Below are 72,089 nucleotides of genomic sequence, written 5' to 3' on the forward strand. Positions count from 1 at the left end.
TTTAAACGGGTTTTAAAATTTTTGGGTTTTTTTTTTTTAAAACAACCAATTTTTAATTTAAAAATTTTAGGGGAAAATACCCAAAGGTTTTTCGCGATTTTTTATTTTGAAAATTTTGACAAAAAAATTAGTGGGGCCAACACCTACCCTTAAAAAAGGGTTAAATTGGCGAAAAACAAAATTGAAAATTTTTGTTTTTAAAAATAACATTTAAAAACAACAACTGAAATTTTAAAATATTGAATTTAAGCAAAAATCTAACCTGTTTACTGTTTGACATCTACGCGTGACACGTGACCTCTGATGCAGAATACGTTTACACATAGTGTCTCGCCGAAGTTAGCTCTTGAAATGGACTACTATTGCGTTGCTATATGGTTTTACTTAATGCACACAGTATATAGTGATTGTATGCATTGGTAATCCTTATTATAGATTGATAATATTATTGTTATACTATGAAGTGTGTTTGAGATATTACGGAATTAATAACCGATAGGCACAAATTAGGAACTCAAGGGAACCTATCTGGCCTTCATGGCTGTCTTATACCATATTACTTGGGGCTTCAAACCATTTTTGACCACGATTAAACAGGAGATAATTAAGTGGCGATACGGTGATAGGGATAGATGGTAGATACAGGTTGTCACTCATTCAATTTTACTCAGAACTTCTTACACAATTTTTGAATTATTAATACTCGGGAGGTATTGGAAATAATTATATAGGAGCATGTGCATAGGTGACGAGGTTATATTATTGTGCAGAACAACCGTTTAATATTTACGGTCATATAACATAAGTTCAGCGATTCATGCTTATAATGAATTTGTAGAGTAATAAGTATAGCAATAACTTCCTTATTTTTTTGAGATTTTCTTAGAAAATTGACAAAACAGTTATGTGCCGTGTCTTTTATTTATTAGTTATACAAAGGATTTTTGACATATAGGCTTATAATGTTACTTAATTTTAAACGGTTAGATTGTGGAAATATAACCCGTATGCTAGGTCGAGGCGCTAATTACTTTGACACATGAATCAACCAGTTTTATTATACGGTAACATTATATTACCTGTCAGGAATACTTAATTATACGGATTTTATAATTACCCCCGGCAATTCTGTCTTAATGTTATTGATAGAATTAAACTGGAGGATTCTCAAGAATTGAACAGTAGCCGGGTTATAAAGCGTCATTAGCTTCGTTGATGTTCCAACTTTTAAAACAGTTTTGACGTTACAAACATGGCAACGTATCATGAAAAAAAATGATAAATGCGTCACGGTTGGCCATGAGAAAGCCGACGTTACAAAAATATTGATATATAGATTAAGATCAGCATATTATTCCGTTTATAGATTGTATAAATCGCAAATCAGAGGCTATGTTTTTATTTCGTATATATACTCTCAATTCTATATCAAAACCTGTGGTTTATGAGAAATAAATTTGCTTTCTTTGTTAGATGGTCAAATGCGAATATTATATAGTTTATAGATGACTGAAAATAAGAAACTTACTTGGAACATGTTTTATTTGGGTGACTTAATGCTGTCTCAGGCATACTACTTAATGATCTGAAAAACAGAACGAAACATATTTATAATTTTAAGCCAATTCGTTTTATATAAGAGAGAGACTCTTAAGAATGACTTTTTCTAAAAGCTTTCGTTTCAGAGATAAAGTATCTTTACCACGGAGCTACATTTATATGACACTGAATCTCGCACAAGAGAATGTGGGTCTGGACGACAAAATTATCTAGGTTTTTTTCCCTCCCTTTTCTTCTTCTTTTCTTTATCCCTATGATACATGTAAAAAAGAAATCAATTTTCATTTATCAAAAACATGACAGACCGAGCTTTCACCGGAACATCTTTCCTTAAGTAAGGAGACGTCGTGTAACATTATTAAATGTTTTATATTTATTTTAGTAGCTTTATCTAAAAAAAAGAATAATCAGGTTAAGCCATTTTAGAATCGGACCTTTTCACATGCATGTGCACTAAACGAAATTCTCCATTGCTGCGATATCAGCTATATAACATTAAAAGTAACCATGCAAATTTAACTAATATAGGTTATAAACTGCAAGTTCCAGTAAAGTTTTACCTTCATTAATGCATCATATTTTTCTCACCCCCTAGGCCACTCTGGTGAACTAATTCTAACGCGTGCGGCCTAAAGGTCAACTGGCAGATCCCCTGCATCTGTTCATAGTAGGTCTGCAAGTGTTTACCGAAATAATGATTATATCAGTCTTGAATTAGATTTTACATATAATAGTGTTAGCAGACATAAGTATAGTTTGATCTCTAGTCGAGAAAGGGTTAAACTTTCATTATGTTTTATGATGGATGATCATGACTACTGTAAAATAAACAACCGGGTGGGAAGACAAATACAAATGTTACTTCAAACCACATCTCCACTTTTTTTTTAAGAAAACCCGTAGAAAATCATCTAATGCATATGGAGTAATTATAGTGGTGTTTTGCCTACTTGTGGTAATGTATAGCTGAATTGTCATTGGTTTTGTCTGTAGATTGTGATTGTGAGCATTTAGAAATTGTGGCTTTATGAACAGTATGTTACTCTACATATAGTTATGAATATATCGTGCCTCTGAATACACATATGAGCCGCGTCATAACAAAACCAACATAGTGCGTTTGCGACCAGCATGGATCCGCGCAGTCTGATCAGGATCCATGCTGTTCGCTATAAGTAGAGAAACTGATTTTATGATGTCTGCTGAGTAATGTCGGTGGTATCCCTGGATTCATGCTGGAGTTCGCAGAAACCCATTATTGAATGGTTTTGTCAGTGACGCCGGCTCATATATATATGTAAACCACCACCTGTAAACAGATTTTGAAAAGGTTATTGAAAGAAGCCTTTTTTAAATTTTTTTTCGTTAAAAAACAGGGGGTTATGAGGTTTTTCCCTTTTTAATTTAAAGGCAGCAAACAAAGTATGTTTTCTTTTATTAATTATTATTTTTTCAGTAAGGGTAAAATGGTTTAAAAAGGGATCCCTATGGTGCGTAATGGGTCATTTTTTTTTTTGTGGTAAAAGTCATTTTTTTTAAACCCCAGGGAATTCGGTGCGTGGCTTGGATAGTATACATGTACATGACCACTTATTTTTTATAAATATTTTTTTTCCACAAATAAAATATTTTTTCATTCAAAATGTTTTTAAAATATCTTATTTTCAATAAATCAACAAAGAAAATTTGTTTTTAAAAATTTCATCCATATATACTATAAATATAGTACTATAATACCCTATAAGAAAGAAGAAATAGAAGAATATAAGTATACTACAATACAGTAGATGTTTATATTTATAACTTTAATTTTGACAATTTTGACACGTTTTCTGAGAACTGAAAAATAAAATATGTTTAAACTAACTAATTAAAATTTTTACGTGGGTTCGAATCATATTGGTGTCGAAACGCGATGAACCTTTTTTTTACAGAGTTATGTAACCCTTAAACATTAGCCCGGGCCCCCATTTTGGTACGGGCCCAAATCGGGTTTTTAAAATTTTAAACATTTCGGACTGGCCCATTTTGGACCAAAAAGGGGCTTTTTAAAAATTTTTTTAAAGAAATAAAACAGCTCAAAGAAAAAAATTGATTTTGGGGTGTAGAGGAAAAGGGAAGAAAAGGGAAGGCCTTTGGGGTTTAAAGAATGCCAAATAAAAAACTGTCCACGAAAAGTAAAAACGCCTTTAAATTGTTTTGGTTGAAATTTCCCAACAAAGGGCAGACAAGAAAAAGGGGTTTTTTGAAGGATTTTCAAAGATTGTTTTATGGAAAAAGGGTGAATTTAAAAACTTTTTTAATGGCTTTGGTTTTTAGGGGTTTTTATGGGGAGGGTGCGGAGGCCCGGCTGGTGGCTTCCGGTGGCCGCCATTTTCGATAAACCAAATTAACTGTTAATAGCAACTTTTTCGCTTAATAATAATATGTTGTTGAGGTGTACATAGTGAAAATGGAAGCGGTGCATAAAATACTGAATGACACCTTTAAAATAGAAAATGTAATAAACAAATGATTGTTTATTTTAACTGAATTCCCCTTTCATACTCATAGGCTTTGCCTAATTGCAGACAAATAAACATGCATTTGATTAATATGATGTCAACAAAAGCTAACCCTGGATTTTAAAAATTACATTTTTTTAGTTTTTAACAGGCAATAAATAAAGCAGGGATTTGCCAATGCGATTCAGTAATATTCTTGCTTATAAATTGACAAAATATCAGTTTTTCAAATGTGCGCAAACTTACAAATATAACCTTTTTTAGTAAAAAGAAAATCTTATTTTAGATCAAATCTTCACCCCATGTCTTCAAACTTCTCCCAGACAGGAGCTAAGAGAGAGGTCACCTCTCCCTAAAATTTTAGTTTATATGGTCGAGGGGTTAGTCGATGACTTCTAATCCAGTAATCTGTCTGGCGTGGGTTCGATCCCCGGGACATGCTTTGGTAGTTTAGCAGGGAGGAAGGTAGTCTAGTACTGGTGTAACTCTCCAGGAACGATGGTTAGGAAACTACCCGCCTATATGACTTAAATACTGTTAGGAAAAGGCGTAAAATGAAACAAAAAAAACATTAGTTTATTTAGCTACATGTATAGTCCTGAATTTATTATTTTGAGAAATTGTCTTAGTGCTTCAAATATTGACCATTTGATAAGAATAACCTCCAAGGCTGGAAAATTAAAGGAATTTGACTTTAATAAAGCATTTTCAATTTGGAGAAATGATAAGTAATATTAAACTTTGAACTGTTTGGCTCAAATCAAATATATTTTCACAAATTTGCTCTAATAAAGTTATTCTTTTCTTTTTTTTCTGTATTGTGTGCTGAGGAAAATCTTAATGAATTTTTTGGAGGGAGATTTTTCTCCCATATTGATTTCAGGCTAGGACTATCTCTGTAAAGTCTAGCCAAAATTTAACTTATTTCTTTAATCATAATGTAAAAAGAGACTTAGATCAGGGTTCTCGAGGACGCTTATTTCGGCGTCCCGGTACGCATGTTTATTACAGCTGGACGCAAATATTTCAGAGCAAGGATTCCACGTACGCTTAATTTTGCCTAGGGACGCATAAACATTACCGATTGTTTACAACCACTAATACACAAATACGTCAGCGCGTGTCAGTCTATAGGTAGGCGGTCCTATGCACATCGACCCGTGAAGCGATTAGCCAATCAGCGATAACGCTTTCGATCATTGATCAGACTAATGTATGTACACGCGCTGTAGGTGTAATTACCAGATGTAACACGAGATGATAATTTTATATATTTGATCAACAGTTGATTGGAAATAAGCAAATTTTACCGACAAAAGGATAAAAATACTGACTATTTACGCCGCAAGTTTAAAGACTGTTTTCTCAAATTACAAATGAGTGTAATTTTGAATTATTGTCGAATATTTTCGGCATTTTCTAGGCAAAATTTTGCTTTCGTTTCATTCCTGCAAAAACGTTCAATAAGAGTATTAGAGAATTTGAGATATTGTGCCGAAATTCCAGGACAACAAACCAAAATACACATACGCTTTTTCTTTGATATTTAGATTTTATCCGAAAGTTGATCCCGACCATCGGCAATTTCACTTCGCCAGAAACCCTAAAATTTCGCAAAAATTCTCAGTTTCCAAGCCAAACATGTGAATGAATTGTTTCCTTTATTATTCAATCAACATTAAATCTTTAAATATCGATCTTCAATTTGCCCCCTTTTGAAGATATTTGCTAAAATAATTGTCGATCGGATGAATCTCTAAAGCCCCAGTCACATTAGAGCTTACGACCAGTGAAGACCAGTTCACGATCACCGTGTCTTTGACAGTCGCAGGTTATCTTATTTAGGTCCCACGACCAATTTCAGTCATAGAGAGGTTTTTGAGCTTGCACAAAAACCTCCTTGCGATCAAACAGGTCGCTAGTGATCTTATAAGGTCTTAAGGCTGTCGTACGATGGTCGTTCGGAAGTGCGACAATCTTACGAACAGTCTTTTACAAATTGCCACTCGTCACTGATAATCTTAAGTAGTCTTTAGTAATCGTGTGATGGTCGTACGACAAGTTGTAGGTGATCGCATGTTATGTCAAAGGCAGTCGTAAGAAATCCCAGGCAATCTTGAGACCATCGTACGTTTACTTATGACCTGTCGTTCGATTGTCAATGATGACTTGTCTTACGATAGTCGCAAAAGTAATTTTATTTGTTCAAAAATGGTTTCAATCGCTGATGATCGTCAGTTTTACAAGTCGCCGATGGTCGCAAGTAATCGTAAGCTCTAGTGTGACTGGGGTTTTACACACTGTGTGAAGCTGTACACGATTTTTCTATTCATTCCGCTAAACGCTGCCTATATACATTTACGTTTTTTTCACAAATATAAACTTGTTGTCTTTAGAGTGGACTTATTTTACCAGAATAAAATTTGGTTTGGTATAAAAGTGAAAAATAAAAAACGATTTCCATGTGTTGATGCATTATAATGAAATAATTTCAAAATAAATATTAACAACAAAACAATAATTTTACTATGTAGTTCAGAGTTTGTTGTGAATAACTATAAACTTTTAAAGTCTCTTGAAGATTCAAAATATCAGCAATGCTATTGTGAGCATTAAATAACTAATCTGTAAACATATTAATTGAGACGCGCTTTTGGACTCCAACTTTTTCAGGGTTGGGAGTCCATGGACTCCATGTTTTAAAGTCCTAGTGAGAACCCTGTTAGATTTCTGAGGGAAAAGAAGCTCTAAAAATAAAAAGTTCCTGCCCAGGCCCACAGGTGTGCAGCGCGTTTGCCATGACTTACACTATACCCCTGTCCCCCCACTACAACCCAAAACATTTAATTATCATCCTAACATCGAAAGTATTAACAAAAATCAATTGATATGAAAAAAAATGATTGTTATGGCTAAAATTAAAAGGTATTTTACTCTCATTTTATATAGAAAATCACTTGCATATCAGTTTTCAGCGCATATATTTATAAAATCTTCACCGATCTTAACAATGTTGGTGTAGTCTTAGAATAATTACTCTTTAAGGAAGCAACACTGACTCTTTTGCTGATTATACATAGAAAGTAATATTCAAGCTCAAACTGCCAACAAATGAAACTTGCCAAGAGATCTGATTGCACTGTTTTGGTACAACTCTCACGAATAAAAGACACTAAATTCATAATAAATGAATAATTTTAATATTGTGCAAATAAATATGATAAAATTAAATTATTATTTGTAAAAACTGTTCAATCATCATATGAAACTATAACGCACCTTTTTTCTCCATATGTCAAATTTTTAATCCAAAATACTGAAGCAGATTGTTCCCTTTTATTTTCGTATAGAGTATTTTCATTAGTCTGAGGTTTTCACATAAGTGTTAATAACTGGGTTTTAAAGTGTATTTTTTTTAGCTCACCTGAGGGGTATGTGTAAGTTTTCAGAAGTTAGCTTTTGTGATAGCATAATGTCATTGGTCTGTCATTATTCATAATGTTGATAAACAACTCTTCCTAACCAAAACATGAATTTATACTTGAGTTTACAAGAATAATTCTTATGTGGCCCTTTATATTTATGGTTCTGAAAACTAAGTAGGTTACAAGAAGTAAAAGAAGAAAAAAAAAACAGTTACATAAAGGAAGCCTTTAAAAAATCTTTTTCATTGACACTAAGGTGGAGAGCTACGATAATTTATATGTAGCATCATGTCATGGTCAAAATTGGTCCCGTCCAGGGGGTCACTTTTTTACATAGATTTGTACAGGGAAAGAAAACACTTTATAAATGTTTTTCTTATTTCATTATTATTCTTAAAATATTTATTGGATTTAAATCATTCTGAATTATTTGCTATTTTGATTATCTTAATTTTTAAAAAATAAATTTACTTCTCAGGTTTAAAGGACTTCTCTGCTGATGCTGAAGACAAACAAAAAGTCCTTGACATGTTAAAAAGAGCAGAGACTGACCCAGATTTGAATGACCTTGATGAACCTGAAGATGACCTTCATGAAAGACTTCATGATCTTGACCTTGATAGAGATACTAGAGAAGTTTGGAATCGTCTCACAGATCAGGTAAATTGCTTTCTTTTCTATAATAAGAGCTTTTGATTTGATAAACAGTCTTAGTAATACTGATAGAGGTTACCTGTTTAATGTAATACGAGATTCATTTATTGGAGTATTAAGTATTAATGATTTGTCTTTTAGATTTCACCCCTTTTTCACACATTGTGGGTTAGGGGTGGCCTTTAATAGTTGAGGCAATAGAATTGTAGCCATTGTTTATCTCTAAGTGATCATTAGAAGCGACTGTGGGTTCAAGTAATGCAAGTTTATGCCTCATTTATCTCCATGTGGGGTGATTTTGACCCCTGGTGTTGCTTTAAAGATTGTAAATGTAACATCTAGACTTAGGTTAGCCAGAACCATCTTTCCTGTTCTGACACCATATGACCTATACTGCTTGGTGTGTCATAAACAAAACAAACAAACTATTAGATTTGTGGTGCTTTGGAGTACCAAGTTTCCTATCTGTTATGTGTAAGCTGCTTTTTTCATGTTTTATGCAACTACCCCATATGTGAATTTCTATATTTTAGCTTATATAATTTACAGTCCCATGGATATGTGAAATTTTATCAAAACTACTGCTAAAAAAAAAAGACCCTGGAATTTATTTAAAAAAATGAGTATTGTGATATAAGTGTTACCTTTAAAGTAAATGTTTATCTGAGTCTACTTTATTTCGTAAGATAAGGAAAAAAACACATCTTGCTATTTTTTAAGTTTCAGCTTTTACTACCAGGCATGATTGTAAATCTTATTATTTGATGATTTTGCAATGCTGAACTGGTATATATACTGTAGGTTACTCTGTGATTTGATTTCATTTAAGAAAGGGACTTTAACTGACTTCTACTGTTATGAACGTATTATTTAATTGACCCCCGAGATATGACAAAAAAAAATGTCTTAAAATCTGCATTAAAACCAGTAACACTAACAAATGTAAATTAAAATTGATTTGATTTTCATAGACACTTTTATGCATGTAGAAAAAATGAAAATGACATTTAGGATATCTTTATCTTTTTTGATAAACCCTTATTGAAGATACATGTACCTGTTATTTTATGTTGTTTTATATATCAGTTCTTTAAATCATAATATAAATTATAAATGGCTAGTTTAAACTCTGATATTAATAGCTACCTATCTTTTTGTGTAGGAAAAGAAAGAATTTGATATTATGGTGGGAGATGGTCGCCTTGGAAATCTTGTAGAGATTTGGACACCCTGGTGGATAGCAACAGCCTCTTTAGTTACTGAAGCTCTCTGAAGGAAGTTCATCAAGTGCAAAGTCAAGGGCACTCAGTGCTGTGCCAAATATTTTGTCAAGAAATTCCAAATATTTCAAACATATTAAAATCCAAACCCTCAGCAGATGTGAAGTACAATGTAATTAATGTGTTGTTTGTGTATTGCTATGTGTGCAGACTCCATAATGGAGAGCAGGTTACCATGGCAAACAGAGTGTGCAGCAGACATCTTGGAAATTGTCTGATGTTTTAGGTGAAGGTCACACATGTGGGTCAGTTGATGAAGCTGTGCAATTCTGCATGAGAAAGCTTGTAAATAAACAACAAAGTTTGACTCAAAGTCCAGAGTTTAATATATCAATATTAAAGGATATTGAACTCATCATAACTGGTATTGGGGAAAATGAACCATTGAAATATTTGATGGCAGCTTTATCAGAAATATGTCAAATTTTTAAGAAGGCATATAAAAGTGTGTGTAAAAAGGCAAAGGTAGGAGGGAAAACGTCGTTAAAGGAAACACTGAATAGATTGAAATCAACTTATTTTCAAGTTCTCAAGAAATGTGAATTTTATTTGAGCTGGACACAGACTTCTGGGATGGCTCTTCATGGAATGATTCCAGAGTTACAGATTGTTAATTCATTGTTGTCAGTCGAACTTGAATCTGTGAACCAGTCTAAGAGAGAATTAGAAGAGCAATGGGGTGGAAATGTGAAGCCGAGACGGAAGAAACTTATTGAAGAAATGTGAAGAAAACGAGACAGGTTTTATAAGGGATCCTTGGTTAATTAGTGCAGGTTATTTAGGTTTAAGGTAGATGATTAGTTAATTTTTTTTTCTCCACCACTAATAGTGGAGGAATATTGATATGGTGTTGTTTGTCAGCCTTGTCATTTGTCAGCCCAGACATTGATTTGTCAGTCTTTTAATTCATTTATCAGCCTTGTTATTAATTAGTCAGCTTTGTCATTAATTTGTCAGCATTGACATTAATTTGTCAACCTTGTTATACATTTGTCAGCCTTGTTATTAATTAGTCAGCTTTATCATTAATTTGTCAGCTTTGTCATTCATTTGACAGCCTATAAAAATGTTGTGAAGGTCCAAAGCCTTTGGGTCCCCGCTTTTCACAATCAGCCATTCTAATGCTTTCCTTACAGCTATTTGCCACATCATCGAAATCCCCATTCCTTGAACTCCTTCCTTGCTGCATAACTCAAAAATTTGCATGGTGATCTCAATTTTTTTTCGCTTAAAATGTTTCTGTTATCATATTCTAACAACATGCCAAGTTTAAAGAAATTCTATTGAACAGTTTTAGTTTTGCCTATGTCTTAATGAAAACTCCCGAAAAGGTCCTTAAGTTAATTAGCCTTGTGTTTGTAGATTCTAGCCCGCATGCATGAAGTTCATGTGCCTGTGGGAACAACAAATTATACTACTCAAAACATGCACTGATGCAGATTAACAGTGAAAACATTATTACATGTACTTTGCTGAATTGTTCTGCTAGAAATTTTTTTACAAACATTAATAATTTACACGATACAAATTAGTGGCAGTGGTATGGCCACCTAAGATGTACATATAAGCGTTTTAAGTCGTAAATTGCCCTAAAGACATATAAATAAGATTGGCCCCTTTTATCTTACCAATTTTAAAGTATCGTCTAGGAATTCAGTTCATTAAAATTGCCTTTTTTTGTTGCTCAAGAAAAACCACTAGAAAACATGCAACCTAGAAGCGGTCTAAAAAAACCTTTATTTCTGACGAATACGATGCATATCGTCATGGGAAATATCAATGTCATCTTCATACACATATAAAATGCAAACAATACATAAAATGGCTCCAACTTTATTTATATTTTTTCTTTTGTTGCTGTTGAAGTGTAATGCAATAATGCCAACATTATAACTAGAGACCTCAGGGTCAGCTGATGCAACTTTTTAGCTCAAGTGTCAAAGTGACAGAGTGAGCTTTAGTAATCGCTTTTCGTCCGTCGTCCGTCCATTGTCCTTGACTGTCAGGGTCAAATTAATAAAATTCTGTTATTTTATCCTATAGCAATGAGCACAGTTTAAGATGTTAAATTAAACTTTAATGTCAGCTGACCTAGATTTTGATAAAGTGACCTACTTTTGAACTGATTATCAGCTGACCCAGATAATGATGAAATGACTTAATTTCTTGTCCTTTAATGTACAGCTATGAAATTTGGACCATGTGCACAGTTTTATATTAACTGTGACAATCACTAAAAACTCATTTGAAGCTAGTATGGAGCATATTATCAGATTGTTATTTGGGCTTTATAAAGCCATAAGTGTAACATGAACAAGATTATGGTAATTGTTCGACATATGTGGGTAGGGAAAACCGGCATAGTGGGTACCTTTACAGATTCACAAAATGGGGTAATTTTGAAGTTGGGATGACCTGCATTCTTATCTATTGAATGGCAAGCATACACTTGGCCAAATCTTTTGACAGGGACTGGGACAGTTTTGATTTGTTACAGATTTTATTTTTATTTTGATGGGAATTGCTCTGAACGAAAGGGCCGGGGATTTTGTTTGCACATAAGGAGTTGGATTGGTGCAAGCCTTTAACCACAATTCAATAATGCATTGTATCAAAGGCATGCCCATCTGGGATTATCAGTAAGCAGAACTTGTTGTCATAAGTTTTGCCAGTCCAGGTTGATGGGTTTGCTAAGCAACATCTCTGACTATTTTTGCATATTTTCATCAGGCAGCTGTCAAATATGGAGATGTTTCCAAATAACAGCTACAAAAATCATAGTAAAAGCAGTGTTGTCCAAGTTTAATTGTTTTGTAAATTTGTCTTTGTTTGTTTGAGAGTTTTTGTACCAGCCTCCATATCCCTTCTCTTCTGCTTCACCTACAAACATTCCTAAGACATTGCAGCAAAAAACAAATATCTTATAATAAAAGAACATAACCAAAAGTGTTTTACGTTTTACAATTTTAAACACAATTTTAGCTGTTGGTGGCGATAATTTTAATTGTTTTTACTTGTAATATATCAATAATTTATAAAATTAACTTTTATGCAATAAATGCAAAAATATTTATTTATAGATTTATTATGCCCCCTTCAAAGAACTTCACAGGTACATTTGCCTTGTGTTGGAATTCTGACAGATCTTCCTCCAGCGGAATACCGTGTATCTCATAAAGGCGTTCCTGAGGCAGTCCTTTTACGATGCACTCCACTCCCCCAAGCTTAAACTTGGGTAGATAAAGTGCTTTGGTTGAGTGCTTCCGAAGACGCAAATTCTAGGAAAATGTTACCCGACGCGAGGGGTGTTACCTTTAAGCGCATGTTTGATCTTCAAATTGATTTCACTGGGAAAGGGTCCCAATTTTTAAACTTGTGATTTACCATTTAGCCCTTTTAGGACCCCCGCGTTCCTGGCTACTGCCTTGTTTACATCAGTGGCCCTCTCGTTTCCAAGGCATTGCCAAGGACACCCCAAGAGGTCCCCTAAATGATGACGGGATGGCCATATCTCATTTATGTGGCCACCCTGTACTTTTCATTGTAATTAAAAATTATTCACTGCGGACCAGCCGCCTAATTCATAAAAAGCTAGTAATATACTAGTATATTGATTTATAAAAGGTTCTTTTCTGTACGAAATCTGCTGTGGTCATAGTATTATTTTTTACAATAGGTTTACCCTTAGACTAGGGTCTAGAAAACTTGTTGATCATGGTCATGTAAATACATCATTAGATTTAAGAAAAGAGACGCTTGTTTTTTTGGTTGATCGATGTAGTGGGCCCATTTCACTCCGACTGACAGTTGTATTGTTTGTAAACAGAAGCTGGACATCTTTTGCCTGTCTTAGTGTACATTTTTTGGAGCAGCGTTTAATTCTTAATATTTCTCACAAATATATGTCTGCCTTGCTGGAAGTTGGCATCTACATAGTTGACCATGTCTTTCCAACTTATGAAGTCAATTTTTTTGTCAGTATCGTCTTCAAGAAGGCTGTCAGCCTATGCCCATCCACTCCATACTTAGTCACTTTACCCTTCAATTTCACCGTACCTTAATCGAAATATCCTCCTTCTCACGCTCCTTGTTGATTTCAACTAAAATTAGTATATGCCGTCGCAGTGAGATGTTTCTTGGAGCGTAAGTGGTGTCGTAGTGGTGTCGTGTATGGTGATGATGTTAATGGTTGTAGTGCCCGCTGGCCAGTTTATTGTTTTACAGTCTATTGTTTAATTTGTGCTCAAAAAAGTGTCCATTAAGTGCTTTTTAACGTTTTTTTGGCTAATGTTTTCCCTCGGCAATTTGTTAACGTTTTTGCGGAAACAGTGCTTATGTGATGATCGAATCCACCTTTGAAAGCTCCAAACTTTTATATTTGAACTTGAGGGAAAAGAAACAAAAAAGTTAGTTGATTTGAAAAATTGTCATTTTTAATGATGAAATGACGGATAAACGTGAAAATATAATATTGCATAAAACAAATACAATGTGACTAGAAAGAATTCAACTATCAAAATGATTTCCTTGAAAGACAAAGTTGGGGGAAAGAACTGCCAACAATTTTATGCATGTTAAATATAGTATCAATGAAACAAATTTATGAAAACTAATCTAAACAATCAACCAATAATGAATTTACCTTGCAGATTGGCATAACAATTTAACATTGTAAAAGGCAAAATTATACTAAAACTTGGGTAGGAGGGTGAGAAATCTTCATATGCATATGTGTTGAAACCGGCAGTTGTTTCTGTAGCAAATTCCCTCATTATACAGGTTACAGGTTTGTGTGCGTTTCCCACGAAAAAGGTTGTTTGTTTGACCCCTTTGTCCTGGCCTGAATTTTTGCTGGAAGCTTAACCCGTCTGTGATGGCTTTGTTGTACAACTCCATGTTAGGCATGTCCCAAGGTGTTGTTGTTGGGCATTCCTCACGAAGTTTCCGGAACTGAGTGTCGTATTTTATTGCTGCATATGTTCCGGCTAGTTTCGCCAAATTCTGTACCGTTGATGAATGTTTCATCAGTGCAGGACCCAACTCTGGTGATTTTTCTAAGAACACTGAAACAAAAATTGGGTAAGCATTGTGCCATGCTTCCATAGTCTTGATTTCTTCAATGTCCTTTTTATCTTGACTGATTGTCCAATCTGGGTGATGTTTGAAAGTCAAAGTTCCTGACTCTTTAGAGGCTATCAAACTTGATAGAGGCAAATACTGATCCCCTCAAACTGAAATACCTTTTCCCGCTTGTTGAGTTTAGTCTGGAATGGATATCTGGACAGATGAAGGAACTGCTGAATTCCATATTGTGATGTGCCTGCCTTTTGAGAATTGACAGGGCTGTTGCTGGTGGATTTATCTGTCGATTGTGTGGTATTTGTGATTGTTTCCTTTCCCTTCAAGAAGTCCCATTTCTTTTAAAGTGGATAATACTTGACTGTGTCACAGCCGGTAATTTTATTCGTCTAATTCTGCTGTAGACTTCTGTGCCTTCGGAGGTGTAGATCGGTATTTACTCATTGATTTTCATTTGCTCATCTGAATAAGAATGCTCAATGCATAATACAATGTTTTATACTATAATATATTTACATGTGTATGTATATGATAAGGAATACTTATTATGCCCCCATTTCGAAGAAAAGGGGGTATATTGCTTTGCACTTGTCGGTCCGTCGGTCCGTAGACCAAATGGTTTCCGAGTGATAACTAAAGAACCCTTAGGCCTAGGAACTTCAAACTTGGTATGGTGATTGGTCATGACCAGTAGATGACCCCTATTGATTTTGGGGTCAAGGGGTCAAAGGTCAAGGTCACATTGACCTTGAAAGCAAAAACCATTTCCGATCAATAACTCAAGAACCTTAAGGCATAGGAACTTCAAAACTTGGTATGGTGATTGGTCATGACCAGTAGAATGACCCCTATTGATTTTGGGTCAAGGGGTCAAAGGTCAAGGTCACATTGACCTTGAAAAGTCAAAAAAACGGTTTCCGATCAATAACTAAAAACCTTAAGGCCTGGAACTTCAAACTTGGTATGGTGATTGGTCATGAGCAGTAGATGACCCCTATTGATTTGGGGTCAAGGGGTCAAAGGTCAAGGTCACATTGACCTTGTAAGCAAAAACGGTTTTCCGATCCAATAACTAAAGAACCTTAACAGCCTAGGAACTTCAAACTTGGTAATGGTGATTGGTCATGATCAGTAGATGACCCCTATTGATTTTGGGGTCAAGGGGTCAAAGGTCAAGGTGACATTGACCGTTTGAAAGCAAAAACGGTTTCCGATCAATAACAAAGAACCTTAAGGCCTAGGAACTTCAAAAACTTGGTATGGGTGATTGGTCATGATCAGTAGATGACCCCTATTGATTTTGGGGGTCAATGGGGTCAAAGGTCAAGGTCACATTGACCTTGTAGGTAAAAACGGTTTTTCCGATCAATAACTAAAGAACCTTAAGGCCTAGGAACTTCAAACTTGGTAAGTGATTGGTTATGACCAATCAGATGACCGCCTATTGATATTTGGGTTAAAGGGGTCAAAGGTCAAGGTCACATTGACCTTGTAGGTAAAAAACGGTTTCCGATCAATAATGAAAGAACCCCTTCAGGCCTAGGGACTTCAAACTTTGAGATGGTGATTGGTCATGATCAGTAGATGACCCCTATTTGATTTTGGGGTCAAGGGGTCAAAGGTCAAGGTCACATTGACCTTGTAAGCAAAAAAACGGTTTCCGATCAAATAACTAAAGAACCTTAAGGCCTAGGAACTTCAAACTTGGTATGGTGATTGGTCATGATCAGTAGATGACCCCTATTGATTTTGGGTTAAGGGGTTAAAAAAGGTCACAAAGGTCACATTTTGACCTTGTAAGGTAAAAAATGCTTTTCGATCAATAACTAAAAGAACCCTTATGCTTAGGAACTTCAAATTTGGTATGGTGATTGGTTATGACCAGCAGATGACCTATTGATTTTGGGGTCAAGGGTCAAAAGGTCAAGGTCACATTGACCTTGTAGGTAAAAACGGTTTTTCCGATCAATTAAAAAAAACGCTTAGGCCTAGGAACTTCAACCTTTGTGTGATGATTGGTCATGACCAGCAGATGACCCCTATTGAGTTTTAGGTGAAAGAGGTCAAAGGTCAAGGTCACATTGACCTTTTAAGTAAAAACGGTTTCTGGATCAATAACTCAAGAACACTTAGGCCTAGGAACTTCAAACTTGGTATGGGTGATTTGTCATGACCAGCAGATTACTCTATTGATTTTGGGATTAAAGGGGTCAAAGGTCAAGGTCACAATGACCTTGTAAGTAAAAATGGTTTCTGATCAATAACTAAAGAACGCTTCGGCCTAGGAACTTCAAACTTGGCATGGTGATTGGTCATGACCAGCAGATGACCCCTATTGATTTTTTGTGGTCAAAGGTCAAGGTCACATTGACCTTGTATGTTAAAACGGTTTCCGATCAATAATAAGAGAACCCTTAGGCCTAGGAACTTCAACCTAGGCATGGTGATTGGTCATGACCAGCAGATGACACCCTATTGATTTTGGGGTCAAGGGGTCAAAGGTCAAGGTCACATTGACCTTGTTAGGTAAAAACAGTTTCTGATCAATTTACACAAAAACGCCTAGGCCTAGGAACTTCAAACTTTGTATGATGATTGGTCGTGACCAGCAGATGACCCCTATTGAGTTTTGGGTCAAGAGGTCAAAGGTCAAGGTCATGACCAGTAGATACTTTATAACCCTTATTAATTGTTTGATCACTGGGTCAGAAGTCATGCATAATAACCTTATCACATGACTAATTGGCTGCTGATAGGGGGCATACATGTTTTACAAACATATCTTGTTCCAAATTAGACTATCTATGGCAAATAAATTTATTTAAATAATTTTCAATGATGACCCCTCTAACATTGTGATAAATGTAATTCATCCCATCATCAGTAAGATGAACACCATCAGGTTTCAGAAGGTCTAGACGTAGTGTAGCATAATGTCGCATTTTCCAATAAGATACATTATGAAGATTTCTAGTGTTTTCTTGAACTAATTTATTGACTTCCTTTACTTTTGCATTGTAAAGTGAAGGGTTCACATTTCGTGTACACCATCTTTGAACTAGCTGCATTATAAACACATGTTGTAGATTGTATCTACCTTGGAAGAGAGTGGCAGTTGCAATAAGGTGTTGGGCCACTTCCTCTGTGGTAACATCACCAGCACTATCCAGGTCATTGCCACCCAATCAAAGGATTAGGTAGTTAGGCCGCAAAATCCTCATTTTTGTATGAAACAAATTCATCATAAACGTGTTGGACAGTCTTCCTCTATCCTCCACTATATCCAAAAAAACGACTTGCTGATTTTCATTCAGCCTGAAAGCTTGATCCAATTGACGATGTTTTCGCTGTAAATAGTGTCTGAAATGATTCATATGTGAATCTCCGAGCAACAGAATATTGGCAGGCATTTTATGGGCTATCACTATATCAATCTTATATTGTATATCGTCCTTCACGACATGTACAGTTCCTCTCCAGTTGTAAATAACACATGAAGTTTACCTTGCTTCTAGTTCTGTGGTAATAACCGGGTTCGACTAATATTTGGTATGAACTGGAGGAAATTATCCCTACTGGGATGCCTGACTGCAAGTGACATACACTATGGTATTCATAAAGCTATTTATTCTTCAAATAAATGATTATCTAATGTCGAAATTAAAAAAACCCTTAGAAGTGAACAATTTTTTTTTTAGCTGAAAATTGATTATTTGATGTAGTGTAAGGGATTTAAGCATGAATTGACTTGATGATGTTACAGCTTGATTGCACACTGATTTGCCACCCTTGTCTTCAAGCGGTTATTAAGACCACTGAAGATATTCCAATCATTTGACCACTCATACAATTACACCATATGGCACACATACCAACTAATCTTTATAGTACCACACATAAAAACATTAGCCGAAAAGAGCAGGAATGAGATGAAATGCTCTGTCACCATAATTTTGGGCTCAAATGGAAGTTGAGACGAACGTTCAGTTTTCAGTTTTGGAACATCCCAAAAATTAAAAAACTCTTTAAAAGGACAAAGCTTAACGAAAACATTTGTATAAATGACAAATACCTGATCTTCCTTGATGGAATTAAGTGGCGCAACAACGATAGTAATTAGAGGTTCCCCTGTTCCCAATTTCTTCTGCTTTATGAATGGCAGAAGTTGAAAAATTATACTTTTCCCGTATCCAGTAGGTAAAACTGCTATAGTGTTAATGCCTTCAAATTATTCATGCAATGTTTCAACTTGTTCAGGGCACAGAGTGTATGAAATACCTATTTATCAATGGTGTACTTCAAACATGTGGCCCTCCTTTTATAGGGTAGGTTAGACCAGAAGACTGCATATGTTCTGTGTACTCGTACTATTCAAGGTCCTTATCTGAAGACTGACAGATTTTTTTGCTGAAGGTTCAATATCGCATATAGCCTTAAATTGTGGCTGAATATCTCGGCCAATGCGTTCTGCTTGAGAAGTATTTGTTGCCTTGAACGTCAGACAAAGAATTTTGAATGTATCCATCAGACAACTTATGTCTTCCTGGCTACCCTTTGTCTTCAAGAGGTCCAGTGCTCTAAGGAATGGTGTAAGCGTCAGTTCATATTTTCCGAAAAAATCTGCCTATTTTGAATTTGGTTGAAGTTGTCTTCAGATGACCTCCTCTGCTGCAGGAACATGAAGGTTTTTTATGTTTTTGGGTCGTTTGTATTTTTCCTTGAATTCCTTGATTTTTTCCGCATCTTTTTTGTCAGAAACTCGGAAAGCTTTGTTAGTGGTACTTGTTAGTGGTATTAATGTCTGTATATATTCACAAAAATCTTTAAGTGTTAATTTTGATTATAAGTAGAATTGTCTTTGAATAAATCAATATTTTGTTAATCATCGATGAATACGACTGATAAGTTAAAGCAAAAGCCTCGTACTGATAAGCCAGTTGTGATGTTGTGCTTTGTTGGGTAGTTGCCATATTTTGGAAACTTTCATCAGTTTCACTTGTTTGCTTTTGTGCTGCAGGAGGATCTTCAGCAGCTGGTGGTTCCAAAGTGTCAATTGTTATCTGAGGGACTTTGACATGCTGATTTAAAGACTCATCAAAAGGTGACTTTTTAGTTCGGCGTTCGAGAAGCATGTTCTCAACTTCTTTGTTGGAAGCAGCCAATTTTGACTGAATGATGACTTGCCTTTCAATTAATGTCCGTATATATTCACAAAAATGTTTAAGTGTTAATTTTGATTTTAAGTAGAATTGTCTTTGAAGTAAATCAATATTTTGTTAATCATCAATGAATACGACTGATAAGTTAAAGCCTCGTACTGATAAGCCTTGCTACTAGCTGCGTCGTATCTGTGGGGTCCATTAAGGAGTTATGCAGGAGATGAATTTTATAAACAGTACAAGGATGTATGTCATCCCAAATGGTCCATATTTGTGTATGAACAATCAACAATTAATAAAAAAATTATTTCCTATATAAAATATATTTAGTTTGTTTTAACCAATATCTGTCTGTTTGTCATTCCAGAGTAATTTGAAAATTTTATTATTTAAGAAGAAAATAGTCAGTGGAGGAAATATTGCACATGTAATAATATACAGCACAATAACACTGTTACTATAGTGTTAATTTTTGTTGCAACATAAGGCATACTCGGTTACTATAGTGTAAATGCAGGGGTAAAGGTACAGAAATCGAAAATAATGAAAAAATAGTTGGGGGCCACTTAAAGGCTAGGGGTCTAGGAGGCCAGAGTTCCCCCCAAACTCTAAGACTTGCAGTTTAGTGATTTAAGAAGCTCCAAAAAAACTGAAAGATATACCCAATTGCTTAATTTATCTTCAAATATAATTATTTTGAAATTCACACAAATTCACTGAGCAATAGTATTTAAGCAATATCTACTCATTTCAATTAACAGTTAATGTCCTAAGCCAGACACTATTTGGTTTTTAGCTCGACTATTCGAAGAATATGAGAGCTATTGTAGTCGCCCCGGCGTCGGCGTCCGCGTCCGCGTCGGCGTCTGCGTTGGTTAAAGTTTTTTGTAAAGTCAAATATCTCAATTATTACTTGTGATATTCAATTGAAACTTACAATAGTTATTTATAGTAACAAGGTACATCAGATTGACAAGTTGGATAACTCTGCCTACAATATTGACAGAATTATGCCCCTTTTTAACTTAGAAATTTTGGTTAAAGTTTTTTGTAAAGTCAAATATCTCAATTATTGCTTGAGATATTCAATTGAAACTTACAATACTTATTTATAGTAACAAGGTACATCAGATTGACAAGTTGGATAACTCTACCTACAATATTGACAGAATTATGCCCCTTTTTAACTTACAAATTTTGGTTTAAGTTTTTTGTAAAGTCAAATATCTCAATTATTGCTTGAGATATTCAATTGAAACTTACAATACTTATTTATAGTAACAAGGTACATCAGATTGACAAGTTGGATAACTCTGCCTACAATATTGACAGAATTATGCCCCTTTTTAACTTAAAAATTTTGGTTTAAGTTTTTTGTAAAGTCAAATATCTCAATTATTGCTTGAGATATTCAATTGAAACTTACAATACTTATTTATAGTAACAAGGTACATCAGATTGACAAGTTGGATAACTCTGCCTACAATATTGACAGAATTATGCCCCTTTGGAACTTAGAAATTTTGGTTAAAGGTCTTCAAAGATATTTACTTGAAACTTTACACATGCACGTAGGGTCATAATTGGAGGGTCATAATTGTATGTCACTGACCAAGTTCCATAACTCTATCTTGCATTAAGGCTGATTCATATCCCCTTTTCTACTTAGTCTCTTGGTTAATGTTTACATGCAAGTTTACATATCTCAATAACTATTAAAGATATTTATTTAAAACTTCACATATGCATTTAGAGTCATAATTGTAGTTCACTGACAAAGATCCATAATTCTATCTTGCATTTAGGCTGATTTTTCTCCCCTTTTTTAACTTAGAAATTCATGGTAAAGTTTTGCTTGTAAGCTGTTATCTCAATAACTACTGAAGGGTTTGTGCCTTTTTTGGGACAATTTAAGCATTAATAATAATAAAGCTGTGATTTACTTAATAAAACATCTTAATAACAAGCCTTTGTACCTTTTCTGTCAAATTTATGTATTCATAGGTAATTAGTATTATTATACTCAATAAAACACCCTTGTGACATTACCTTCCGAATAGTCAAGCCAATACTGTATAATTAGACTCTCTCCAAGGCCTATAACTTGAATTTATAAAAAAAAATAGCCCTTTTGTGAACTTAAAAAACTTAACATTATCAAGGCTCTTTTACTATCAAGCACTTAGAATAGTCGAGCGTGCTGTCCTTCCGACAGCTCTTGTTTTAATGAGATTTAATCTTTTTCCATTGTCTTCCACTTGCTGATGCACTAGTGTATGTAATTTTTCTTTATTCACCACCATATTTGGATTTTTTGCTCAATACTTACTTTTTCAATTTTGCCAACTGAGCTTGGCACTTAGCCTTTTCCAACTTCAATTTTTAAATAGAATAATTCAATTTTTCCTGCTTTTTTCTCACAGCTTGTTCTTTCTTGTTGATTAGATGTTTTCGATAATTTTTGTAGGCGCTTTTTACACATTTTTTCATTGCTGGTGTAACTTTCAGATTCTTTCTTTTTAAAGCAGTTTTTATTAATGCAACAACCTCATTATTCTTCTGTCGTTGATCTTTCATCCTCAGTGATGTCCCCCATTATATTGAAGGTGCCTTCAATTAAACGGCCACTGAATGCTGTTAAGATTGCACAAACAAGGTGGTTCAATACAGGGTACCTTGGATTGTCAGATGTTTTAAATTTTCCAACATGGCACCAAAAACCCGAATCCACTCTCTTTTCATCATATCTGCCTCTAAGGTCACTGACTTGTTGATCAACATTAAAAGCATTCAACTCCATGTCAAGATGACCAGTCTCTTATACAGTGTTGACATTTGGAAGAAAACTTGCCAGGTACTTGAATGCTTTTTTGTGTCTGGCTATGTTAGGATCCAGTACTGATAAACAAATTAATTGGATGGTCTTGTTTCTCAGAGGATCTTAAATCCTATAGAAAACTCTTAATCTCAGAAAAACTATTAAGTTGACAAAAAAAGTCAATAAATAATCACACATACATAATTTTTTTACTAACAAAAATCATTGCCTTAACAAATATATATAGTATATAGTTTTTGATATTTACTTATTAAATAAATGACATGGTGTGTATCACTATAGTAATGTTGCTTTCTTTAAGTATTAAAAAGTATTTTGAAATTGACATGTCAAAAAAGGACTGTAACTGTACAACTGAAAGGAAGGTGATGTTTGCCTTAAACACAAAGACGCTCAATGTACTTTGAGATAGAATCTTCGGCTGCTCAATTCCAAAAATGAATTGCTGATGGTAATGGTTCAGCTGGAACTCTGATTGGTGGTGGGAGGTCTCAGATCCATGGCTTCCCCCTTCTTCCTTTGCTTTACTTTCTAAGTAGTCGTAGAAAGAGATGGCTTGGTGAGTGTGAACACCCAGAGCTGGTACAAGAAGCTGGTTCAACAGTGCAATATACATGTACCTCTCTTCTAGGCTTCCTTGTGTGGTTTCTGTCATTGTACTGACATCTTTCACCCTTGGCGCTTTCTGTATAACCTTTTCAACAGGGACTGTAGTCTTGCCAGTGCCAGCCCTTTTGCAGATGTTTCTCTTCTTGAGGTGCTTGATGAGTTTCGTTTCTGATACTGCTGCATAGCTGCATGAACATAGATGAGGTGGTCTTTCCCTAGTATGTATACTGTAACAGTATATGTGGCAGTACACTACTTCGTACATACCCTCCAGCCCACACAAAAGGCATGTATACTCCTTCATCTGTAATACATATAATAACATGATGTTAAGCTATATATACAGATAATGTTTAACTTACTCCTGCAAGACCTGAGTATGGTGGTTGTACTTATGTACTGTATGCTGTTGTTGTTGTGTTTGTTGCATACATATAAAAGGAGATGCCTGTACTAAGTGCTTGTTACTATCCTTCCTTTCCTTTACTGTCTTTACTGTCTTTTCGAAGTTGAAAACTTCTATTAGTAGTTCCAAAAAAACCTTTCACTTAGCAAATTTGAAGGAATATAAATATAGTTTGGGTGGGGTAGGGAAGGACGTGTTGAGCTCTTAAGGAGTTTGCAGTAGATGAAATCCAATCAACCTTCAACTTCCCATCTACAAAGGTAAGTCTTTGTTAATTAATTTAATCTCCTGCATAACACCCTTAAGAGCCCCACACAAGATTTTAGAGCAATTTCTGCAAATTTGCATTTACAATCAACAGCAATTGTACTGTAGTTTTTTAATAAGCAAACTTTATACATCTGTTACAATAGCATTTTGAAACTTTTCAGATGGTATTTCTACAATATCTCTTTTATAGAATTTTTGCATTTGTCCAACCTTCAGCATTTTAATAAGTGATTGAGTTTCACTCCCTCTTTCTTTGCTTTTGAAGTAGATGCTGATCTTATGCTATGTGGCTTAAAATTACTGTCTATACCAGATGCTTTGAGAACACTTTAAACCCATCTAGCTATTGTAGCTTTGGATGCTTTATTAAATGGGTTTATTGTTGCGATAACTAGACAGTTACTTGTCCTGATATTTCTAGTTTTCTCTATATATATATATTTACCGGTATTTTAAGTATTTACAATACTGTAACAAAATTGCCCCTTTGATGGTAGCAATCAAAGGCTAGACCTTGTTGCAAATATCATGTTAAATAAGTTCCTCATTTACTTGAAGCCGAGTTGATAAAACACAACAGAAGGACAAAGTCTTCTACTATAATTTTATTTTCACAAACATTCATATTTCCATTTACACAAAATTTCCTAAAAACTCATACTCAATCTTTTACCAAATTCTCTGGCTCACTCCGACTAACTCCTGACCAACTCTAACTAACCCCCCCTTTTGCTCTGTTCAGCCCTTATATATGAGAGCCCTGCCGGACTGCCGGACAAACAATAGAGACGGCAGACGGCAGCCTCCTTGATACCGAAAGAGATTAGATACAAAAGTAGATAAAATGATTCAGAGGCCATTTACTGTGAAGTGAGAGGCCAATTACTGTAAAGCACTTAATCTTCCTAAGCAAATAAATTTCATATTACTTTGCATAAAAATCATATCAATTTCTTTAACAGAATAGAAAGAAATTGTAACAATACAAATTTTAGTGTTTTTATCAAAGACAATGTCCTCAAGGTGAGCTTTTGTGATGGCCAATTGTCCGTCGTCCATGTGTTGGTCCATGAAGAACAAAAATCTTATAAAATCTTCTTGTAAAAAACAGTGTTCAATCTAGAACAAATTTCCAGGGGCCCTTCGGGCCCATAAACTTTTCAAAAGGGGGTCATTTGAGAAAAAAAGGGGCAAAGTTTTTGGTATTTTGTGTTTTTCCCTTAGTTGCTTCATTATTTGTTCTTGGGGATCTGCTCGAAGCCCTCTGTTTGTAAATCCAGCAATCTTTTCTGACACTTTCTCCCCCGTTTCAATTTTTCCTTTAAATTTATTATCTAGATCTTGCAGATAATCATCATTTTCTTCTTCCTCATCAGTTTCAGACTGTCTGTCAGAAGATAAAGCAGCTACGTCTGCTGCATTATTGGTATCATTTGTATTTTCGTCGTCATCGTTGTCCGAAGATGTGTCACTGCTGGAGGTTTCATGGTTTATTGTTTTTCGTTTTTTCGAAGTACCCACATTGTTTGATGCATATTTTCTCTTTATTGATTTTATATCAGCCTGAAGTTTTTCTACCGTTTCAGCAACTGCAGATAACTTTATACCATGATGTGACATTTCTTGCAGCATATTTGTCATGGTTACGAAAATCTTTCCCCTTTACTGACAAATTCACTTATTTTATCCGGTGAGGTGCCTCCCTCCTCGCGCGCAGCTTCTGTCTCACTTCCGCCCACGAGTGTTTCCATTTTTACACTGTAAACAGAAATCGGGAGTCTCTTAAAATTCCATTTATTTGAGCGCTATTTTTTAAAACATCATGGATAAATAAATTCTTACTTTCAGGGTGTCCATAATTGAAAAATTATTTACAAATTTTTATAGCAGTAAATGGTGAATTAATAAATGTTTTATCGTTTGACACGATACATATATCACTGTTACGAATATGACCCGCGTATTGGGGTCAGCGTTATGGTTGCTTCTATTTTTAATGATCAAGCGAAAAAAATATTTTTATGTAGCATGATTTAATGTAAATAAATCTATGGATTTTCAAAAAAGATAATATTTGTATCTATATTTGTTCCTCTGTAAGAGGTTCGGGTTTATTTTTTAAATTATAAGATCTCCGTAAGAGAATAACTACTTCATAGAAAATTTTTACCTCTGTAAAAGGTTATGCTATCTCAAGTTTGTACGACACTGTTTCATTCGCAAACCTTTTGTCAGTTTGCAACGTTTCCTTTACGGAAATGAGTAGACATCTTGTCTAAAAGTACAGATGTTAGACAGAACAAAGGATTCTTATAATTAATGGTTATGTACTGAATTCTGAAAAAAAGTTATGAAATCATAAATTACCAGTGATAGATTTAATGTTCCAAGTAAAAATATTTTCCAATTAAAAACCTTATTTATCCTTGTAAAAACAAAATATCACTCAAGTTTTAACTGTGAAAATTCTTAGACTGACTTTGGCTGCTGTTAAGCCTTGCACTGATTAGTAAGCTCGCTCACAAAAGGGGCTATGTGGTAAATTTAATATCTCATTATCATGAATATTTGTTTGGCTACATGTTGGGAAAAAAATGTATGCAGAATACATTTCAAGACATGAGTAATTAAAGACACACACCCATAACAACAACTGGCTTTCCCCTGAAAGATTCAATGACTGACTTCTGATGGTCTTTCCAGTAATTATCAACTGTTGTGTTGGTACCATGTATGTTGCTTGGATTCCATGAAACTGGTCTGCAGAAGGAAATTTTAAACCTAGCATCTTGGCCCATAGAGCCAGTTTGCCATGATTATTTCCAGAAGTCAAGATACTGGCATATGTAAGGAAATCTCCACTATGAAGTCTTTTGTTCATCTGTGACTGTGAACACCAATTTCTGTGGATGTGTCCATTGCTACATATCTTTAAATTGAAAAACAAATTTAAAAAATACCAAATATAGAATTATAATTATACCTTTTGAAAGACTTATTTCCAGTTACATTTTTAGCTCACCAGAAGCATAAGTACCTTTGTATAATTGTTATATAAAGTGTCTGAAGGATGATCAACTGTAGAGATTTCTTCCTGACTGCTGGCTTCTGTGCTCTCTGGATTAACCTAAAATAACACATGTAGAAATGGGAAATTATTGAAATATTTTAAACAGAATTGGAAAAAATCACACCATATTACATTTAACAATTAATGCTGTGATGAGAACTTGGGGAAAGTGCAAACTATACTTAGAGATTGGTATCATGATCCATTTAACTATATGCTACTTAATATTATTAATATATTATAAATGCTATAAAATAAAAAAATATTAATTTGAATAACAATTTTGCAGGCACCTAAATTTTAAAGAAAAGCCACAATAGTTAAAGCTTTATTACCTTTACAACATCCACGTCTTCATTTTCCTGAGTTGATTGACCTGCAACTGCTTGGTTCTGAAATATCATTTTCATACTCATAATATTATGATAAAAAAATTATTAAATATGAAACAAATTCAAAGGCGGCATGGTTAACATATGGGACTAGTTATTAATCTAAGGATCACTAGCTGTGTGGGTTCGAACAGCATATAAGTATACAACTGACCTACTTTTCAGTTTCTTATTAGTCCCCATTAGAGAAAACATACCTTAAAAAGTATGTTTATTATCTCTGCTCAGCATTACAAAAAATAACTTAAAGATTGCTATTGATCACAAAAGTGTACTGACAGAGGCATACAGTCTAGTATGGATTACTGTGTCCTGATATTACCTCCAAGTTATGACCACTTAAGTACAATGAAATCGGAATTAAAAAGTTGTAGCCATTTGCAGAATTTGTTTTGGATTAAAACTGTATCCTAGAACTTGTGTGTAAATTAACTGTTATACTGAGTCCTATAAAATATGAGTCTAAGACTTTTAATCTCATTTTGAAATTGTACTTTTATCAGAAAAATTAATAGGATGTGATATTTACGTGATTGCAAGATTGACTCAACCATTGCACATTTCTTTGCAATTCATATATGCAGCCCCAAGCCTGGTTAAGCTGCATCTCCAGCCAGTTCACTTTCCCTTCCAGATGTTGGACTCTGGTTTGGTCAATTGGTATGATATACTGGTTGTGGAGAATTATCTTCACTTATTGCATCATCTGCATTTAATACATTTAATGCAGATGTCAACACGGAGTTGCATCATCAAAACTAAAAATAATTAAATGAAACTAAGTAAAACTAGTGTAGACTTTTGTTTTCAAAATGCAACAATGAACAATTCTTTTGACTTGCACAAAAATACAAGAAAATTGATGTACTTGGAAAATTATGCTATTTTAAGACTATAATTATGCAATGGACCTTTCCTTCTTAAAATATATGGAAAAATCAGGGTATTCTTTAGATCAATCATCATAATAGTGCAATTTGAGCAAGTTTAACATACAAAACAATACATTGATTCCACTTAATCTTTATATGTTTCTTGATTCCTTTTAGTCTCCACCTCCACCTCAAACATACACTGGGCCTCTGCAGCCTTCTCCAAATTGATCTGTGGGATAAAAAGTATGATGTAAGCTAATACAGTTGCTGTTTTTATACCCCCAAAAACGAAGTTTGGGGGGGTATATAAGAGTGACCTGGTGGTCGGTCGGGCAGTCGGTCGGTCGGTCCAGACGTCCGTTGCATTTTCCTTGTCCGGAGCATAACTTGAAGACTAATGGTTGGAATTCAATATAACTACATACAATGGTCAAGCACATTGAGAGGAAGTGCAGTGCACAAGAACCATAACTCTATCTTGACTAATTACAGAGTTATTGCCCTTTGTTACTTTTCCTTGTCTGGGGCATAACTTGAAAACTACTGGTCGGAATTCAAAACAACTTCATACAATTGTCAAACACAATAAGGGGAAGTGCAGTGCACAAGAACCAGAACTCTATCTAAAGTAATTACAGAGTTATTGCCCTTTGTTGCTTTTCCATTGCCTTTTTTGTCCGGACCATAACTTGAAGACTAATGGTTGGAATTCAATATAACTTAATACAATGGTCAAGCACATTGAGAGAAAGTGCAGTGCACAAAAACCATAACTCCATCTTGACTAATTACAGAGTTTTTGCCCTTTGTTACTTTTCCTTGTCTAGAGCATAACTTGAAAACTACTGTTTCGAATTCAATACAACTTCATACAGTTGTCAAGAACATTAAATGGAAGTGCAGTGCACAAGAGCCATAACTCCATTTTGACAAAATACAGAGTTACTGCCCTTTGATACTTTTCCTTGTCAGGAGCATAACTTAAAACGTACTGGTTGGAATTCAAAACAACTTCATACAATGGTCAAGCATAATAAGAGGAAGTGCAGTGCACAAGAACTATAACTCTAACTTCAGTATTTATAGAGTTATTGCCCTTTGTTCCTTTTCTTTGTCTTTCTGGACTTATTACAGAGTAATTCAATTAAACTTCATCAATGGCCAACCACATTGAAAGGAAATGCAACATATAAGAACCACAACTATCTTTAATTGCCCACAACCATAACTCTATATGTTAATTCTTTTACAAGGTATTCTGTTACTCAGTTACATCCTCATTTCCGAAGCAGTCTTGTGGGGGTATTAATCACATTTAGTGATAGTTCTAGTATTCTATATAAAGTACCTGATTTAGCCTTTTCATATTCTAACTGTTTTTGTTGAGAATCTTGGGTCTTTTTATTTTCTACATCATAAATAATAATACAAATAATTATACCCCAAAAAACGAAGTTTGGGGGGGTATATAGGAATCACCCGGTGGTCGGTCGGTTGGTCGGGCGGTCGGTCGGTCCAGACGTCCGTTGCATTTTCCTTGTCCGGAGCATAACTTGAAGACTAATGGTTGGAATTCAATATAACTTCATACAATGGTCAAGCACATTGAGAGAAAGTGCAGTGCACAAAAACCATAACTCCATCTTGACTAATTACAGAGTTATTGCCCTTTGTTACTTTTCCTTGTCCAGAGCATAACTTGAAAACTACTGTTTGGAATTCAATACAACTTCATACAGTTGTCAAGAACATTAAATGGAAGTGCAGTGTACAAGAGCCATAACTCCATTTTGACAAAATACAGAGTTACTGCCCTTTGTTACTTTTCCTTGTCCAGAGCATAACTTGAAAACTACTGTTTGGAATTCAATACAACTTCATACAGTTGTCAAGAACATTAAATGGAAGTGCAGTGCACAAGAGCCATAACTCCATTTTGACAAAATACAGAGTTACTGCCCTTTGATACTTTTCCTTGTCAGGAGCATACCTTAAAACGTACTGGTTGGAATTCAAAACAACTTCATACAATGGTCAAGCACAATAAAAGGAAGTGCAGTGCACAAGAACTATAACTCTATCTTCAGTATTTATAGAGTTATTTGTTCCTTTTCTTTGTCTTTCTGGACTTATTACAGAGTAATTCAATTAAACTTCATCAATGGCCAACCACATTGAAAGGAAATGCAACATATAAGAACCACAACTATCTTTAATTGCCCACAACCATAACTCTATATTTTAATTCTTTTACAAGGTATTTCTGTTACTAGTGACATCCTCATTTCCGAAGCAGTCTTGTGGGGGTATTAATCACATTTTGTGATAGTTCTAGTATTCTATATAAAGAACCTGATTTAGCCTTTTCATATTTTAACTGTTTTTGTTGAGAATCTTGGGTCTTTTTATTTTCTACAACATAAATAATAATACAAATAATTATACCCCCAAAAAACGAAGTTTGGGGGGGTATATAGGAGTCACCCGGTGGTCTGTCATTTGGTCGGGCAGTCGGTTGGTCGGTCCAGACGTCCGTTGCATTTTCCTTGTCCGGAGCATAACTTGAAGACTAATGGTTGGAATTCAATATAACTACATACAATGGTCAAGCACATTGAGAGGAAGTGCAGTGCACAAGAACCATAACTCTATCTTGACTAATTACAGAGTTATTGCCCTTTGTTCCTTTTCTTTGTCTTTCTGGACTTATTACAGAGTAATTCAATTAAACTTCATCAATGGCCAACCACATTGAAAGGAAATGCAACATATAAGAACCACAACTATATTTAATTGCCCAAGACCATAACTCTATATTTTAATTCTTTTACAAGGTATTTCTGTTACTAGTGACATCCTCATTTCCGAAGCAGTCTTGTGGGGGTATTAATCACATTTAGTGATAGTTCTAGTATTCTATATAAAGTACCTGATTTAGCCTTTTCATATTCTAACTGTTTTTGTTGAGAATCTTGGGTCTTTTTATTTTCTACATCATAAATAATAATACAAATAATTATACCCCAAAAAACGAAGTTTGGGGGGGTATATAGGAATCACCCGGTGGTCGGTCGGTTGGTCGGGTCGGGTCGGTCGTCAGACGTCCGTTGCATTTATCTTATTCCGGAGCACTGAGAGAATAACTTGAAGACTAATGGTTGGAATTCAATATAACTTCATACAATGGTCAAGCACATTGAGAGAAAGTGCAGTGCACAAAAACCATAACTCCATCTTGACTAATTACAGAGTTATTGCCCTTTGTTACTTTTCCTTGTCCAGAGCATAACTTGAAAACTACTGTTTGGAATTCAATACAACTTCATACAGTTGTCAAGAACATTAAATGGAAGTGCAGTGCACAAGAGCCATAACTCCATTTTGACAAAATACAGAGTTACTGCCCTTTGATACTTTTCCTTGTCAGGAGCATACCTTAAAACGTACTGGTTGGAATTCAAAACAACTTCATACAATGGTCAAGCACAATAAAAGGAAGTGCAGTGCACAAGAACTATAACTCTATCTTCAGTATTTATAGAGTTATTTGTTCCTTTTCTTTGTCTTTCTGGACTTATTACAGAGTAATTCAATTAAACTTCATCAATGGCCAACCACATTGAAAGGAAATGCAACATATAAGAACCACAACTATATTTAATTGCCCACAACCATAACTCTATATTTTAATTCTTTTACAAGGTATTTCTGTTACTAGTGACATCCTCATTTCCGAAGCAGTCTTGTGGGGGTATTAATCACATTTTGTGATAGTTCTAGTATTCTATATAAAGAACCTGATTTAGCCTTTTCATATTTTAACTGTTTTTGTTGAGAATCTTGGGTCTTTTTATTTTCTACAACATAAATAATAATACAAATAATTATACCCCCAAAAAAGGAAGTTTGGGGGGGTATATAGGAGTCACCCGGTGGTCTGTCATTTGGTCGGGCAGTCGGTTGGTCGGTCCAGACGTCCGTTGCATTTTCCTTGTCCGGAGCATAACTTGAAGACTAATGGTTGGAATTCAATATAACTACATACAATGGTCAAGCACATTGAGAGGAAGTGCAGTGCACAAGAACCATAACTCTATCTTGACTAATTACAGAGTTATTGCCCTTTGTTCCTTTTCTTTGTCTTTCTGGACTTATTACAGAGTAATTCAATTAAACTTCATCAATGGCCAACCACATTGAAAGGAAATGCAACATATAAGAACCACAACTATATTTAATTGCCCAAGACCATAACTCTATATTTTAATTCTTTTACAAGGTATTCTGTTACTAGTAACATCCTCATTTCCGAAGCAGTCTTGTGGGGGTATTAATCACATTTAGTGATAGTTCTAGTATTTTATATAAAGTACCTGATTTAGCCTTTTCATATTCTAACTGTTTTTGTTGAGAATCTTGGGTCTTTTTATTTTCTAGAACATAAATAATAATACAAATAATTATACCCCCAAAAACGAAGTTTGGGGGGGGGGAAATAGGAGTCACCAGGTGGTCGGTCGGTTGGTCGGGCGGTCAGTCGGTCCAGACGTCCGTTGCATTTTCCTTGTCCGGAGCATAACTTGAAGACTTATGGTTGGAATTCAATATTACTACATGCAATGGTCAAGCACATTGAGAGGAAGTGCAGTGCACAAGAACCATAACTCTATCTTGACTAATTACAGAGTTATTGCCCTTTGTTACTTTTCCTTGTCCGGGGCATAACTTGAAAACTACTGGTCGGAATTCAAAACAACTTCATACAATTTTCAAACACAATAAGGGGAAGTGCAGTGCACAAGAACCATAACTCTATCTAAAGTAATTACAGAGTTATTGCCCTTTGTTGCTTTTCCATTGCTTTTTTTTGTCCGGACCATAACTTGAAGACTTATAGTTTGAATTCTATATAACTACATACAATGGTCAAGCACATTGAGAGGAAGTGCAGTGCATAAGAACCATAACTCTATCTTGACTAATTACAGAGTTATTGCCCTTTGTTACTTTTCCTTGTCCGGGTCATAACCTGAAAACAACTGGTTGGAATTCAAAACAACTTTATACAATTGTCAAACACAATAAGGGGAAGTGCAGTGCACAAGAACCAGAACTCTATCTAAAGTAATTACAAAGTTATTGCCCTTTGTTACTTTTCCATTGATTTTTTTGTCTGGACCATAACTTGAAGACTAATGGCTAGAATTCAATATAACTGCATACAATGGTCAAGCACATTGAGAGGAAGTGCAGTGCATAAGAACCATTACTCTATCTTGACTAATTACAGAGTTATTGTCCTTTGTTACTTTTCCTTGTCCGTGGCATAACTTGAAAACTACTGGTTGGAATTCAAAACAACTTCATACAATTGTCAAACACAATAAGGGGAAGTGCAGTGCACAAGAACCAGAACTCTATCTAAAGTAATTACAGAGTTATTGCCCTTTGTTGCTTTTCCATTGCCTTTTTTGTCCGGACCATAACATGAAGACTAATGGTTGGAATTCAATATAACTGCATACAATGGTCAAGCCATTGAGAGGAAGTGCAGTGCACAAGAACCATAACTCTATCTTGAATAATTACAGAGTTATTGTCCTTTGTTACTTTTCCTTGTCCGTGGCATAACTTCAAAACTACTGGTTGGAATTCAAAACAACTTCATACAATTGTCAAACACAATAAGAGGATGTGCAGTGCACAAGAACCAGAACTCTATCTAAAGTAATTACAGAGTTATTGCCCTTTGTTGCTTTTCCATTGCCTTTTTTGTCCGGACCATAACATGAAGACTAATGGTTGGAATTCAATATAACTTCATACAATGTTCAAGCACATTGAGAGGAAGTGCAGTGCACAAGATCCATAACTCCATCTTGACTAATTACAGAGTTATTGCCCTTTGTTACTTTTCCTTGTATTGAGCATAACTAGAAAACTACTGTTTGGAATTCAATACAACTTCATACAGTTGTCAAGGACATGAAAAGGAAGTGCAGTACACAAAAGCCATAACTCCATTTTGACAAACTACAGAGTTACTGCCCTTTGATACTTTTCCTTGTCAGGAGCATAACTTAAAACGTACTGGTTGGAATTCAAAACAACTTCATATAAAGGGCAAGCACAATAAGATGAAGTGCAGTTTACAAGAACTATAACTCTATCTTCAGTATTTATAGAGTTATTGCCCTTTTGTTCCTTTTCTTTGTCTTTCTGGACTTATTACAGAGTAATTCAATTAAACTTCATCAATGGCCAACCACATTGAAAGGAAATGCAACATATAAGAACCACAACTATCTTTAATTGCCAACAACCATTACTCTATATTTCAGTATTCTGTTACTAGTAACATCCTCATTTCGGAAGCAGTCTTGTGGGGGTATTAATCACATTTAGTGATAGTTCTAGTCATCTTCCTTTAATACTCTCATATTTGAGATTTTCATTATACTCAATAAAAAAAACCCTAACAAAATTCTTGGGGATATCTTCACATTATTTAGGTCACAATAAGCCCAAAAGAATTGATGATAATGTTTTTATTTGTTTTATATCCATGACCATGTATATTTTCAACTTTTAACATTCCATTATGACGAACCTATAGTATTGTTACATAACTATTTGTTTTAAATAATTATTTATCTATTTTAACATGGTTGCAAGTTGAAAAGATCAGAATGCCTGAATTAAAATGTCATTATCTCATAATTCTTTAGAAATAATTCTTCACAAACATATATCATTCAATCAACTCACTTTTGCCTGCTTTTCTGTTACCGGCTTCTTTTTGGGTTCCTTTACTTTTGAAACTGGTATTCTGAAAAGCAAAAATGAAATAAATAAAAAAAGTATTCATATACTTCTATCAAATCTTAAGAACATGATTTGATAGCTTAAACTTCAAAATCAAAGTAGATTTGAATTTGTTTTGTAAGACAAACTGGGTGATTGGTTGAACCTAAAATCAGGCCCCCGCGGTGTATTTAGTGTGTTTAAAGTTAACCAAGATCCCCTTGTATACTTGTTTCTTTGAAAGGGGGCCACAAAAACTGAATTCTGTAATAAAACTTTTTGATATAATTATGTGATTAATCCAAAAATGTTCACCTTAAATATAAAACCAATTGATTTTAAAGAAACCTTTTTAATGAAAACCATTTATTGTAACATTCAAATTCTTCCATTTAGTTGCAAAGAACATTTAAGCAACAAATTTATTGTCACATTTTCTGCAAATATTTATCTACATGTATATACATTTTATTACCATCTTTACCAAAATTTATGTTAAGTTTTTAAATGATGCATAATCTTCTATTGTAAAAATAGAAACCAATTAAAACTTACTCTTTCCTTTTGCCACTTTCCTTGGGCAATTCCGGACTTTCCTAAACTCCTGGATGTTGGTACTAAGTTCCTTGCTTTGTTTTTCTGTTTCCTGACCATTTATCTCTGGACAAGTCTTAAATAAGAAATATAATCTTTATACAGACAATTAACTTTTAACTGGGCACTTCAGCATGTAGTCAAGGACACTTGAATGTTGTATGCAAATAGTGCCTATGTTGTCATAATTTACTTTAGAGAAATACATCTAAATCATATCATTATTATTGTGTTCTGTAAATAAAGTTATTATTACTATTTTTGAAAGGTCTGAGCATTAAGTCAAGTTAATTAAATTTAACTTATGTAAAATCAAAATACAGAAGTATTCCTTTTAAAAGATTGCTAAATTGCAACATTCATCCACAATCTTTTCTCAGTATGTTTTCCCAAAAAGAGCTTACAAATTCACTGCTCAGCTAGCTTGTGTTAAATCTAAATTGAATGCTAAATTCAAGTTTAATTTCAAACCTCAGATTAAGACTTACTTCCTCTATTATCTTCATAAATGATTTATGATCATCAATTATAGCCTGCATCCCTTTCTTCATGCTTTCATCATTCTAAGAAAATATAATTATATTATGATGATATTATTCTATTATCCAAAGTATTTGATAGGGGCATGCTACAATTTTGTGACAATATCCACACTATTAATATTTTAGATAATTCACAATTAAAATTTAGGTAAATATTTAATATTACTTAAAGGATTATGTTATGTAATCGAGTTTACTTTTTAAAAATCCGTAACATGTAGAACATTTACATGGATCTAATTCAGCTACAGTTGAAACATATCAAGATATATTTTCACAACTGTTAAGAGCCGATTTGACCTTTTTATAACTACTAATAAAGGGGCCGATCTGTCCATGTTAAAATTGAGATAAAAGACGTGAAAACGCATGACATTATAGCTTAACATTTCCTACGGCAATATAATTATGATTTGTAAGTTAGGGCTTTGGTTATTAGGACATAGATAGGGCATTGATCAGTGTTGATATTATATAAATATAAATGATGAAAATAACAGCTTACCGCCAATCGTCCCAATAATTCCTTTTCGGAATTCCAAATTTTGAAAAACGCACAGAAACCAAATCGCCAACTTTGTAGTCAGTCAGCTCCTTTCTCGGCTCCACAATATTACTTAAAGACAATACTGTTCCTGTGATTAGAGTGTCGTTTATCTATACAAATAAACCAAGAAGTTTCATTTTGAAATATTACGTCACTCGGCTGCTGTGATTGGAAGAATTAATCTTTCCTCTTCTTGTCATAAATGTCATTAACATGAATTATGACTTGTAAAAAGATTACCTCATTTAGTTTCAAATTGACTGGAACTCTTGTAATTAACATTCCTGGTGCCATCCTTATGTTGTTCTTAATATCTAGCACCCACTGATCTGAAATGCTTCTACTTAACATGTCAGTAGGTGCTAGATTTAAGTCATTCACATGTGTATTGAACTGTCCTGTAAGAACACAGATATAATCCATTATGGTCCAGTAAGCATTTATGTTATTCTTCTGGAATCAGTCAAACTTGATGTATACAAAAAAGTTTATTTATTACTTTATTCTCTCTAATATATTGCCAAATTTGCAGCAGATATTGTCAAGGTGTAAACAGTAAAATTAAATCACTGAAATGCATTCTTTGCAAACAAAATGCAGAGTGTTTATTTATTGTAGCAGAGCCAATTTTTTGATCGCTATGATATTGATGTTAGTTTCATGATAAAGGAAAATTTTATTTGATTGAATTTGCTATATTTGCATTAAGATAAATACCCAAACTAGTCAGGAATACAATTTCCTTGAAAGGAAGTTGGACAGATATTCCTAAATAGCTTAATAATAATTGATAAGATTATAAAGGTGTTCATTCTAGTGCATCAGGTAAAGTTGATCCATCTTTCAAAAAATCCTTGTTAAAAGGCCTATTTTAAACCAGTTAATACTCTTCAATGCTGTTTTATAAAGCACCATGGGGTTAGTTGCACCGCATCAACTAACCCTGAAACATAGAAAAAAAAGGGGTTGATGCCAGGCATCATCTAACCCCACATTAGATGAACTAACCCCCCCTAAGTTGATGTGCCGCAACCACTAACCCCCCTCCCCCCCCCACCCCCCCCCCCCCTTCCTTAGATGAACTAAATTCTCAGGAAAATGATTTTTTAAGTGTATTCCAGGTTTAATAATTATTCCATCTTCAGATAATACTCTGTTTAATATTTTTTTTTTTTTCTAAATAATTTAACAGAATGAGATGATGTTCCAACATTTATATAATGTAAAGGTATCGGATAGATCTATCTGAAATAACTTCACCTTTAATAAAAGAGATTTTGTTAGACAAAGTTCTGTGTTATAAGTTATCATTATCAAAAATACTTTGTTATAATCTAGCTTCCTCTGGATTGAGATGAAACTTTTATTACAAATGTATTAGAAAGCGCTTACATACTAATGTTTGTTTCTTTGTATTTCTCCTGAATAACAATGACGGAAAGTTCTCAATATAGTGGGAATAGTCATGAACCATGATGAGGGGTCCCTGTGTGTCCAGTAATACTTTCTGCACATTTATTCCCTTCGCTTTTCAGTAATAATTTCTCACAAAATTGACAATTGAATGAACATACCAGGTAAATTAAGCTTATTTGTAGTCTTTACTTTCACGAAAAGAGAGTTGGTTTGTTTTTCATGTTGAAAAATGATGTCTTCCAATTTTTTAAGGAAGTTTGAACCAGAAAAATGATATTTTTTCTGGTCAATTTCCCGCGCCTCCGTTCTGGAAGCCTCCATCTTGTTTTCCTGTGATGTCATCAGCATGTGACCTCGAAACTCCGCCTCCTCCAGGAAAGGGATGTCATATAGAATAAACCTTTTCTTTTGTGCATAGGACATTTTCATAACATTTATTTATCAAGAAAATTATGGAAGACTTTCTTTTATTTATAGAGGAAATTATGGAACACTGTTATTACTAAATAAAACCGGTTCAACTAAATGTGCACTGCAGTACAATATTTATTTATCCTGCACCGCAATATATCGGTGTACCGGTAAACCGTTACAGCCCTAGTATCCATGAGTGTTGATTGTTTAAGTGATGGAAAACACTCCTCCAGATGCTCTACAATTTTAAATATTAAGAATATTAAGAAACTCTTACTAAAACATTTAATAAACTTTTTGCTTATCATAAAAGTTAAATGTTGATCAATTTCAATCAGTGAAGTAACACATTTGAGATATACCCTAAAAAGTTCTCACAAAATTAGTTTATCTGATCTTTTTGGCGTGACCTGTTGGTTAAGCCTTGCTTACAAACTCTTGGACACACCATTGTCGATTGTCATCATAGTCTCCCTACTCTACATTTAAGTCGTCCTCTGTAACATGTATCCCCTCTTCTAATGTCCCATTGACTATGTCAAATTCACAAATTCTTCATAGAACTCCTGTAATTCCTATAGTTTGAATGTGGCAGGACTGGTCTATACGGTTTAGCATACAAATAACACTCTGCTTCAATCAAACATTTATTCTAGGTTTTGTACATCAAAATGACATTCTATAGGAACTATAATATTTATGGTTCTGAAAATATATGAAAATACATAAATGAAAAGAAAATATATATTATCAATTCAATTCATCCATATTCATTTATCAAAAATATAAGATATGCTATCAAAATACAAATTACATAACTTACACACGACCCTATCATACATATCGTACATGTATATATTACATTGTCTCAGATATATACTACAAATAGTTCATTTATATATTACACCGCCCAGGGTTTCCACTGACCAATTTTTTTTTTCCACTCGGGGGAGGGTCTGGGAGGGACGTCCGTCCCGGATGTCGAAAATTTTTCAAGTTCTCATATTTAAATACCCAATTTACAAGGCATCTACAGCCTCAACTGTTATAACAGTGTATAAATAATTTATTGAATTTAAGCATTTAAGAAGGACAAATCAAATATTTTTCTGCCTTTTTTTTCCCCAAAATCTACATACATCATATCAACAAATAACAACTCATTTATCATAATCTAAATCAAATGCTCAAAAAAACTAAGCTTTTTTATTATAAAATGTCTTACTTTAAGTCAATCCTCATCACACTATATCAAACTAAAGTTTTCATATAAAAAACATACTATGTAATACAGTCTTTTAGTCTCTTTCCTTGCTTTACATTAACAGTAGTATTCTTTGGCAAGTGTGTAACAATAAAAATAGGCAAATTTACACACATCAACTCTCCAAAAGAGGCATTCAGCATAATTCAGGGATGAAATATCTGAATGAAGTGTGGCTCCTGATTCATCATGTTTTAAACAAATGAACATGATTCTTAATAACCACATATTCTCCTAGATTTCATGTTCTTCCATTTAGAATATGATGCTGAAAAATCAAATGACTTTTGAGGGCCACCATCAATCTGAAGCTTCATTAACAAATACAATGACTTTGTGTCAAGCCTGTTTCTCAATTTAGTTTTTATCAAATTCTGCACACTGAAACCTCTCTCTATACTCACATAGCCCTTATACTCAAACTAACCTGAAGCATCAACAGTTTCTGGGGCAGAAGTTTTGTACCCTTTAAGCATTTTTCCTTGCTTTGACTCTGTAAGTCTAGAAATTTCATCAAATCTTACTCTTTTACATTTACCTTTCCTACTTCCCATAACAAACATGTCCTTTTAATCTTTTTCCATTTCTCTGAGAAACAATATGTGCCTTTGAATATGTTTAGCATGGAACTGTGTCAAACAATTAGTTTTACACTTACATTGAACAAAGTTTTCACATCTTTGGATATATCATCCTCAAGTTTGCTTGTTATTTGCATAGACATACCACAAGTGAGGAATTCCTCTTCTTCAAATAATGGTGTTTATTCAATATCTTCTTCTCAAACTTAGATTGTATTGTACTTGACAAACAATATTTAAAAGAACTGAAAAAATAGTTTTTGCCTAACCTCTCATAAACTTTTTTTTCCCCCACATATTCAACTGAACAATTGGGCCTGAGATTTTGGTGTCAGCCATGAATTTACCTTGAAAGGAGGCTTTCTTATCCAAAGTTCTCATATTTCCTGGTTTACTATTTAATGATAGATCTAACTTACATCTCTGTCAAACAAATTTAAACATTATCAAATCCATTTAATTTGCAGTGAAATTCAATACTAACAAAGTCTGATCCTTTTATTTTGAAACCTTCAAAGAAACTGGCAAACTGTGAAGGATGGTCTGTTCCAGGTTAGTTGTGTCTGGAAAAGCCGCAGCTACTACAGTTTCACTAGCATTTATGATATGTCCTTCCTCTGTGAGAAAGTCGACAGATCCTTCAACGAAACTTACACCTACAATATAACCTGGCTTAATGTCACTGGAATGTCAGTTATGATGTTTCACTCCTGTAGGTGTTAGTAACTATGTCTGTGATTGACACAAAGTCACCTGGACGAACGTTCATGTCACATTTTTCCCTCCACAGAGTAACTTTAGCCTTTCCCGTCTCATCTTTCACCCATATGTCCTTTACTCATGTTGGGGTGTTTCTTACCATCAATTCTCTCTCCTGGTCCTCCTGGAAAGAAGGACAAAGATGTGTAAAGTACGTACATGTTTGGAAAATTAACATTTTAAAAGTTTTAAATAATGAATACTAAGAAAAGTTTTCTGCCAACTTTTTAGCTCACCAGAGCCGAAGGCTCAGGGTGCGCTATTAGTATCAAAGGGGGATACTCCGTCTTCCATCGTCATGCGTCAACAATCGTCTTCTTCTCTGAAACTACTGTGCAGATTTACTTCAAATTTGATCTGTAGCATCCTTGTGGCAGTCACCCTTGAATTTGCTCATGTCATTTTAATTGGCCCCTTTTAGGGGTCAACAGAGCTAAAAATAGAAAAACCTTTAAACATGTTCTACTACAGAACTAATTGATTGATGATCACCAAACTTTGCCTGTTGCATTCTTGGGTTGTCTCTTATCAAGTTTGATCATGTTAATTTGATTGGCCCCTTTTAGAGATCTCTAGGGCTTAAAATAGGTAACCCTTGAAACATCTTCTTCTACAGAACTAATTGATGGATGATCACCAAACTTTGTCTGTAGCATTCTTGGGTAGTCTGATATCAAGTTTGCTCATATTATTGTGATTGGCCCCTTTCAGGGGCAGCTAAAGCTAAAAATAGAAATACCTTTAAATGTCTATTTCTACAGAACTAATTGTTGGGTGATCACCAAACTTTGTGGCATTCTTAGGTGCGCTTTTATCAAGTTTGCTCATATTAATTTGATTGGCTGAAATTTAATATCAGAAAATATTGACAATGGATAATTTCCAACACTGAAAAGCAGATGTTTCTGGTGAGCGAATCGGGGCCATCATGGCCCTCTTGTTTTATTTTATTTTTCATATTTTAATTGAAACCCCAACATTTATTAAATCTCCTTTATTCAAAACTGAATAAGGTCACATTTTTAAAATCTGATTGCATTTAATGATGTTTATATTTGATGATTACCTGCACAAGTTTTCCCTTTCTGGAAAGGCACTTGTTTGCTGGTGATGTTAGCCCTTATTCAATTGTTATGAAGTCAGCCACAGGGGGATTTAGCTATATCTTTCCTTCAAGGATTTTCTCTTCAGATACTTCAATGTCTCCAGATAAAGAAAGTCTTGAAGACTTAGTTGGTATTAGTACCTGTTCTCTCTCAACAATATGGTTGATCCCGATCGTATTCTTGCAAACTGAGATAGATAATAGCACACCAGTTTCATGACTGTAACACCATCTGTTACAGCTGCAGACAAGAACTTCTTTTCCTCACCATCCTTTGAATAATTTGAAGTTGAGGAAACATCAGCTGCCTTGACCTTTATGGCCTTTTAAAACGGTTCATTCACCTTTTTGGCTGCAGCAAGTGTAGTGCAAACAGAATTTACTAGATTAGCTAGATTTTTAGAAATAGGAGGCCCTTTCTCTAGAACCTTATTTGTGGGCAAATCCCAATCAGTACTGTTATTATCTGAATTACATTTGTCACTGGACCCAAAAAGGGCTTTTGTCATGGCATCTTTAGAAAGATGACCAGATTTACCAACAGGGTTATGATGACCCAATGGCACATACAACATTTCACTATCAGAAATGTCATCCCTATCAACTTGTATTTTTAAGTTTGGCTGGTTTCTATAAGAGACAAAATCATCATTGTCCGAGGACTTATTGCCTGACAAACCAAGCTTTTCCTTCAATAATTGTATATCTTCGATACTCAAATTGTCCAAATTTAAGGCAGATTTCTTACCCTTTGATTGTTTACCAATTTTCTTGGCAACAGTCTTTTTGACAGCTTTCCCTTTTAAAGAAGCCTTACCTTTACTTGAAGAGGGTTTAACTACCACAGACTTCAATGTCCGACCGGAAGAAGTTTGTTCCAAAGGAACGTCTGTGACTTCCACCGTGGCACCCACTGGTGGTACATTTTCAATGTCCTGGATATCAAAACCAGAAAACTCCCCTCCATCAGACATAGATCCTCATGGGAACTTGTGTTAATAATTTTAAGGAAGCTATGCATCCCCACCCACAAAACGAAAGTACAAAAAGTGTAAGTCGACAATGCCCGAAAGGCAAACTGGAACAAATAAAGCAACACTATGTGTCACTTATGACTTACTGTACTTATAAAAGAAACAATTCAACTTACCAATAAAATAAGAAGCGAAAGCTTAAAAAGAAAATAACATTAAAGTCACGTCTTCACTCTAACACGCTGGGAAAAACTATGAACATGTGGAGTTGTTCTCGCCAGAAGTAAGTCATGTGGTTATAGTCCGTTTCATTATTGATTTTTTAAATATAGCGCATTTGATACATGTTAAGACAACATGCTGTGTATACATGTGAAAGTCAAAGGCTTTACGGGAAATAATTTACATTTCAAAAGTTTTAAATAATGAATGAACTGCATTTTAAAAGACTAAGAAAAGTGTTCTGCCAACATTTTTTATTTTATTATTCATATTTTAATTGAAACCCCAACATTAATTAAATCTCCTTTATTCAAAACTGAATAAGGTCACATTTTTAAAATCTTGATTGCATATATTGATGTTTATATTTGATGAATACCTGCACAAGTTCTCCCTTTATAGAAAGGCATAGACATACCACAAAGTGAGGAAATCCTCTTCTTCAAATAATGGTGTTTACCAATATCTTCTTCCCTAACTTAGACTGTATTATACTTGACAAACAATAGTTAAAAGATTTGAAAAAATAGTTTTTGTCTCACCTCTCATAACATTGTTTTTTGTTTTTTTTTCTCATATTCAACTGAACAATTGGGCCTGAGATTTTGGATGTCAGCCATGAATTTACCTTGAAAGGAGGCTTTCTTATCCAAAATTTTCATATATCCTGGTTTACTATTTAATGATAGATCTCTGTCAAACAAATTCAAACATTATCAAATCCATTTAATTTGCAGTGAAATTCAATACTAACTACATCTGATCCTTTTAATTTGAAACCTTCAAAGAAACTGGCAAACTGTGAAGGATGGTCTGTTCCAGGTTAGTTGTGTCTGGAAAGGCCGCAGCTACTACAGCCTAACTTGCATTTATAATATGTCCTTCCTCTGTAAGAAAGTCGACAGATCCTTCAAAGAAACTTACACCTACAATATAACCTGGCTTAATGTCACTGGAATGTCAGTTATGATGTTTCACTCCTGTACGTGTTGGTTACTATGTCTGTGATTGACACAAAGTCACCTGGACGAACGTTCATGTCACATTTTTCCCTCCACAGAGTAACTTTAGCCTTTCCCGTCTCATCTTTCACCCATATGTCCTTTACCCGTGTGGGAGTGTTTCTTACCATCACTTCTCTCTCCTGGTCCTCCTAGAAAAAAGGACAAAGATGTGTAAAGTACGTACATGTTTGGAAAATTAACATTTTAAAAGTTTTAAATAATGAATGCACTGCATTTTAAAAGACTAAGAAAAGTTTTCTGCCAACTTTTTAGCTCACCAGAGCCAAAGGCTCAGGGTGCGCTATTAGTATCAAAGGGGGATACTCTGTCGTCCATCGTCATGCGTCAACAATCGTCTTCTTCTCTGAAACTACTGGGCAGATTTACTTCAAATTTGGTCTGTAGCATCCTTGTGACAGTCACACTTGAATTTGCTCATGTCATTTCAATTGGCCCCTTTTAGGAGTCAATAGAGCTAAAAATAGAAAAACCTTTAAACATGTTTTTGTCTGTAGCATTCTTGGGTTGTCTTTTATCAAGTTTGATCATGTTAATTTTTTAGGGGTCTCTAGGGCTTAAAATAGGTAACCCTTTAAACATCTTCTTCTACAGAACTAATTGATGGATGATCACCAAACTTTGTCTGTAGCATTTTTTGGTAGTCTGATATCAAGTTTGCTCATATTATTGTGATTGGCCCCTTTTAGGGGCAGCTAAAGCTAAAAATAGAAATACCTTTAAATGTCTATTTCTACAGAACTAATTGTTGGATGATCACCAAACTTTGTAGCATTCTTAGGTGCGCTTTTATCAAGTTTGCTCATATTAATTTGATTGGCTGAAATTTAATATCAGAAAATATTGACTATGGATAATTTCCAACACTGAAAAGCAGTTGTTTCTGGTGAGCGACTCGGGGCCATCATGGCCCTCTTGTTTTATTTTATTTTTCATATTTTAATTGAAACCCCAACATTTATTAAATATCTTTTATTCAAAACTGAATAAGGTCACATTTTTAAAATCTGATTGCATTTAATGATGTTTATATTTGATGATTACCTGCACAAGTTTTCCCTTTCTGGAAAGGCACTTGTTTGCTGGTGATGTTAGCCCTTCTTCAATCGTTATGAAGTCAGCCACAGGGGGATGTAGCAATCTCTTTCCTTCAAGGATTTTCTCTTCAGATACTTCAATGTCTCCAGATAAAGAAAATCTTGAAGACTTAGTTGCTATTAGTGCCTGTTCTCTCTCAACAATATGGTTGATCCAGATCGTATTCTTGCAAACTGAGATGGATCATAGCACACCAGTTTCATGACTGTAACACCATCTGTTACAGCTGCAGACATGAACTTCTTTTCCTCATCATCCTTTGAATAATTTGAAGTTGAGGAAACATCAGCTGCCTGGACCTTTATGGCCTTCTGAAAAGGTACATTCACCTTTTTGGCTTCAGCAGTGTAGTGCAAGCAGAATTTACTAGATTAGCTAGATTTTTATGCCCCCGCCATGTAATGGCCGGGGCATATAGTGTTACCCTGTTCCGTCCTTCCGTCCTTCCGTCATTCCGTCCTTCCGTCATTCCGTCCTTCCGTCATTCCGTCCTTCCGTCATTCCGTCATTCTGTCATTCCGTCATCATCAGTTTCCGTTCATTATCTTAGTAACGGTTGCACATATTCAACTCAAATTTGGCATATGGATATGTCATGAGAAAATACAGGTCAAGTTCGAATTTGGTCATGGTTCGATGATTTTTGGCAGAGTTATGCCCCTTTTACTTTGAAAATAATATGAAATTTTCAGTTTCCGTTCATTATCTCCCCAACGGTACAACACATTCAAATCAAATTTGACATATGGATATGTCATGAGAAAATACAGGTCAAGTTCGAATTTGGTCATGGTTCGATGATTTTTGGCAGAGTTATGCCCCTTTTACTTTGAAAATAATATGAAATTTTCAGTTTCCGTTCATTATCTCCCCAACGGTACAACACATTCAAATCAAATTTGACATATGGATATGTCATGAGAAAATACAGGTCAAGTTCGAATTTGGTCATGGTTCGATGATTTTTGGCAGAGTTATGCCCCTTTTACTTTGAAAGTAATATGAAATTTTCAGTTTCTGTTTATTATCTCCCCAACAGTACAACACATTCAACTCAAATTTCACATATGGATACGTTTTTGGAATGCCCAGGCCATGTTCGAATCTGGTCATGGTTCAATGATTTTTGGCAGAGTAATGCCCCTTTCACTTTGAAAATAATATGAAATTTACAGTTTCTGTTCATTATCTACCCAACAGTGTTTCATATTCAACTCAAATTTGACATATGGATATGTCAAAGGAATGGGCAGGTCAAGTTGGAATTTGGTCATGGTTCGATGATTTTTTGGCAGAGTTATGTCCCTTTCACTTTGAAAATAATATAGATACATCTTAGGAATAAGCAGTTTAAGTTTGAATTTGGTCATGGTTCAATGATTTTGGACAAACTTATCTTTCTTGAATATTGGAAAAAATTTGAACTTTCAGTTTCAGCACTCATACTTTTGTGGAAATGTATGTAGCCATTATTTTGGCTACAAATATGAAATATGCTATTTTCAAAAGGTTAAGACTGAATAATTTCAGTGCCTTGAACATTGTATGAAAATGGTTTGTGTAAACGTTGAAAAGTTTTAAGGGCTTTGAACTTAAAATGAAAACAATAATTTGTGCAAACAAATTTGGAACTAAATATTATAACATCTGAAATTTTGGCTGCATGCGGGGGCATCCGTGGCATGATGACACATTTCTAGTTAGAAATAGGAGGCCCTTTCTCTAGAACCTTATTTGTGGGCAAATCCCAATCATACTGTTATTATCTGAATAACATTTGTCACTGGACCCAAAAAGGGCTTTTGTCATGGCATCTTTAGAAAAATCCAGATTTAATAACAGGGTTACAATGACCCAACGGCACATACGACATTTCACTATCAGAAATGTCATCCCTATCAACTTGTATTTTTAAGTTTGGCTGGTTTCCATATAAAACAAAATCATCATTGTCTGAAGACTTATCGCCTGACAAACCAAGCTTTTCCTTCAATATTTGAATATCTTCGATACTCAAATTGTCCAAATTTAAGGCAGATTTCTTACCTTTTGATTGTTTACCAGATTTCTTGGCAACAGTCTTTTTGACAGCTTTCGCTTTTAAAGAAACCTTACCTTTACTTGAAGAGGGTTTAACTACCACAGACTTCAATTTCCGACCCCAAGAAGTTTGTTTCAAAGGAACGTCTGTGACTTCCACTGTGGTACCCACTGGTGGTACATTTTCAATGTCCTGGATATCAAAACCAGAAAACTCCCCTCCGTCAGACATAGATAATTCATCATCTTCATGGTGGTTGAAAACAACGTCAGAATCCTCATGGGAACCAAGTTCCATAACTCTATCTTGCATTAAGGCTGATTCATAATTCCCCTTTTCTACTAAGTCTCTTGGTTAATGTTTACATGCAAGTTTTACATTTCTCAATAACTATTAAAGATATTTATTTAAAACTTCACATATGCATTTAGGGTCATAATTGTAGGTCACTAACAAAGATCCATAATTCTATCTTGCATTTAGGCTAATTTTTCTCCCCTTTTTCAACTTGGAAATTCATGGTAAAGTTTTGCTTGTAAGCTGTTATCTCAATAACTACTGAAGGGTTTGTGCCTTTTTTGGGACAATTTTATGCATTCATAATAATAAAGCAATGATTTACTTGATAAAACATCTTAATAACAAGCCTTTGTACCTTTTCTGTCAAATTTATGTATTCATAGGTAATTAGTATTATTATACTCAATAAAACACCCTTGTGACATTACCTTCAGAATAGTCAAGTCAATACTGTATAATTAGACTCTCTAAAAGGCCTATAACATGAATTTATAAAAACAAAAATTAGCCCTTTTGTGAACTTAAAATAAATAACATTATCAAGGCTATTTTACTATCAGGCACTTAGAATAGTCGAGCGTGCTGTCCTACTGACAGCTCTTGTATAATATGTCCTTCCTCTGTGAGAAAGTCAACAGATCCTTCAACAAAACTTACACCTACAATATAACCTGGCTTGATGTCACTGGAATATCAGTTATGATGTTTCACTCCTGTACGTGTTGGTTACTATGTCCGTGATTGACACAAAGTCACCTGGACGAACGTTCATGTCACATTTTTCCCTCCACAGAGTAACTTTAGCCTTTCCCGTCTCATCTTTCACCCATATGTCCTTTACTCGTGTTGGGGTGTTTCTTACCATCACTTCTCTCTCCTGGTCCTTCTGGAAAAAAGCACAAAGATGTGTAAAGTACGTACATGTTTGGAAAATTAACATTTAAAAGTTTTAAATAATGAATGCACTGCATTTTAAAAGACTAAGAAAAGTTTTCTGCCAACTTTTTAGCTCACCAGAGCAGAAGGCTCAGGGTGCGCTATTAGTATCAAAGGGGGATACTCCGTCGTCCATCGTCATGCGTCAACAATCGTCTTCTTCTCTGAAACTACTGGGCAGATTTACCTCAAATTTGGTCTGTAGCATCCTTGTGACAGTCACACTTGAATTTGCTCATGTCATTTCAATTGGCCCCTTTTAGGGGTCAACAGAGCTAAAAATAGAATTAAATTTTAATTGAAACCCCAACATTTATTAAATCTCCTTAATTCAAAACTGAATAAGGTCACATTTTTAAAATCTGATTGCATTTAATGATGTTTATATTTGATGATTACCTGCACAAGTTTTCCCTTTCTGGAAAGGCACTTGTTAGCTGGTGATGTTAGCCCTTCTTCAATCGTTATGAAGTCAGTCACAGGGGGATTAAGCAATCTCTTTCCTTCAAGGATTTTCTCTTCAGATACCTCAATGTCTCCAGATAAAGAAAGTCTTGAAGACTTAGTTGCTATTAGTGCCTGTTCTCTCACAATAACATTTCTCAACAAAATAGTTGATCCCGATCGTATTTTTGCAAACTGAGATGGATCATAGCACACAAGTTTCATGACTGTAACACCATCTGTTACAGCTGCAGACACGAACTTCTTTTCCTCATCATCTTTTGAACAGTTTCATGACTGTAACACCATCTGTTACAGCTGCAGACACGAACTTCTTTTCCTCATCATCTTTTGAACAGTTTCATGACTGTAACACCATCTGTTACAGCTGCAGACAAGAACTTCTTTTCCTCACCATCTTTTGAACAGTTTCATGACTGTAACACCATCTGTTACAGCTGCAGACAAGAACTTCTTTTCCTCACCATCTTTTGAACAGTTTCATGACTGTAACACCATCTGTTACAGCTGCAGACAAGAACTTCTTTTCCTCACCATCTTTTGAACAGTTTCATGACTGTAACACCATCTGTTACAGCTGCAGACAAGAACTTCTTTGCCTCACCATCCTTTGAATAATTTTGAAGTTGAGTAGAATTAAAAATAAACAAGATTTTATTTGTGAAATATGGTATGAAAATGCTATGAATAATATACAAGTAGACATTTAATAGTTAAAAGCAAAGTACAATTTTTTGACCTGTTACTGTCAATCATTAATAAGTTGGATATTATACTTCAATATTTATTATTCAGGTTCATGTTTTCTCGCCTATAAATAGAAAGCGTGTATAAAAACTAAGCCGTACCGTTACATAAGTGTGTGGTAATATGCAAAAAGATTTGTTCCCGAAACTTCACAAGTAATATGTCTTTCTTCATCATCATATGCATTGATTTTTACTTAAATACCAAAGGAAGGCCGAATTTTTATGTTTATTACATGAATCTTTATGTCTATTATCGACATGAGATTCGTTACCACCCGGTTTTAAAAATAAAAGGAAACTAACATGATTTCTAGTTCTTTATCAGTAATTTGATATTCATATCCTTTTAGTACTTTGAAATTGTTCTCATAAAAATACAAATAATATTTATATCAATTTTACAGATGAAAGTATCACATATAATACACATATAAACCTTGACACCTGAATGTACCATTTATTCCTCTTGGTACAGCCAGGGTTTACATTTGCAACAGTACCAGTCACTCTTCTCTTCTATACTCTCTCTTAAACATTCTCTCTCTTTCGTACTTAGACATTCTTCATGGTACCATTTCTCACACATACTCTCATCACAACCATACCACATCATGTTCTGACTAGAATACGTTGAAACAGTTTTTAGAGTTTATTGGAATTTGTCAATGTGTTTCCCCTAACAATCTCTTGAAATAACATCTTGAAACGACTTGAAACGATAGACAAATTAAGATTGTCCCATAGTAAATCAGTACATGTAATGACTAGAAAATACGATATTTTTCCTCGAAAAACACGTTGCATGCTTTTTACTAAAAAAGTTTACGAATATGGTCAGCAACTACTTAAATATCGTTGTCATCTATTTCAACAACCCTATATACGTAGGTGGCACCTACACATCACACCATTTGACTTGTCATTCATTCGACCTCTCTCCCCACACACTCCACATGTAAATTTTCTATATACGCCAAGTGTCCACACACAGCTCTCCTAATTTGCTCATCTTTCATCTGTCTTTCTCTACATTCCCTCTCTTGTGTCTATGTCTGTTTCTTCTGTTGTCTTTCTTTAATATCCCTTCCTTTCTGTTCCTTTCGTAATTCTTTTAGCTTAAACCTTTCTTCTTTTGCCTTCTCCAATTTGTAAAATAATACAAAATGAAATAAATAAATGATGAATAAGTAATTTCATTTACATTAATCAGTCATTTTAAAATCTGTATATCCTTTTCTTTTCAACCTCGACACCCCTAGTCCTGGTCGGTTGTAGTAACTGCACATATTTATTATCTCTTGTTCATTTTTACCTGTACATGTATAATCATACCTGTCTGGGCAAAAATTACCATCATCATGATCATCATCATATTACTCATACTCATGAGCATCTTGGGGAGCATTATAGTAGTCATCATAAATAGAATATACTCTATCTGATAAATTTTTCAAATCTTGACCCTGTTTATTGATGTTAGAGTTCATTGGTTGCAAATTTTTTTTAATACTTCAGTATCACATGAAACATTAGTCTTAGACTTTACAGACGACCCAGATGCTTTCACAGGCTGTTTTAAGACTTTTTTTGATGTTTCTTTCTTAGAGGAAGATGATTCAGTCTGTTTTACACCAGAAGTACTTGGCTTCAACGAAGCGCTCTGTTTCTTTGCTTGGCAAGTGTGTTGAATTTCCTTGCAACATGCTTTCCGCCATATTGAACAGCTGATTGACAAAAATATATTCTCAAACCCAAACACTTTTGCTTATATATTTGTTACCAAATAAATTGCAAACAAATTTAAATTTCAAAATACCAAGCAATATTTAAGCAACCTCGTTGCCTAATATTTAAATGTAAAATACAACCACGTTGTATATAAAAAGAAATAAGCACGCTTGTTTTGGCTTAGAGGCTATAAAAAGTTTACTGCACGGTCACGAAAAATTTCTACAGCACCTGTAGATAAAAAGATTCGTCTGCACAGGACGAAATCTTAAAACGCAATGAATAATCACGGTCACCGTTTGCGCGCATCTCATATGAGCACGAGAGTAGTGTATGATGTAATAGAATTAAAAGGTTTTTTTATGTGTTTTATGTCCAATATTAACAGTTGACCAGTTTGTCCATGCTGAAAGAAATAGAGTAGTCAAGAACATTTTTAGGTCCTATACAAGCTTTTTATTTATTACCACTCTAAAAGCTCATACACTAACTAAACATGCATTCAGATGTGAAAGTTCTTTTTAAATCATTTTTATATGTCAGGTATTACATTTTTATGAAAACTGGCAAATGTATTCAGTTCATATTGCTTAATATGATTTTTACTTAAATACCAAAGGAAGGCTGAATTGTTATGTTTATCGAGATGAGATTCGTTACCACCTGGTTTTAAAATAAAAGGAAACTAACATAATTTCTAGTTCTTTATCAGTAATTTGATATTCATATCCTTTTAGTACTCTGAAATTGTTATCATTTCATCTCTGATAAGAATACAAATAATATTCATGTCAATTTTACAGATGAAAGTATCACATATAATACACATATAAAATTTGACACTTATTAGTCCCCTACCGGTTTACCGGAGGGGACTTTAGGTTTACCCTCCGTCCGTCTGTCTGTCCGTCTGTCTGTCTGTCCGTCCGTCTGTCTGTCTGTCTGTCAGTCCGTCCGTCCACAAAACTGGATCCCGCGATAACTTGAAAAGTACTGAAAATATTTTTATGAAACTTGATATATGGATAGATGGCAGTATGTAGATTATGCACGTCTTTTTCTTTTCTTCCTATGTTGAAAATTCTGGTTGCTATGGCAACACATAGGCTTAAAATATGGCAAATTTTACACATAAACTGGATCCAGTGATAACACAAAAAGTACTGGAAATATTTTTATGAAACTTGAAATATGGGTAGATGGCAGTCTTGAGATTATGCACGTCTTTTTCTTTTCTTCCTATGTTGAAAATTCTGGTTGCTATGGCAACAAATAGACTGAAAATATGCCAAATTTTACACATAAACTGGATCCTGTGTTCGCAAAAAGTAATAGAAATATTTTTATGAAACTTGTAATATGGGTAGATGGCAGTCTGGAGATTATGCACATTTTTTTCTTTTCTTCCTATGCTGAAAATTCTGGTTGCTATGGCAACACATAGACTGAAAATATGGCAAATTTTACACTTACACTGAATCCAGTGATAACTCAAAAAGTACTGAAAATATTTTTATGAAACTTGATATATGGGTAGATGGCAGTCTTTAGATTATGCATGTCTTATCTGTTCTCCCTATTTTGAAAAAATATTGGTTGCCTTGGCAACAAATAGGCTTAAAACATGGCAAATATAACATTGTTTGTGATAAGTCAAAAAGAGCTGAATTTTTTTTATGAAATTGCATCTTTAATTCAAGAGTTATCTCCTCTTTAAGCATTTTGCTTTTAAAAATGTTATATTTTGGTAACAGGGATGTTTCAAATATTAACTTTAGAGTGTCCTTCAGTCCGTCTGTCTGTCTGTTCATAAAAACTGTTTCCTGTGATCACTTTTAAAGAACTTTTCCAACAAATTTACTAAAAATATAGAAAAATTGAAACATTAGTGAATGGCCATTGGCCCTTCAGAATGTTGATGGGGTTCTAACCGGTAGGGGACTTATGGATTGCTTGCAATACTAATATAATTGCTTGTTTCTCTTGGTACAGCCAGGGTTTACATTTGCAACAGTACCAGTCACTCTTCTCTTCCATACTCTCTCTAAAACATTCTCTCTCTTTCATACTTAGACATTCTTCATGGTACCATTTCTCACACATACTCTCATCACAACCATACCACATCATGTACTGACTAGAATAGGTTTAAACAGTTTTTAAAGTTTATTGGAATTTGTCAATGTGTTTTCCCTAACAATCTCTTGAAATAACATCTTGAAACGATATCTTGAAACTACTTGAAATAATAGACAAATTAAGATTGTCCCATAGTAAATCAGTACATGTAATGACAAGAAAATACGATATTTTTCCTCGAAAAACAAGTCACATGCTTTTTACTAAAAAACTTTACGAGTACAATCAGCGACTACTAAAATATCGTTGTCATCTATTTCAACAACCCTATATACATAGGTGGCACCTACACATCACAACATTTGACTGGTCGTTCATTTGACCTCTCTCCCCACACACTCCACATGTAAATTTTCTATTCGCCAAGTGTCCACACACAGCTCTTTTAATTTGGTCATCTTTCTTCTGTCTTTCTCTACGTTCCCTCCCTTCTGTCTTTTTCTGTTTCTTCTGTTGTCTTTCAACAATATCCCTTCCTTTCTGTTCCTATCGTAATTCTTTTAGCTTAAGCCTTTCTTCTTTTGCCTTCTCCAATTTGTAAAATAATACAAAATGAAATAGAATAAATGATGAATAAGTAATTTCATTTACATTAATCAGTAATTTTATATCTGTATATCCTTTTCTTTTCAAACCTTGACACCCCTAGTCCTGGTCGGTTGTAGTATTACTGCACATATTTATTATCTCTTGTTCATTTATTTAAGTATAACAATGTAAACATCACATTTCACTGTCTATAACACTTGAAATATAATGTATTAAGAATTCATTTTGTTATTCTATTTGTTTTTTTAATAAATGGTACACTTAAGAAACAACATCATAACATACCTAACAATACTAAAAAAAAACCAAAAGGCAATTAACTTTATGTACTCCGCAGAGTTACAAAAAGCTCCAAAAAAAAGTAAACAATAATAAAATAAAACCCACTATATACAGCTGCCCACACCCAAATCCACCCACTACCAAAAATAGCCATGCCTTAGAACGTTTAAAATCTCCTAACTTATCCCAGTATTCCACCAACAGAGAAAAATGTGACGAAAAAATTAAGCATGAAATATACAATGCAGAAGGCAAAGTACACGCAGGAAAGTCGGTATGACAATATGGCATCAACCACGCAAATAAAAACAACCCTAAAAAGTAATAAGCAGCACCTGTAACAATTATATGTTCTTCATAAATTAAGATCATTCTACCTCTAGTAAAATGTTGCATAACACCAATTAACTCAAAATTTCACCCCCCCCCAGCTTCAAAACACTGGCCTACTAGCCAGCTCCCTCTCCATGATCCAAAATTTTTCTAACTAAGGAAAATAAGGTTTAGGAACAACTTTCTGTGCTTGGGGATTCTTCGATAATTACATTTCCCTCTGATTGCCTGCTCTTTTACTGCTCCAAACCATGTGAAAACGGACCCACGAAAAAGAAAATACATTCTTATCAATTAAGGTTGCATTTAAAATTTCACTCACTTATTAAAATTATGCATGTGAGCTGCATCTGTAAATGAATATTATTAATAAGTTTCATGGTGCCTTATTATATTGTACATGCATGCTAAACGCTTTAAAAAACGGACATCTTGATATGAAAAACAAAAATTCAAATTCTTCGAGTATCAAATCAAATAACAATTATTTATAGCAATATATTAGTAACAAAATACCATAATAAATAATAAAGAAATACATCTCATCAATTCAATTCTTTTATTGATTGGAAACACATTTTCATATGAATATAAACAGCTAATTCAATTAATGTACATTCTTTTTTGTTCAAAGATGTTTGTGGCGAAAACATGTGACAATGAAAAAACTCCTTGCAACTTTTTCAAATTTACCCGTTTACTTTAATTTTGTTTGGTACGAAGATTGTTTATATCTGATCAAAGTATGTAACATAAATTTACTGAGGAAAAACAAATATTTACCACAAAAACTGTAAAAGAAATGCTGATTAATCTTGACAGTGAAAAACTTTAAAATGGTGGCACAGATTTTCCGCAACCAGCTCCACCAGATAGCAATTTATAAAATGGTAATGCTGACTTTGTCTTTATCCTATGGAGAATACAATATAAGAACTTTTTTTGCTCTACATTTAGAACACTTACACTCTCCAAATATTGTTCAGTATCCTGTGAGTTCTTTTAATGGCAGACCTTCACAAGCTACACGTCTTCTGCTTATTCACCCAGATCATTATCTTCAGTTACACCTATATCACAACCTGGGTCAAAACAACCAAGATCTGGTGAACTTGATGTGCCCTCTTCAGCATCTATCAATATTATCTTGGTGATTGGCCTCAGGGTTGATTGTTGAAAAACAAAACAAAACATGATCATGTAAAATGAGTCATTGAGAAAAAAAAATATTTTGGATTTTCATAAAATTTATAACATTACCTTTCATAACCAAACACTTATTACAATGACCTCTTATTTTCTTCAAATACTTAAATGTCGAGAGCAATGTTTGAAGTTTAAAAGACTGTGCATTGTCTTGTTTAGAAGACTTTCAGCATTAATGGTGTCATACTAATATTTAATACAATAAATAATTTGGTTAACATGACAGTTATGTCCAACAAGATAGTGAATAGTTTATATTTGACATCTCATGATGCAAAATGATTCAATACTTAACCCATTACTTCATATACACCCCTTTTTCACCCCGCCCCTTTTTTTGTTGTCTCAAATGATGAAAAAATGCCTTATTTAGGCCCCAAACACTTGTTTTTGTTTGAGAAATCTTGTTAAAAAAAGTGACCTCTTTTTCGGCGCGGCCCCCCAAACCAAAAGATACATCAGGGGGTTGCCAGAAGGCAAGAAAATTTTGGTCTTGTGAGAGGCTGTAAATGACCCCAGACTGATCATAAGGTAACATGTAACCAACGCTGAAAAGCATTTGACTCTATCTCAATCCATTGAGAAGTTGCAGCACTTTGAAATCAATTTTGATGGAAAAAATCAACGCAAAATAGTGATTTTTGGCAATTTTGAGATGTCCCCTCGTTGCCATGGTAACAGAAAATTTAAGCCTGAGCATGTTGTTGCAAGGGCAATGGTCCAGTCAACATTTGTGCCAAGTTTGATTAGTGTTGAAGCAGTTTTTATAGTATTATAGCAATTTGAACTTGTAACGGGAGACTTTTCAATGAAAACAGCCATTTTTCACAAAATGCTCATGAAGTAATGGGTTAATCTATACATAATTATTTACTAATAGGTAAATTGAAACACAAACACAATATCTTCGAATATGTAGGTACTCAGAAACACCCAAAACAAAGTGCTAATTATAGTCTTACATTGATGCTACAAGTGCAAAAACTTAACTAATAATAGCAGTGATTGATGGGTGAGCATCTGTTATGACCTCTTTCACTAAGATGTGTTCATCTAGGAAAAACTGAAGAGTTTGTAGAAATCCTTCTTTTTCCATCCAAACACTTGACTTCCCAGTTTCTCTTTTATCCACAGTCACAACAGACAATATCTCCTTGGTGCTGTTCTCCATAGCCATGTAAGTACAATATTGGGCACAATGCCCTGGGGAGTCCATTCTACCATCACCTGTTAAAACACCGAATGGTGTAAAAATCAGGTCAATCCTATTAAGTGGTATATATCAATCAAGAAGTTATATAATTGCAAAAAAAAAAAAAACAAGATGGTAAAAAGATATATAACACTAGCATTTTTCAGTGATAGTCACAAGCAGAAATATGAGTGAATGACCTAAAATTCTAAAAATAAAATGGTGAATGATTAAAAAAGTTACCTGCGTTCACCACTTCACCAGAAGAATCTTTGATAGTCTGGCCCTGTGTTCACAAAGATTTAAGGATCAAGATCAAATTTAAAAACCCTAATATTATTCATTGTTTATCCTCATAGATAAATATCTAATTATAAATTTGATAAAACTGGACTTGAAATAGCAAGTATATGAAATTTTAGAATAAATTAATTGTTAATTTTGCAAGATATGGGCATTTTACAGTTGATCCAGATATTGATCCTGATCCTTAAATTGATCCTTATTTTGATCCAAATATTTTTGTATTTGTTTTGTTATTTGTTGATTTTATCCCAAAATAGTTTGTTTTCTTTGCAAATCAGCATATTTTTACATTTTGATTTACAATTTAATTCAACAAAACACAAATAATTTTAGAAACCTTAAACAATGAAAATAAAATCAGGATCACTTGATCCTGATCCTGATCTTTTCTTAGTGAACACGGGGCCAGGATTTTGTGGGCTAGGTGTTCTTTCCACTTCTCCTCAATGGCTGGTACCAAATAGGATTTTTGTATTTTCATGAAGGAGGCTTGACTCACTATTGGCAACTTCATGAATTTAGTCATGAGCTGCACTTTATGGTAATTGTTTCCAGAGAATAAAATAGCAGCAGATGTCAAGAGGTCTCCAGCATGTAGACCTCTCCTTAAGACTCGCTGGGAGCACCATGTACCATTGTCATATGTGCGAGATCTATCAATGATTCTTTATAGCATAGGTGGACAGTGCTGTCTACAGCTTTTGTTGCTATTTCTGTTGTTTCAAGGCGTTTCTTCCTTGGGAGCCTAATCGTCATCACAAGAATAATTTTCATCTGATTCTCCCTCCTCAATTGACCCATAAACTTCATCCACAAAGGACTGTTCATCAATTGCACCAGATACATTTGCCCTAATGTAATTGATAGACACAAATCATTTTTTGCCGTCCGCAAACTTGTACCTGGATCATAACTTTTTTAGTTCTTGGTGTATTGTCTTCATACTTGGCCACAACAACCCTGTGTAACAAGAGCCATTTAAAAATTTGGACTTTTGACCTTGAAGGTCAAGGTCATTTATGGATGAGGGTCAAGGTTAGTGTTGTCTACTGAAAGGTCTTGTCCCAAGGGTTGTTGTGGCCAATATAAATGGCTCTTGTTACACTTTGAACTTTGTTCGTGACATAACTCTTAAAGTATAAGAGATATCAACATGAAACTTTGTAGGTAGATTATAGATCTCATTGAGTAGAAGTGCATTGTTAAAGAAATATATATAAATGTGTATATATATATAAATGCGTATATATATAAATGCGTATGTATATATATATACAAAATATATAGACAAAACTAATGTGATAAGACAGACAAAAGGAAACATTAAAGGAATAGGAATGGATGGATTGATGTCTGTCTAATATAAATATTCATCATTTAAAAAGAGGTACCATGACAGTTTTTCTGTTGACATCAATCCTATAAGTGAGAAATTCGTGTTTTAAGACACTATTTTTTACTTGAGAAATAAGTTCATGGGCGCTGCCATTTTGGCGTTCTGTCATTCTCGCGAGACAGACGAGACCGAGATTGTGACGTGTTACACCCACTTCCGGTATAGGTGTACACGCTGGTTCAACTGAAATATATCTGAATGAAGAACTTATTTATCTTATTGCGTACATTATATATTATTTATGAAAACATCATATGGAACTGAATTGCTTTAATTAATTAACTGAAGACACCGCGACATTAATTATCATTTGTCCGATTTTCAAGCTTGCTGATGATCCCACCACATGATTTAAGCAATGACTGCTTAATTTTCAAAGATAAACCATCAATTTAATTTGGGTACTATGAGAAACTTCTTCAAATTGACGATATATCCTTTTTATTTTGTACTTAATTTTCGCTAGACAAGCTGCCCGAATAGGGTACATCGCCGGTCATGTATCTTTTTTTTCAGCGTAAAATATCAACTAAATCCAATATGCAGAGATCTGCTGAGGACGCGATTTTCAGCCATTGACGCTAAAAATGAGAATGGCGCAGGAAAATTTAATTTGGGTACTATGAGAAACTTCTTCAAATTGACGATATATCCTTTTTATTTTGTACTTAATTTTCGCTAGACAAGCTGTCCGAATAGGGTACATCGCCGGTCACGTATCTTTTTTTCAGCGTAAAATATCAACTAAATCCAATATGCAGAGATCTGCTGAGGACGCGATTTTCAGCCATTGACGCTAAAAATGAGAATGGCGCAGGAAAATCGGCAGCCAGTCTAATATCGTATGAAAACAAAACTGTCCATTAGGTTATTTAGGCACCCAGTCAAAACTGGTACCAACAGCAACAGGTTGCCCATTCCCCTGTAATTACGATTATTCTCGGTTTATCCACGTTATCTACTTACCCAATTCCTTTCCCACACAGATACGCATTTCTACTACCGTAAAATTAATCCAATAAAACAAAAAACATAAATCTACTTAATACTAAAATGATTATTGGTAACTGAAAAAAAATGTGTTGCTTTTTTATGACATGCTGTAATTTACTTAATTTCCCCTAAGGTCATTCAGTTCACTGATGAAGCGTAAAAAATAGATGTCTGTTTCGTCATTAGAATATTTGACAAGGGTGATTAACCAATCAGGGCTATATTGTGCATGATCAAAAGGTCTGTCGGCACAGAGGCATACAAGGAGCAATAAAGATCGTCAGTACACAGTGTGACAGGAATATTTGGTGCAAATTAGGAACAATTAACATGGACAATGTACAGTATTAGACATAAGTAGTAAGAACCAGCAATTGTGTGAATAAATTATGCAAATTAGATTTTTGGGCAGCCAATGAAAATGTTTTGCCAGCAGTTAATATTAGGCTACGATAACGATGCGCAGCTTTATACGTTGACAGACATGTTTACAATTTACTTTTCAAAAGAATTGCTTATATTTTGAAATGTCTACATCAATTATAACATATGTTCACACCTTTTAATTTGAAAGTCAGAATCAAACTGCAAAAACTTAATTACATGTACTATTAAGAACACGTTTTAGTAGGATTTTTATAATAATGATAATTATCGCCGTTCAATAATTAACAGCCAATTATTCGTTTGTGCGTTTGTTTTTTTAATTGCATTATTTGATTGTGAAACTTTGTTAAATAATAACATGTGTATTTATTAAATCTCTGAAACATTGTTTAATTACATTAAGGTGAGACTTTAATGAACATAGCATTGTTTGGAGAGCATCACTGGCCTGAGGTGGTGCGACCGGTAGACGTTGATTTTTTTCTGTTTCTTTATTTTTTATTTTTTTGGATATGGTTACGTATTTTGAACCATAAAAAATCTCCTCTACACCTCCTGTGAAAATTATATTGTCTGTTCAATACTTTATTATATTAATATTTCCCTTCGATTCAACTAGATTTATCATAAATCTAAAGATGTGGGGAAATGACATCACGCGCACCTGTTTTAACACGGCCAATACACAAACATGGCCGCGCTTACTGATTTGTAGAAATCGGTGATTTAGCGATTTAAATTTTGTTATCATTCGTTTAATATTATTATTTGCCGGCAGAAAATTTGCAGATTTATTATTTATAGTATTCTTATTCTGAAATCAAGTTTTTATTCTAACCTTGTCTTTCCCTTTAAGTAAGATTTTGTTCCAACATTTCTTTGTTTGCTTTTAGAAAAAGTAAAAAGTCGAGCGTTGCCCCCGCCCGGCGTTGGTTCTTGTTTATCAATCATTTTAACATGCAAAATAGGATGTTGTAAGTATCTACATTATAAAAGAATAACATATTTTTATGCTTTACAAACATATGCAAATAATGCTTCTCATCTTTAAAATACTCATTTGATCAATATGTCAAGACTAAGTTTATATCATAAATTACCTTACATTTTGTAAATGAATAACATGAAATTGAGCCGCGTCATGACAAATCCAACATAGTGCGTTTGCGACCAGCATGGATCCAGACCAGCCTGCGCATCTGCGCAGTTTGATCAGGATCCATGCTCTTCACTGTCAGTTTCTCCACTTGTAATAGAGTTGGTAAGCGAACAGCATGGATCCTGATCAGACTGCATGGATGCGAAGGCTGGTCTTGATCCATGCTGGTGGCAAACCCACTATGTTGGTTTTGTCGTGACGCGGCTCAAATACCCTGTTGTTACATGAAAGCTGGGCTCGTAGCCCTCATCTCAGTCAAACTCAAGATTACTACTTGAAGAAACATCCTGGATGACTTCAATACTTGCTCTGAAAAACAATTCATAGATGCTAATAGTGGTTTGAAAATGAAACAAAATAAGATATGTTAAACTGTACTATCCAAAATTGTGAAATTTGTTCAAAAATCATCAGTTATCCTTACTATTGATCAAATTCAAAGTCAAATTACGACTACTTACATTTAGTATCGGTTCTTGGCTTTGTTCGGCCCAGACACATTGGATTTCCCTTTGTAAATTTGCTTGTTCTCTGGGCGGGAAACAGGATTCCTTGTCTTGTAGGTCTTGTTGTAATTGTGTTTGGTAAAGTTGTTCCCAACCCTCTGCTGGCCTAAAAAATGATCCTTAGAGTTATTTGTCATCTGTATAGATTTTTCTTCTTGTAAAGCATTGGTGACTTCCACCAAATTATCCCCAAAGAGCCCTGTATCCGATGGAAGATGTTCATTTGAGCATAAAGACGTGAATTTGTTTGATAGTTCCTATTTCACACTTGCCCTACGTTCACAGTTAATTTTGTGAATGCTATTTGCAATCATTTTGAATGAATCCAATATGGCTTGCTTTAAAGTTGGTACATCTGTCCCTTCTTTATTACATGCTTTGTCCATGGCTAGGACAAGGGGAGTAACTGCTCTATTCAAATGAGCTATGGCCCTTTGTCGCTGAATATCAACTGATTTTGTTGATGATCTTAGTTGATGATCAATCCTACAAACTTTGAAATCTCAGGTTTGTATCTGGGATAAGAAGAATCTTTGCCACATCGACTCTTTAAAGTATGTCTGACACCTGTCTGTAATGCGTTAGATGCACATCCATGGTATGTCAACGATGAGTTATTATCCATTGGCGCTCTGCTTCAGTTGTATCACGGCACTGAAAGATTATATTATATAAAATGCTGTGTTACAAAACTTTCTACTACCTCAGCTTAAATGATTTTCTGGAAATGTTAAATCTTTTTGTAATTTGTACATACCAAAGTTGTAAGGTGCCCAATTTCATTACCTACAGAAACTTAGGATGTCCACCACAAGAACACTACATGAATTGTAAATTTTGATGCTTTAACACCTGCACATCAACTCAGTTCTACTAGTGGATCAATTTTTAAAAAAAGCTAACCAGCACCATTGTTGCATGTATTTTCGCATTTTCGTTGTTCTTATCAAGTTTGGCATCTGCAGGTTTGCTTCCTCTGTCAGTTTCTTTATAGCGTCATACGCTCTTACAACTCCCATACCTTAAAGACAATAAAAATGAATAAATAATAACTAGTTTCCAGCTAAGTGCTCCCTGACCATAATCAATTTTCTCTTACGAAATTTGAGCCTTAAGGCAGTGTCAACCAAAAATTGAAAATTTGCATTGTCATTCATGATTTTTCTTCCTTAAGTCAAGAATTTTTCTCTAATTTTTAAATTCCCTTACTTTCCTTGACTTTATGCTCAATTTCTAAATTTCCCTGACCAATATCAAAATTCCCTGACTTACTGACCTTGAAAAATAAACTTCCCTCACTATTTCCTGACCCAAATTGGGAACCTTGCTTTAAATATGCCACTTTCATAAGTGTGAGTGTTAGAATAACATCAATGATACTGTGAAAGTCTTGAATAACATTTTGGTTAAAAAATTGCTTTTGATAGTGACACTGATGATGACACTACTGTCTGCTTAACAAATTTTGACTCGAGGACACCCTGAAAATAGTAAGCAGTAAAAGTTCTATTTTCCATGCTGCATGGAATATTTTCCATGCTTTCCATGGAAAGACATGGATTTTTAGTCCCCTACCGGTTTACCGTCCGTCCGTCCACAAAACTGGATCCCGCGATAACGCAAAAAGTACTGAAAATATTTTAATGAAACTTGATATATGGATAGATGGCAGTATGGAGATAATGCACGTCTTTTTCTTTTCTTCCTATGTTGAAAATTCTGGTTGCTATGGCAACAAATAGACTGAAAATATGGCAAATTTAACCTGGATCCCGCGATACCGCAAAAAGTACTGAAAATATTTTTATGAAACTTGATATATGGATAGATGGCAGTATGGAGATTATGCACGTCTTTTTCTTTTTTTCCTTTGCTGAAAATTCTGGTTGCTATGGCAACAAATAGACTGAAAATATGGCAAATTTTACACATAACCTGGATCCAGTGATAACGCAAAAATTACTGAAAATATTTTTATGAAACTTGACATATTTGTAGATGGCAGTATGGAAATTATGCACATTCTTTTCTTATCTTCCTGTATTGAAAATTCTGGTTGCTATGGCAACAAATAGACTGAATTTCAAGATTTCTGATTCTAGTTTTTCAGTTTTTTCACTACAAGTTCTTTATTTCTTAAGGTATTTTCTTCAAACTTTAAATATAAGTTGTTAGTTATCAACCACATCATATGTGACAAGTTTACAACTCTAGCCAAAAATTTATCAGAAATTATCTCCCTGGAACTTAAAATTTTCATGAAAAAAACATTGTTTTTTTTAATAACTTCTTTTTTTCTGAACGTATCTACTTCAAACTTCATATAAATGTTTCTTATTATCACTCAACATTTGTGAGTGTTCAATACTCTAGCAAGACTATTTCCAGAATTATGCCCCTTTTGGACTTGACTTTTTTTTGAGAAATTGGTAATTTTCTTCAATTATGATAGGATTTTCTTCAAACTCCCAAATCATAATAATATGACAATAATATGACAAGGTTTTTAAATCTAGCATCCATATTTCCAGAATTATCTCCTCCTTAAACTTTTTATTTTTCCTATTTGTTCTTCTAACTTTCATTTACTTCAAATTCAAAATAAACATTCAATATTCATACCTTCATTACTAATTGTTCTTTGTTACACTCACATCATGTATGACATCGTTATCTCCTTTTTTTTAAATTTTGCTTCAAAAATGTTATATTTTGATAACAGGGATGTTTAAAAAATAACTTTAGAGTGTCCTTCAGTCTGTCTGTCTGTCTGTACATAAAAACTGTTCACTGTGATCACTTAAAATAGAAACATAAGTGAATGGCCAATGGCCCTTCAGAATGTTGCTTGGGCTCTTACCGGTAGGGGACTTATGGATTGCTTGCAATACTATGATAATTGCTTGTTTTCCATGCTTTTCCATGTACATGGAGTATTGAACAAAATTATGCAACTTTTTCCAGGGTTTTCCATGCTCCTATCAACATGAGGCTGGACATTTTACCATGGTAAATAGTCCAGGGTCTGAGATCAATGGTGTAAAGCATGGAAAAAAATCCAGCCCATTTCCAGCATACCTGAAATTTCTTAAATATGATTTTTAACAAGAAATATGGGGAAAATGAAACACTTCTGACATAATTATGTTTCCCGAAAACAAATTTGCCTAAGGTCTTTACCAGAAATATATATGAGGTGAAATTTAAAAAAAAAATTGATTGAAAATTTAAAAGTTCTATTTATGTTTTCAAAAGTTCTATTTAGAAACATAAAGATCAAGATATAAAACGGGTACCAAGCAATAAAAAACACTAAAAACTTACACACTAATTAATATTAACAAAAAAAAAACAAAAACACACACACACCAAAAAAATTGTTTGTTCACTGTTATTTACACAAAAATTCACAGTTGTTCACACAAAAAATCATTTTATCTCTCGAAAGAGTTTTTAAGTCAATCAAATTTTCCCGCCTTTGTCTTGCTGGGTTTCAAAATATCTCTCAGTTTTTCCTGAACCTGCACTGCCGTTACACCAAACTTTTCTTTCATTATTTCTGAAAAATAAAAAGGACACGTTCAGTAATATTTACTGATTCTTTAATTTAACATAACTATTATTTACCATATGTGGTTGTAAAAGTAAACTTACTAAGCTATCAATGTGGGCATTTGAACACAAGCAGGCACTAGTATGTTGGATGGTAAAAAGCTATTTTGCACAGTATGTTTTACTCTATTATTTTATTTAGTATTTGAGATATGAACTCGAATGAAAAAAAAAATATGACATGATTAAAGTTCTTTAACCCTTAATTTCTAGGAAAAGTAATGCTATAGATGATAACAACCTATTTATCTATAATAAATAAAGTTTAAATAATAATGAATGCAATAAAATCGTTAAATGACGCCCGTAAATGAAAAAAGTACAAGTTATATTTGTTGCATGTTCTAAATCATTCACACTATCACCACTTGTATTATGAACAATAGATTCCATTGAAGAGTTTGAAGAGTTGTCTGATGAATCAGACTCAGTCAGCGCGCCAAGCAACTCATCCCGTACATGGTGATTACGGACTGAGTGGTGGTCGTCACATTCATTGTGGTAGTCCCTAGTCGGTGCGCCATGCGCCTCATCCAGTACTGGGTGAATACTGACTTTCGATTTCTTGTTGACCGGTACTTACTTTGTGGATTTGATCTCAATTGTACTTTCAGTACTTTGATCCTCTTCAATGTTGATGATTTCGTGTGTCAGATGCTCATACTTATTTTGAGTTGTAATTGAATTATGATAGTTGTCCCTTTTTGATGTGTTCCAGTTCAACAGATTAGGCATTGCCTGGATGGATCCCCTGGTTACATTGGAAACCATTGGAACAATATGGTTTGCTTTCCAAGGGTTAGCTGAAGTTGGTTGCTCCCTGGGCAGACTTAGGCTTGTCCACATCAGGTAAATGTTTATTTATGGACCAAATTTAACGATATTTTGCATGTAACATCATTGTATCCTCGTACAACATCGTATCAAGAAAAAATCATAAAACAAAAATCAATTTATAAAATAAAAGTCATATTTTCATAAAGTTTAAATAATAATAAATGCAATAAAATCGTTAAATGACGCCCGTAAATGAAAAAAGTACAAGTTATATTTGTTGCATGTTCTAAATCATTCACACTATCACCACTTGTATTATGAACAATAGATTCCATTGAAGAGTTTGAAGAGTTGTCTGATGAATCAGACTCAGTCAGCGCGCCAAGCAACTCATCCCGTACATGGTGATTACGGACTGAGTGGTGGTCGTCACATTCATTGTGGTAGTCCCTAGTCGGTGCGCCATGTGCCTCATCCCGTACTGGGTGAATACTGACTTGATTTCTTGTTGACCGGTACTTACTTTGTGGATTTGATCTCGATTGTACTTTCAATACTTTGATTCTCTTCAATGTTGATGATTTCGTGTGTCAGATGCTCATACTTATTTTGAGTTGTAATTGAATTATGATAGTTGTCCCTTTTTGATGTGTTCCAGTTCAACAGATTAGGCATTGTCTGGATGGATCCCCTGGTTACATTGGAAACCATTGGAACAATATGGTTTGCTTTCCAAGGGTTAGTTGAAGTTGGTTGCTCCCTGGGCAGACTTAGGCTTGTCCACATCAGGTTAATGTTTATTTATGGACCAAATTTAACGATATTTTGCATGTAAAATCATTGTATCCCCATACAACATTGTATCAAGAAAAAATCATAAAACAAAAATCAATTTATAAAATAAAAGTCATATTAGGTATCTTCAGTCCACCACGATATGACTTTTATACATTCCACCACGGATATGACTTTTTTACAGAGCGTGCAATATATGTAACTTACAAAGTCATATTTGGTATTTTCTTTTCCCCAACTGGTTCCCCTGTTTTGTGATCTTCCGCAAAACTTTGCTCTACTTCGGTCAATATTCCTATGTTACTTCCACTTTCAGTTTCATCATTACATCTTAGGAGATCAGAGAATTCATTGTTGTCTCCACTGGGAAGGCTAGTTTCATCCGCACTGTCTGAAGTTTCGTCATTATCAGAACTTGTCTGTTGGGATGCAGCTACTTGCTGTCTAAATTTGTTCTTATTATTGTGGTTATCATCATCAGATTTTCTCTTAAGTTCTGACACTGTTTCTTCTATCTTTTTTAATTTGTCAGTCTGGGCTTCAAACGTCTTGATCGACATTGAAAATGTGTTCAATATTTCTTCACCTCTCTTAATGAACTTTTCCATTTTTGACTCATCCTTTTCAGCAGCCATTTGAATTGCAAAATAAAATTGGTTAAAAAACCATTATCATAGGTGTAGAGTACTGAAAACCGATTCACGTTTTTTTTCCCCCGAACGATTCACGTTCTGAATTTACCGAACGATTCACGTTCTGAATGATTATTTTACTCTTAAAATCTAGTAGAAATCTATGTCTTAGATTATAATCAATGCTGACTTAGATTGTATTGTACTTGACAAACAATAGTTAAAAGAACTTCCTTCTTCAGATCTTTGCCTGTTATACAGACTTTCGCTCTGTATGTCCATACATGCATGTCACCTTGACAGGTTGGACATATCCCATCAATCAGCTTCTTCTTATGGCAGGCTGAAATGATATGTGTTATGATAGTGTGAAAAATTGCAGTAAAGAACAAAGATCTTATTTTAAAGTAGTTTAAAATACTTCTCATAAACATTAGTCTTATCCAAATATCCAAAAGATTTTTAGTCTACCTACCTTTGGTAAACTGTTTAATTCTGTTTGTTTGGGACTGCTGCTGCAGAACTAGGTCTTCCCCCGACTTCTGGCACCGTGTCTATAACCTGAACGCCTAGGTTGCCATGACTGATAATATGAATCACCATACTGTGGTTGACTTGGAACATAGCCACCTTAACCATAGGGCTAAAAACAATGAGCTCTGTTTCCCCTGAGGAAAGCTCTTCCCCTGAAAGGTCTACTAAACTGATCTAGACGGGTGTACATAGAAACACCAGCATCACAGTTCTGTCTGCAAACTTAAACCTTGATCATAACTTCTTTTAGTTTTTAGTCTCTTGTCTTCATACCTTTCCACAACAAAACTTTGAACAAGACCTTCAAGTAGAACAAAATAAACTTGACCTTCATTCCTAAATGACTTTGAGCTTCAAGGTCAAATGTCTAAATTTTGCTTGATTTTTGCAATAAGTTGTTATAACTTTGTATAACACATAAGTCACTGCTGTACACAGTCCTAACTGTTATGATTGTCAGGACACACTTATTGAATAAACATTTAAAGATTTTAAAACATGGAATAATCAGTGGTTCCTGTAACTTGTATGTCTTTATCCAGTACCCCAAAACACAAAAGGTTTATTGACTTGTATTTTTCATTGTACTTCGCAATCTGAAATAAATATATGATAATTACATAAATTAATATAGTTAGAGGTACAAATGTGCCGAGAGTACATGGATATTTTTAAAAACCCTTAAGAGCTAGAGCTTAGATATTTATCATGAAACATCTTCTAATAGGTGTCTACCACGTTTGTTAAAAAAAACGCTCCTGGGTTAAAGTGGCGCCACCTTGGGGGCCTTAATATACAGGTGAGCAATTTCAAGGCCATCATGGCCCTCTTGTTTCACATTGTACAGTAAATTCTTCCTATTCAAAGACCACTTTGGGGCCTTGATAAAAGTGGTCTTATTATCGAGTCGGACCCATGTTAATTTTACCATAATATGTGATCTGTAATAGGAGGTTATCATTGGTGATTAGGATCATTGAAACACAACTGTTTGAATAACATAAGCCATTTAGGCCAACATTTTTTTATTAAATGTTTTACGGGATATTTTTTTTAAAAATTGGGTCGGGGGGGATAAATAAAAATAATGGTTCCCGACCAGTAAAGATAACTGATTGTGTATCTCACTGTATTTCTGACTCCTGGTAGTTTTAACCGTAAATTTAAATACCTTCAGTGTCAAAAAATGTGTTGAGGAAGCTAAGATCACCAGCATTTAATTGGTGTAACAAATTTTAAAATCAGACATATAATCGCCCCAAATTAGCGATTTAAACACAGCTAAATTTGCATTAGAAACTAAGGGAACTAAGTCTTGCTTAACCTTTTTCACTCAGTATACAGAGTTTATAAATACAAACCAAATAAATAACAATTTTTTTCTAAATATACTTTTTTTCGGCAGAAGTACAATTTATAACTATATAATAATAAGATATTTTTTATTATTCATTTACCTTAACAACATGCAAAGCAAAGTTAATACGTTATATCGCTCATTCTCAATAAAACACAGCATTTGATGTTCCACTGGGTAGCTCTTAAACGAAGGTTTTTCTTGAGGTCAAAATGTCGTTAGAAAGGTGGCTGCCACTTTGTCTAATAGGAACAATCTCAGTTTTACATTTCTATCTGTTATTTTTCTTTTACAAGTACCATTAATGCCCTAAATTGTAACATACGTTACTGTCGCCACCTAGAATTTTCAACTTTGAAATTGTGTTTCAGAAAAATAAGTTCCAGAATAAACGAAACATGTGCAATTAGTCATTGCTGTGTGTATATGCACTTTGATTATTGGTAAACATTATATTTGACTGTTAAAATCTCATTGGTATAATGGATGATCAAATGTCGCCAAATGCATATAAATAAATATTGACAAACCTAAAGCAATAAGAAGTGAAATCCAAATTACATAATTGAATAGATACATGCTTAATAATACAGCATATATATAATTATAAGTAAAAATAAGCTTGCAGCCTCTCAAATATCATTCTATTTTCGGAAATTTTCATTTTTTATTCAAATCTTTTCAACAGCACTTTAAAAAGAAACATACGTTACCATTATTTAAGAGCTAAGTTGCATTCAAAGAAGAATCCAAACAAGAAAGAAAATTAATATGTGTGTAACTCTGATATATTAACCACAAATTATGGCGGCTTAAACGGTCTTGCGTCATTTTTAACCCACTTTCAATGTAAAAATGAAACAAACGTTACAGAAACATACGTTATCAAAGTTTATCAAAAGGGAAATTGAAGTCAGAAAGCACGTATTACATCAACATTAACTTCTATTTGACATTTGTAAGTAAATTTTGTTCACTTTGGTCGTGTTTTAACTTGTTTAAGTAACCACAGTAAAACAAACGTTACTTTTATCAAACAGACTTTATATTGTTTACACATGCATATATAAAAACATAAAATCGCATTTTTATGACAATAGAATGATGTGCATTTGATTTCTAAATAAAAAAGTCGATTTTACATGGAAGTTTAAATTCCGTGATAAAGTTCATAAATGAGCGAGTGTGAAACATACGTACGTTACTCCAACTTACAATTCAACAATTTTTGAAAATTAAAGATAAAGTTGGGATTAGCATTCCTGTTAGTAACGGTTACCTTGTATAAGATGTAAGAAGACACAAAATTGTTAAAGGAAAGATATGTTAATAATATGTTGATGTACCAGCAGAAATGTTAAAAATATACAAGATATTGATGTTCTCAGCAACAACTAATTCGTTTCTGCAAAGAGCTTACTGGCCGTATTTCATTCTATATATAATAATTTTAAAATAATATCCATAAATATAAATTATTTTATAAAAAATAAAATTGTTTTCTCAACCTTTACTTGCATTTGAATAAAATGAAACATACGTGACATCCTATATGGGTATAAATATCGAACTGCTTAGTACTAAATTTTCCAAATATTTAGAAAGTGGAAAGTTGAATGTTTTGGAAAAAAAATGCTAATACAAACTTTGTGTATGCATTCGACCTCTCATATATTATATAATAAATTATGATATATATCCTTTGAATGAAGACATAAAATAATAATTTCCAAAATTGACTATTTTTGCTTTCTACGAATATTTAACTTTGAAGAAATTGACTGAAAATCAGCAAGGTACCCAACTTCTTTGAATTTTCCTGGGTTAGAAAGTCCCTCTAGATAGAGAATTTACAGATTTTGATATATTTTACAGACATTTGTTATTAATATGCAGCCAATATGTTACATTATTAGATCTGAAATCTACGTTACCGAAGAAATACAGTGTCATTACCGAAATAAATGCCATCCTGTTATATCATAGTTTCTTGTTCAAAATATTTCTGGCAGACTTGCAAAATACCCAAAACTTTTACTTCAGGGATAAAAATGACACAATGACAACATCAAATTTTTAATATTTTTCAACCTCAAATGCTTTATTTTATTGAGAATGGGCGATATATACTTTTGTAAAGTGGGCCAAATTGATTCGTGCCGACCCGTGCCGAATTGACTCTTTTCCTTGGCTAAGGAAACTAGCCTATGACTGAAATACTGTTGAAAAAGGCGTAAAAATAAACAAACAA

General features: G+C 34.2%; 3 protein-coding genes and 1 long non-coding RNA gene across 4 annotated transcripts; 1 reads left to right on the top strand and 3 right to left on the bottom strand.

Moving 5' to 3' along the window:
- The first annotated feature begins 7,497 nt into the window (after nucleotides 1–7,497).
- On the top strand, nucleotides 7,498–10,520 carry LOC132739659 (zinc finger HIT domain-containing protein 2-like). The gene is given in 5 exon segments (XM_060727408.1): nucleotides 7,498–7,501; nucleotides 7,968–8,149; nucleotides 9,306–9,407; nucleotides 9,410–9,583; nucleotides 9,586–10,520. Coding segments are annotated over 5 exon segments (1,026 nt in total). The 3' UTR covers nucleotides 10,150–10,520.
- A 3,565-nt stretch (nucleotides 10,521–14,085) lies between these two features.
- On the bottom strand, nucleotides 14,086–19,634 carry LOC132739660 (uncharacterized). Its single transcript, XM_060727409.1, has 2 exons — nucleotides 19,484–19,634; nucleotides 14,086–14,648 (listed from the first exon to the last, which is right to left on the bottom strand). The coding sequence occupies exons 1-2, from the start codon at nucleotides 19,632–19,634 to the stop codon at nucleotides 14,143–14,145; spliced, it is 657 nt and encodes a 218-aa protein (XP_060583392.1). The 3' UTR covers nucleotides 14,086–14,142.
- A 2,610-nt stretch (nucleotides 19,635–22,244) lies between these two features.
- LOC132739664 (uncharacterized) lies at nucleotides 22,245–35,997 on the bottom strand. Its single transcript, XR_009627037.1, has 6 exons — nucleotides 35,482–35,997; nucleotides 34,891–34,951; nucleotides 27,777–28,351; nucleotides 27,191–27,247; nucleotides 25,956–26,912; nucleotides 22,245–25,543 (listed from the first exon to the last, which is right to left on the bottom strand). It is a non-coding gene; the product is annotated as an uncharacterized LOC132739664 (long non-coding RNA).
- Nucleotides 35,998–36,186: 189 nt separating this feature from the next.
- LOC132739663 (uncharacterized) lies at nucleotides 36,187–37,631 on the bottom strand. Its single transcript, XM_060727411.1, has 2 exons — nucleotides 36,850–37,631; nucleotides 36,187–36,719 (listed from the first exon to the last, which is right to left on the bottom strand). The coding sequence occupies exons 1-2, from the start codon at nucleotides 37,030–37,032 to the stop codon at nucleotides 36,564–36,566; spliced, it is 339 nt and encodes a 112-aa protein (XP_060583394.1). The 5' UTR covers nucleotides 37,033–37,631; the 3' UTR covers nucleotides 36,187–36,563.
- Nucleotides 37,632–72,089: the final 34,458 nt, after the last annotated feature.

The sequence above is a fragment of the Ruditapes philippinarum genome, unplaced genomic scaffold (assembly GCF_026571515.1).
Source record: "Ruditapes philippinarum isolate M1 unplaced genomic scaffold, ASM2657151v2 ctg584_1_1_1_1, whole genome shotgun sequence".
NCBI lineage: Eukaryota > Metazoa > Mollusca > Bivalvia > Venerida > Veneridae > Ruditapes > Ruditapes philippinarum.

What these genes read in the sequence shown, in the direction of transcription:
- LOC132739663 (XM_060727411.1), bottom strand. Translation starts at nt 37,032, where the DNA reads ATGGATTATATCTGTGTTCTTACAGGACAGTTCAATACACATGTGAAT. An exon ending in TCAATTTGAAACTAAATGAG is followed by an intron (nt 36,720 to 36,849) that starts GTAATCTTTTTA and finishes TTATTTGTATAG; the next exon opens with ATAAACGACACTCTAATCAC.
- LOC132739660 (XM_060727409.1), bottom strand. Translation starts at nt 19,634, where the DNA reads ATGCTTCTCGAACGCCGAACTAAAAAGTCACCTTTTGATGAGTCTTTA. An exon ending in AACAAGTGAAACTGATGAAA is followed by an intron (nt 14,649 to 19,483) that starts GTTTCCAAAATA and finishes TTTCAGTTTGAG; the next exon opens with GGGATCAGTATTTGCCTCTA.